This window comes from Catharus ustulatus, chromosome 14, assembly GCF_009819885.2.
Source record: "Catharus ustulatus isolate bCatUst1 chromosome 14, bCatUst1.pri.v2, whole genome shotgun sequence".
Classification (NCBI taxonomy): Eukaryota; Metazoa; Chordata; class Aves; order Passeriformes; family Turdidae; genus Catharus; species Catharus ustulatus.
Genome location: NC_046234.1, coordinates 19074635 through 19146723, shown reverse-complemented (window position 1 = coordinate 19146723; position 72089 = coordinate 19074635).

Sequence of the window (72089 nt, the reverse complement as noted above, 5' to 3'; positions counted from 1 at the left end):
CCTGTTTCCTGCTGCAGAAAAGATGCCTTGCTGATTTCCCCACACGTATAAAGTTAATTCAATCTAGGCTCCAGCAAGTAATTTTTGTTTCTGAAAATGAAACTGCAATTTCTCAAACTGTGAGTTATTAAAGCCTGCTTTGCTCAGGATGGTTTTGAGGTGCAGAGCAGCACCCTTTCCTTTTGTTTCCTTTACACAGAGCAGTGTTGTTGTCACAGCTCAGTTTTCTGTGTTTTAATGGGAAGGCATAAATCCCTAAATTTCCTTGGTACAACTGTGCCACCAGCTTTGCTGTTCTGGACATGTGGCTTAGGTCCTGACTTTTGTCCTATGGATTTTTCTGATTCCATGGTAGTTTATGATGTTAATTCCACGTGAGATGTTGGATGACCCTGTTCCCTTGAACGATGTGCAGGATCTTTGCTTTTGTTCCAAAACCAGTGAATAATACTGAGACTTAATCAATGATCTCCTCAAAGTTTGTCATTGATGCATTTTAACATCTCATAATGAGCCTAATGCATTCAGGAACAAGACAAATATGTTGACAAGGACTATAAATGACTTGGGTATTGACCATCAGTCATTTTAATTAGCAGATCTCTGAATACACTGGAATCAATTTGTTCAATTAGAAATTAATAGAGGTACCTAGTCAGGGTGTAATGTGGGTTTTGAAATGCTAAAATTGGCAGTATTACCAGATGCTAAAGACAAAAAATAATTGGAGCAGCTGGACTAGAAATGGGATATTGTTAAAAATGCTCCTGGTTTATCACATTCTCTTTTACAAACGTTTTCTTTGAAGTGAGGTGGCAATGAAATTGGTCTCTTACTGGATTTGGCTTGATCATTTCTTTCTGCTGAATAATTACACCCTTAATTTTCATGACTAAATGCTGGTAATCCAGGACATAATTAATGAAACTTTAATTCACTAATTGTAAGCTGATCACTCTCTGATGTAATTAATAATTGAATTGACTTCCTAGAGGCTGCTGTGGAAGCAGAGCACAGATCCTGAGCTGCCAGGAGTGAGAGAGCAGAGGAGGTGTCAGAGCCCCAGAGGGGCAGAACCTCTCCTGGAGGGTAATTCCATCATTCCATGTCCAGTGCTTTTAGACTTTTGTCTTTCCTGAGACAACAAAGTGAATTAAATGGAAGCAATATATTAAATGTAAATATAATCCAGTGAAGATCTCTTTATTAAGGAAAAACCCAAACCAAACAATTAACAACTCCCTCTCCCCCTGAAAAACCCCAAACACCCCAACCAAAGGGGAAAAACAGAACAAAAGAAGCAATTCAGAAATAGCTTGGGTTCAGACTCTTGAGTTGAGGTGAGAAAAGTCTCCATTGGAGTTTGAGTGGTTCATTTCCACCTCACAGGATGCTTTATATAGAAACGTAAAACAGGAGACACTGAATTTTTTCTGAGATCACTCCTCCTAATGATTGCTCCCTTCTAGTTCCATTTGTTTCAACATTGATAAGATGCAGATTAAAGAGTGGCAGAATATTTTGCTCCTAAGTGTGGTTTGTGAGTTGATTTCCACTTGCTGCACGGGGAGATTTTAAGATAAATGCCTCGGAAATCATGACTGGAAAAGGAGAAGTTTCTAAGTGCTGGATTGAAGTGCAATTTTTGTGAGCACCTCTGTTAAAAATACAGTTGATTTACATCAGGTTGGAGGTTTTCTGGTGGTTTTTTTTTGTGTAGTGTTAGAACCTGGTGTTCACTGCTGTCATTTTTTCCTGCCTGCAGTGGTGCTGCTGTCATTAGTGCACTTTCTGTGACATTTCTGTCAGCACTTTTTCACCGAGGAATTCTCCTCTTCTCTAGCAAAGAAGGATCCTTTTGACTTTTAGCTCTGCTTATGACTCTTACACACTTTCTAATTTGTTGCTAAGAATAACAACTGGCTTGGAGTGCATCACCTCGTTCTGGAAATGTGTGACAGCAGTTAAATTTTCTGGGATCATCTCTTTAACTAACCAACATTTCTTAAATTCACACTGTTCAAGGCATTCATTAGTAATTAACAAATCAGAAAGAATGTAAGGTAATGCCAGTTCAGTAATTTCAATTAGACTCAGCCCAGGCTCTTGAATTCTTCTATAATATTTTATGGGAGAGAAAGGAGCATCCTTTCATTTTCAGTCTCAAAAACACTTATGATTGGAAGCCAAGTGTGTGAGCACTGGGCAGCCACTGTTCTGTGCAAGTCAAGGAGAAAGAGCTGGATAATGCAAGGACTTTCTTGAGTTGTTAAAAAGAGCATAAAAATCAAATTTCAGAGTTACCCTTCATATCTTTCTGCTCCTTGCTGCAGGTCACTCACTGATCAGATTTCTTCTTTTTGTGTGTGAGTGAATTTCTCTTCTTGGGGGTTTCTAAAAAGTGACTTTTTCCCCTCCTGAGACTGTCCCTTCCTGCCCTGTGTAGTTCTACTAATGGAAATAAATTCCTGAGGATTGTAGGCTGGCTCAGTAAAGCCAGGCCTAGAGGACAGACCAGGTTTATGATGAGCAGGGAGTTCACATTATGACACAGACATTTATATTGAGATCACCACAATGATGACTAGAAGGGTTTCCATTTAAATGAAAATATATGAGTCGATTATTTTCCTAAAATATTCTGATTCTGCATATTTTGATGCCCAAATATTGTGATTTTTCTGCCTTTATCCAGGCTGATAGATTTGCTGATATTGGCCATCAAATTTTCGGAGGAAATGTACTTTTTTCTTTGTTGAAAAATGGAGCACTCGGGATACTGTTATGAAAAATCCTGATCTGAGAATAATTGTGTCTGCAGGCTGTGCCAGCCCTTGCTGCAGAGGAATTCATCAATATCTCCATTGCACAGACACCTTGCTCCCTGGGACAGGGGTGGTTTCTGTGCTGGAGTGGCAAAGAGCAGGGACAGGATGAAACAATTTTGATGCAGACATCTTAAATTTTGAATGTTAAAAACTTATTCAGAATTTGGAGTCTCAGCAGAGAAATTGTGCAATGAACTTTGCAGAGGGGGATGGAACAGGGAGGTTCCCTGGTTGTTTTATTTCAGGATTCAGGGGCAGAAGGATTTTTTGTCATTTCAGTTGTCACTGCAAATCAGCCTCGTGTTTGCTTAAAATTCTTGCATTATTGAGTAAACTCACATGGTGTAAACACCTCAGGTTCTGGTAGAGTCAGAGTAAATCAAGGGGAGGTTTTCACATGCTGCATTACAGTTTGATTTTAACAACCAGAGTAATGGCAGCTTTAAAAACAGCGAGTTTGGCATTCCCAGAAGGGCTCAGCACTGAGAACTTCACAGAGGTGTGTGTGCTGGGATCAGGGACAGGGGAAGAAGGTAAAATGCTTAATTACACCAATCAAATTATAATATATAATGGCAGAATCTGCTGCAGGTAGAACCAGGTTCTGCTTTCTCAAAAAATAATTTAAGGGAGGCATCAAACTGTGAATACAGAGAATAACAAGTGATGCTGCTCCCCTAAGAGGGACAGCACACAACACACAACCTCCAGCTATTTATTTATTGCCACCAAACCACATCATCTTGAGCCAACAGATTTAAACCAAACTACTTGTTTTACAGGCAGCAGCAGAGCACAGTAAAGATTTGCTTAAGATTTCTACATTCTGTCTATTCTTGCAGTGCCAGAATTGGAGTGGTTTTTGACTTGACTTTATTGCAAAAAGTGTTGTGGGATAATCATGAAATTTCCCTGCCTGGACAGTCTATTTGCTCGTGTTTCACCTAATGGTAATGAAAAATGAGTGCTATTTTCCTTGCTTGTCAAACCCCAGTTATTTAACCCTGAAGAACAGACAGGATGATAACATAGGTAATATTTTTAGAGCTGGTGATACAGACTTGTAGAACTTCTAATTTACTGTGCAACTCCAGGACTAATATGGCAAGGGGTAATTTTTATTTAATAGAAAATCTGTCTTTTGCTGCTTGCACAGTGCATCCCCAAGTGAATCCCGAGGCTGTTAAGGGCAGCAGGAGTTTGGGAAGGGTTTGAGGTGGGGATTGACCCTGACTGCAGCCAGGACAAAAATGAGTCCTCCCTCATTAGGGATCTGCCTGGAAATGAGCAGTGCTGGGAATTTCTGCTTCAGCTCCAGAGATGGGTTGAAATGTGTTCAGAACTCCTTGCATGAACTTACTTTGAACCAAAAATGTGTTTGTGTGTTGGTTTCCCAAATGTTCTCTTGTGTCATGTGCAGAAGATGTGTAAGTGAGCCTGAGCAGATGTAATCCACTGCTTCTTTAATTATTAAATCAAACTGCTACAATTTTCCACTTTTTTTTTTCTGATCAGGAAGAAAAATATGCTTATTTAACATATCCTGAGATACATCTCCGTGAATTTTCACAGTTTAAAAATAAATGTGATGGAAGTGTCACAATTGGAGTTTCTACTAGGGATGGAGGGAGACAGTTTTCCTATTTGGGCATCAAGTGTATTAATAGCCATGGGTGCAAAATTTACCTCTGTTTCTGGTGATGGGGTGTTTTTTTGGTTTGGTTTGGTTTTTGCATTTTTGGTTTTTTGTTTTTTGGTTTTTTTTTTTTTTTTTTTCACTATCAGCCAGAGAGATAAACTGTCTGCAAGTGCAAACTACTAACTTGAAATGTAGGGTTTGGCCATTGGCCTCTCCCATCAGTGCAGGGGGGTTCTGGTGACCTGAAGGCTTTGGGAGACTCTGGAACACAAAGAAAATCTTCTGTTTGAAGTTTCCTGTTCATTTTGCACTCAATACAAAACTTGCATTATGTCCACGGAGCTCCCAAGCAGAAGAGGCATGCTCCTTTCATAAGCAGGGAGACTGAGCCCAAAGATAAGAGTATTTTCTCAAAACAAGCATTCAGGCATTAAAAAATGCTTTTTCATCTTGTTGCCATGGCTTTACCTGTCTGCTGCATGTTTTTTCCTTTATTGTGTGAATGTGCACGTTGTTCCCTGTTTGCTTTTCATTTCTGCTTCTGTGGATTTCACTTTTTGCCTTAACTCACTTTCTCATTTCTTAATTGAAGTCACAAAAACAATGGCTTAAATCTTGGGAGAGGGGTGGACATGAAAAGTGAAAATGCACTCATAACCCACCCATGCCACTTTGCAATTGTTTAATTTTTACTTTGCCCTTCCTAATCATTATTTATACTTATTTTCTTCCCATGTCTAACTACAGAACCTTTTAGTCAGCCCCCTGACTCTTCTGAGGCTGTTTTCTGCAGACAGGAGTGCACAGATAACTTGGTATCCAGATTCTCCATCTCCTTCTAGCAGATTATTTGGAGCTTTTTCTGCAAAGATGTTTTTGGCCTGTACAAACTCCTCTGTGTGGTGTGGATAATTAATTTTTTTTGGTCATTTTTCGTTTTACACACTGGTGTGAGAGCAAGCAGCAGATCAGCCTTTCATTGGGCTGTGTCATGGCAGAAGTAGCAGGGAACTGAATTATTGAACATGACTCAAGGAAACACACACAGAAGGATTTTTCTGGCCTGGTGAAGAAAAGCTGACTGCAAGCAATTGCTGGGAAAGATTAAACCCAGCTACTCTGGCCTAAGAAAAAGGTGTGTTTAGGAGTTTTTAGCTCATTGCACAGGACATGGTCAAAGAGATGCAACAGCCCCAAAGAAATGGAAGAGTGTAAATATCTGATTTGTGACTGAGTTGTTATGAGATAAAAAGTTAATATTTTTATTAATATTAATTTTATTAGTATTATTTTTAGTAATATTCCCATTACTATAATAATTACATGTCTTTCGTGAAAGAAATTGAACATGAAATTTACGTTCAGCAATGAAAATACCTTGGAGGGCGAAACTAAGACTGATGAAAGCAAGAAAGAAAGGTTGGAATGATGAGAAGTCACCTTTGGGTGTCCTGTCAGAGCTGTCCTTTCTGCATCCAGGCAGGATGGAAATCAGTTCAGAAAAGATGATTTCTAATTACACAGAGACAGAACATTTTAGAGTGGGGCATGGGGATTTGGCCACGTGACACCCATTAATGTTAATGGAACTCCTGCAGCTAAATCACTCTTCAGTTTTATGAAAAAGGAGTCCTGGAGAGTGTGCACAGAGCCTGAGCTGTCTGTCACAGCTGGGCTGTAGAGCACAGCAGCTTACCACAGTGACTATTTTTTAATTTTTTTTTTTAATTTTTTTTTTTTTTTTGTGGAAAGACACTTTTTGATGTGCTTGGAGGCTGTAATTTTTCTAATGCCTTTTTTTTTTTTTTAATTCGTATTTTTTTGGTAATTAGTGATCTGAGCATATGAATGATTTGGAGCAGTCCTGCTGTTCTTCATGTCAGCAAGTGAGAGGCAGCCCCTCTGTAGTGGGTGTGATTCTGAGGAGAGCTGTGTGGTTAAGGAGCATTTTCCTTTCATTTCTGCTTGGGCTATGTTGTTATTATTGCTTAAAGAAAGAGTTGGTGTCCTGACTTTGCTGTAAAAGCATTGTGGGAGTGAATTATGAAACTTCTGGGAGAAAAATGGGAGGGAAGCTTTGGACTCTGCTGGACCAGCACCCATTACTAACTCCTACTGTAGATCACAAAATGGGTAAGAAAGTTCATTTCATTAATTACTCCCAGCAAACTTAAACTATTGAGTACTTTAGTGTAAAAATAGAGATAGTAAAATTACAAATTTCAGCATAATAAAACTTCTTTCCTTGGGAGACAGTTCATTACAAAAAGCAGATGAAAGTAGTTCTTTAACATCTCATTAGAATTCTCCCTATTCATGCTAAGTCTCAATATCCAGAGTAATTACAGTAATTTCACGATTATAAGCCGCACTGAGTATAAGTCGCACTTCCGGGTGCAGCAATTTCCATTCTTTGTCCATACATAAGCCACACCTGATTATAAACCGCACATTAGAATACAGAGTGTGATCAAAGGTATCTGTTCTATCACCATCTGTTGAGGGTGGGGCAGTGATCCTTATCTCCACGGCAGATATTCTGCTAATGGGCATCCATTGAAACCAGGCAGGGCAGTGTTCTTTATCTTTTCACAACCCATCCTTCCTCCAGCGAGTCATTTTCTGCTCATGGCCATTGAGTCCCACTGTGGGACTGATAAAATTACTGCATCCCATTGGGAGTTGCTCCAGCCAGGGGGAAGAGCCCAACATTTCTTACCAAGATAAAAACAGAGGTTTTGGGACACTAAGGGAGCCCCTTTCTCCACTGGACTCCAGAGGAAAACCGGATTTCTCCACATCACCACTGGAGCTCCGGAGGGAAACTGCACCTTGTACAGGAGCACTGCTCCAGCTGAGCCACATCTGTCACTGCAGGAGGATGCAGCCACCATGGGATGGGACTGCTGCCAACACCCTGCCTGACGGGTGTCAGGTTGTACTCTGACTGTGTCAGGGTTTGGGGTTTGTTCTTTGTAGTGCTGTATTTCTATTTTAATTTCCCTAGAAAGAACTTTTATTGCTAATTCCCATGTTTTTCCCTGAAAACACCTTGATTTCAAAATTATATTAATTTCATTAATATTATATTATATTAATTAATCATATTTAATTAAAACTATTTATTAATTAATATTTCTTAATCATTAATTAATTAAATTAATTATATTAATATTAATCTTAGAATTATATTATATTATTTAATTATTAATCAATAATATTAAATATTATTAAATAACATTAATATTAAACTAATTAAATATCATATTATATATAATGCATTACAGGATTGGGCAGGGCCGCAATGCATTATGGGTAGGCGGGGACCGCAATGCATTATGGGTAGGGGGCCGCCGCAATGCATTATGGGTAGGCGGGGCCGCAATGCATTATGGGTAGGCGGGGGCCGCAATGCATTATGGGTAGGGGGCCGCCGCAATGCATTATGGGTAGGCGGGGCCGCAATGCATTATGGGTAGGCGGGGCCGCAAGGCATTATGGGTAGGGGGGCCGCCGCAATGCATTATGGGTAGGCGGGGCCGCCGCAATGCATTATGGGTAGGCGGGGCCGCAATGCATTATGGGTAGGCGGGGCCGCAATGCATTATGGGTAGGGGCCGCCGCAATGCATTATGGGTAGGCGGGGCCGCAATGCATTATGGGTAGGCGGGGCCGCAATGCATTATGGGTAGGGGCCCGCCGCAATGCATTATGGGTAGGCGGGGCCGCCGCAATGCATTATGGGTAGGCGGGGCCGCCGCAATGCATTATGGGTAGGCGGGGCCGCAATGCATTATGGGTAGGGGCCCGCCGCAATGCATTATGGGTAGGGGCCCGCCGCAATGCATTATGGGTAGGGGCCCGCCGCAATGCATTATGGGTAGGCGGGGCCGCCGCAATGCATTATGGGTAGGGGCCCGCCGCAATGCATTATGGGTAGGCGGGGCCGCAATGCATTATGGGTAGGGGCCCGCCGCAATGCATTATGGGTAGGGGCCAGCCGCAATGCATTATGGGTAGGGGCCCGCCGCAATGCATTATGGGTAGGCGGGGCCGCCGCAATGCATTATGGGTAGGGGCCCGCCGCAATGCATTATGGGTAGGCGGGGCCGCAATGCATTATGGGTAGGCGGGGCCGCAATGCATTATGGGTAGGCGGGGCCGCAATGCATTATGGGTAGGCGGGGCCGCAATGCATTATGGGTAGGCGGGGCCGCAATGCATTATGGGTAGGCGGGGCCGCAATGCATTATGGGTAGGCGGGGCCCGCCGCAATGCATTATGGGTAGGCGGGGCCGCAATGCATCATGGGTAGGGGCCCGCCGCAATGCATTATGGGTAGGGGCCCGCCGCAATGCATTATGGGTAGGCGGGGCCGCAATGCATTATGGGTAGGGGCCCGCCGCAATGCATTATGGGTAGGCGGGGCCGCAATGCATTATGGGTAGGCGGGGCCGCAATGCATTATGGGTAGGCGGGGCCGTGGATTTCGGATCGGGGGGTGAATTTTCGGGGGTCTGGCGGCGTCCCCACTCAAATTTTGTGCAGTTTTGTGCACGAGGGACGTTTCCAAGGGGCCACCGCACGCCAGTAATTATCGCTAATGAGCCCACGTAATTACCGGCGCTGCCCCGCCCCACAATCCTCCCCCCACGGCGCCGAGGGCGAAGGCTCCGCCCTTTCTTCTTCTTCCCTTCCCCCCCCGTCCCCCCTCCCGCTTCTCATTCTCCTGGCCCAGTGAGACCATCCTGAAAACCGCCACGTTTTACCCCAAAACTTCCCGCCCGGCCGAGGGGGGCCCCGTGTGGGGGGGTGTCCCGTTTTTGGAAGGTCCCGTTTTTGTGGAGGGGTCCTGGCCTTGTCCGAGCCCCTCGTGCACTTCACACACACCCTGGTGCGGGCACTGCCCCCCCGGGGGGGAATGGGGAGGGGGTTTGGGGGTGGGATCAGCGGGGGGACGGCACTGCTGACATTGCCGGGACCCCCCCGCGGCGAGGAGGCACCGGGCGAAATGGGGAGGGGGCTTGGGGGGCATTTGGGCGGTGGGATTATGGAGGGGGGATCACCAGGGGGGCGAGGGGAGGGGGTTTGGGGGATGGGACCACCGGGGGAACACCGGGTGGGGTTGGAATATTGGGGGGGGGGGGGGAACTTGAACTGCTTTGGGACCCCGAGGATGCGGAGGGGTGTTGGAATTTGGGGGCGTTATTTTGGGGTCCCGAGTGCGGGGGGGGAGTTCTGACATCCCCTGAGCCCCGCCCTTTCCCCCGCCCCCCTTTTTTTTTGGATCCCACATTTCAGGGGTGGTTGGGGTGCACTGGGGGGCTCTGGGGGATCTCTGTGGATCCTGGGGGGCTCTGTGGGTTTGGGGGGGCTCTAACCCCGTGTCCTCCCTCCGTGACTCCCCCATTCCCCCCCAGCTCGGGGGGCTCTGGAGGATCTCTGTGTGTTCAGGAGTCTCTGTGTGTGTTTTGGGGGGTCGTGCCCGCTGTCCCCCTCCGTGACCCCCCCATGTTCCCCCTCCATGTCCCCCCTGTCACCCCCTGCCCCTCCTGAGCTCGGGGGGCTCCGGGAGGTGCTGGAGCAGCTCCAGCTCCGGGCGCCGTCGGTGACGGACGAGAAGGCGGCGCTGGACCAGCGCTGGACCAGCGGACGTTCTGTTCACCGGTGAGTCTGGGACCCCCGGGAACCCCCCTGACCCTCCAGGGGGTCCCAACCACCCCCTGCCCTCCCCAGACTGGGAATGTTTTGTGGGAATTTCGCCCTGGACCAAACTGCAAGAGGCTGATGCCTTCAGGGTGAGACCCCCGGGGAGTTTGGGGGGGCTCAGATCCCCTGGGGGGGTTTGGGGGGCTCTGGGTGGGGTTTGGAGGGAATTTCGGAGGGAATTTGGGGGTTCAGACATGCAGAGGGTTTGGGAAGATCTTGGGGAAAATTCAGGGGGCTTTGGAAAATTTTGAGGGCAATTTGGGGGCGGTTTGGGGTGGCTCTGGGTGGTTCAGACCCCCAAGAAATTTTGGGGTTCAAAGCTCTGTGGGGTTTGGGGGAAATTTGGGGGGGCTTTGGGGGAAAAATTTTGGGGGGCTTTGTAAGGGAGTCTTTTTTGGGTTGTTTTTTTTTTGGGGGGGGGAGGGTTTCTTCGGTGTCTGCAGCAGTTCCAGGGGGTTTCTGGGGGTCCATGGTGCTGTTGTCCATCAGTTTGATGTTCAGGTGCTGGGGAGAGAGCAAGGGGGGGGGTCAGAGGGGTCTGAAAACCCCCTGGGACCCCCCCTGGGACCCCCCACTCACCTGATCCACCGAGTGCAGCGTCCCACGGATGCTGGGGAGAGACAATGGGGAATTTGAGGAGGGGTCTCAGAGGGGCCCTCACAGAGACCCCGCCTGCCCAGCAATCACCGCACAGAGATCCCGACCAATCCCCGGGATTCCCAAAAACCCCCCTGACAATTCCAGACCCAGAGACTCATTCCCACCCCCACTGTGGGTTGAACCCCTGCACTTATCTGTCAGAGATCAAGGTATTGAATCCAGGTCAGGTGAGAAGAGCTGTTCCACTATCTGGGAAACTCCTGCCATCGCTGGGCTGTTGTCTCTTAGCCAGCTACAATAAAGAAAACCAGGCATCAGTGCATTCTCTCAGTAGCACACAAGCCAAACCCTGATAATTTCACCACTCACCATCTCCCAAGAATGCCCGGAGCCTCAGGTCACTTCAGCTGCACTCAGAGCTGGCACTGTCCTAGCACGGTAGGCCTGGGTTAACAAGAGGTGATGTGGCACAGCTGAAACTTGGCTGGATCTACACTTGTTCTCCCAAACTCCCAGATCATCGCCTTCCCCTCGACCCCCACTGAGGACAGGTGACACAGAGCGAGCCCCACCCGGCCACCTCCATTGTCCAGGGACCATTCCCTTTGTGCATGGACCATTCCCTTTGTCCCTGGGCCATTCCCTTTGTCCTTGGCCCATTCCCCTTGCCCATGGCCCATTCCCCTTGTCCCTGGGCCATTCCCCTTGTCTCTGGGCCATTCCCTTTGTCCTTGGACCATTCCCTTTGTCCCTGGGCCATTCCCCTTGTCCATGGGCCATTCCCCTTGTCCATGGCCCATTACCCTTGTCTATGGCCCATTACGAGCTGGGTGCGGCCGAGGAGCTTTCTTTAGCATGATAATGGGAAGAAATGCGACAGGGAACAAAGCCCCCAACCCCCAAAACCAGGGCAGCACCAGAAAACCACGTGGGAAAGGCAAAATGAGCGTGTTTTCTACCAGAAAATGAGTAATGATATTAATCAGAACTTCTGGAGAAATTTAGGAAGATCACTTTCATGTGATAAATGCAGGCGATGCCCGTCCTTCCAGCCCAGGTGAAAACAGGAAGGAAAACTGCAGGAAAAGCAGAGTCCCTTTATTTGGATGTATTTCCTAAAGGCTCTGTGCTGTTCCCTGCCCAGCTCAGGAGCTGAACTGCTCTCGCAGGACACAGTGTCTGAAGGAACGCTGCAACTGTGATATTAAAGCCACCAAAAACAATAACTAAATAGAAACAGATCTTACCTGGTTCGATGTCCCCATCTCTGGCTCCTCCTCACGGGGGTTCCCTGCTCCAGCACACAGCCCTGGGCTAAGACGCTGTCCCTACCAAGCAGAAGACAAGGGGTTAACAAAGCTTTGGACACATTCTGTCCTCAGAGTAGTTAGACAAAACATCCATCACTGTGGATCTTTAATAAGGACAGCTTGTACCTAAGCTTGCAATGGACTTTTGTGTGTTATTACTGCAAAGTCTGTTTGAACTTATTTTGATATTAGAAGTGTTTAAACAAGGCTTACCGTGAGCTCTGCACCCTGCCAAGCCCTAAGGAACAGCTGGATATCCACACACCCATCCAGGCTGAGGCAGCTCTCACATAGGAAGAGTAGTTATAAAAGCATCCCCAGATTCATCAACTGAAAATCAGATTTTCTGACAATTAAAATCAGCTTTAAGCAAAAGAATTGAGTTATATCCATAACTATAAACGAGCAAAGATGCAATGTCTTTTATCCTACAGGCACTTTACAGCTGAGAGTTTCTAAAACAGTAGCTAAGCATTATCACAAATACCTTGTAGCTGCAAGAGAACTGAAACAGACACAGCCGGACACATGCACACTCAGAAACGCTCAGACACACTCATGCACACTCGGATAATCAGAAACAGACACACATGGACAGAATAAATATAAAAAGTGATATACTGCTCACCCTATATAGAATAGGTGATATATAAAACATGCCCTCCGTGTAATAAGTGAAATATCACATGTCCCCCATGGAAAAAGTAATAAATCACATTTAACATCATTAAAAGAATCTAAAGTACTAGAAAATTTTTTAAAAAGCCACTACCACGGGGAAAAAAAAAAAAAAACCCAAATCAAAAAACAAACCAAAACCCTACTTTAAAAATCCATCCTATAAGTATCCATGTTCCCTAAAATAAAACTAATAAAAGACACCAAAAGAGCCAATCAATCAATCAAACTACAAAAATAAAAATAGCACAAATAAACTTAACACAAAACTAAAATTACTCCTAACTCAATGAACTCGTTATGCCTCAAACCATCAAAACAAAAATACCACTGATAAATAATCACAAAATCTAAAGATAAATTTAACCATAAAGAGTATCTCCCAAATTATCCATAACTATAAAACATGCATTGCAATCAAACAAACCAAATAAATAAAACCCCTATGATATAATAATAAACCAACATAAACATACAATAACACCCCATATATAATGTTCCAATTATATTATTTAAAAAAACCTAATAAATTAGCTATATGACACGACCTCAAACCCACCAAAACAACCGCTACATACTCACAATAACAAAAGCTGTCACAAAATAATTAAAAACCCATCCTCTGCCTTATGCTACAGCCCATAACACCATCGTAAACCTTATAAACATATCCTTTAAAAACAACACCCCACAAAAAAAACCCCAACAATAAAACACAATTCAAAGAAAACCTTACCAATACCATAGACCTTATCATACACCATGTATAAACAAAACAAAACTATACATTATATTATGGAAAACCATCTTAAAAGCACTACATTAAAAAAAAATAACTTTCAAATATTAAAAACTGCATCTAACAAAAGCCGACTAATAAGTTCACAGCCAAAGCTCCACCAGCAGAGCCGGTCCTACCCAAAATCCCCATAATACATATCAAAAGTCTATTTTAAAAACCTACTTCAATTAATCCTACCTCAAATACAAAGCCATCCATAAAGTGACCATTCAAACCCAAAACTTCACATAGTCAATAACCCCGAAAAATAAAACAACACGCTATATACCACCAAAAAATAAAATACTGAATTAAAACCAAATATAAATACCACTATTTATTAAAGAGCACAGTCGCCATCTATACTTTACTGGAACTAAAACTAAATGTATATATACAATTAAAATACATTACTTTCGGCGTATACTTGATTATATAAAATAATAAAGTGTACTAGAAGGATATTATAATATCCTCTAGCATCCTCCAATAAACTCTCTCTCAACTATATAGGCTAACACACACACACACAAAAAAACCTAAAAAAAAAAAATCTAGTTTTTACTTCTCATTCATTAGCTGTTATAGATAATAACCGAATTAAATAAATTGCCTTTACTGCCCGTCCCCCCGCTCTGGAAGCGGAGGACACAGGGGACCCGCAGCTGTCCCCCCCTCTTCTCCAAATCTCTATGCAAAAATTGATTAATTTTTCTTTACTTATTTCTCTTATCGGGACTCCCCTCCCCGTGTTCTATCATTTAACCCAGCGGGCTGTCCCTTGTTATTTCGGGCAACTTACCTTTTTTTTTTAAATCTTTTTCGGTTTCTCTGGGTTTTTCCTGGAGTTTGTTCTTTTTCAAAAAAAAAAATCCCAAGCTACTGTTATAGATAATAACCAAATCAAACCGAATTAAATAGTAAAACAGCAACCAAAAATACGGTCTTGGGAAGCCACAAACTAAACAGGACAGCACTCGCATCAGATGACACTGTGTTCCCACTGCCATCCTGGATTTTTATACAGATTTTTCTGGCCTCAGGCGAGAGTTCCCTTTGTTTCTGCTGAGGATTCTCATATTTCTTGGTGCTGCCCTGGACGAAAGTCCCTCCTGCGTGTGATGAGGGCTGTGTGTGCTCCCTATTGATGTGTAATTCCTTGGGATTGCTGTTCTCTCACTTACGGGAACCGGTGATGGGCTCTGATATCGGTACTTGACAGTTCTTTATCGATGATCTGTCCCGTCTGGTTGTCTCAGGATCGTTGAGCCAGGTTTGTTGAGATGCTAATCAAGGTCTTTGTCCGTGGCTTCGGGTGTGGGTGGCAGTGGCTGAAAAGTTCTTCAGGGGACCAACGCAAAGTCCGAGCTGCATATCGCCTCTTAAAGACATCCCACCTCGATAATTTTATCGTGTCTGTCCAACAAGGTGCCTTATTTGTTCTCTGGCACTCTACTCTTGAAATTTCAGCCCTGCAATTCAGTTTCCCACTAACCCCGTGTTGATATAAGAGAACCCACTCTACAGAATCTAGTTCAGCGATATTCAATTCAGCGAGAATTCGCTCGCTCAAAGACAGCTCTTTTCAAAACACTCAGTACAGAGCCCTTTAGGTCAGATCTCCCTACACAATGTGTAGCCCAAACTTCACAACAGATTGGCACTTGAAACGAGCAAAAGGAAAACACCTGCATCCAGAAGTTATTCACCTTATCTGATCTAGGCTGATCACCGGCTTGTTCAGCGCAATTTTATCTTGATGTCTCCAGGGGAGGAAGGCACTTTGCACTTGGGTGTTTGTGGTTTTCACTCTGGAGGCGTGTGTCCAGCCTTTCTCTGCTGTCCGGACTGCTGTGTCTGTGGTTAGAAGGACAAGAAAAGGACCTTCCCAGTGAGGAGAGGGAGAAACCTCTTTCCAGGTTTTAATGAGGACCCGATCTCCCGGCTGTATTTTGTGTATGGCGAACCCCAAAGGAGCATTTTGTGTGACAATTTCTTGTTTTCGCAATTTTTGGAAATTTTAATTTATTGTTATCAAGTAGGGTTGTATTTGTCCATCTTCTATTTTTGGATGTCCCACTGGCATCCCATGGTTATAAAGCATCTCATATAACATTTCAAAAGGAGACAGCCCTGTCTCAGAGTGAGGCATCGTCCTAATATTTAGTAATGCTAAGGGGAGGTATTTTGGCCAGGACATTTTTGTTTATATCATTAAATTTGATAGTTGAGCTTTTAAGGTCTGATTCATTCTCTTAACTTGTCCAGAACTCTGGGGATGCCATGGTGTATGATATTCCCACCGAATTCCTCAGCCAGTTGTTTAATAACCTTTGAGGTGAAATGTGTTCCTTGGTCTGAGTCTATATAGCTGATTATACCATACCGGGGGATGATTTCATCCAGAAGGAATTTAGATACTGTCTGGGCTGTAGCCCTTGAGCTTGGGTAAGCTTCTACCCAATGAGGTAATTTGTCTACTAGTACCAGCAAGAATTTATACCTCCCAACCTTTGGTAATTCAGTGAAATCCACTGGGATTCTTTCAAATGGACGATAGGCTATAGGGCGACTACCCCAAATTACCTGTCGTGTCCTGGTTTTGTGAACATTTTAGCATATCAGGCACCCCTGCACTTCCTGTTTAGCTAATTCATAAATCCCCTTACACCCGAAGAATTTCAGAAATTGTTCTGCCAGAGCCTGTGATCCCCAATGTGTTTGCAAATGTAGTCTCTAGAATTTTTCTGGTATAGTCCTTAGATATTAATTCCCTCTCATCTGGTAATTTCTACTTACCTTCTTCTAATGTACCTCCTATCTTTTTTTTTTTTTTTTTTCCTTCAAACTCTTTTTGGGAGGGACAAGGGGGATATCCCTGAGTCCTGACTTCTGCGAGTTCTGGGGTGCTTACCGTTCGTAGTGCTGCATTTTTTGTTTCTTTATCTGCTAAATTTTCTTCTAATCCGAAATTGTATTCCTGTTTGATGTCTCTTCACATGCACGACCGAGATTGCTAAAGGTTCTGGGGGGTCCTGAGGGGTCTGGGGGGACCTCTCCTCATTTACACAAGTGAGGGTTTCTCCCTGGCTGAGCTCAATTCTGGCTCCAAGCATGGCATTTACACTGCTGGGAATAATATCCAAGAAGTCACGACTGACAGGAAACTTCTAATTGACCGGGATGTGATTCATTGGGAGGCTCACACTCTCTGAGTTAAAACAGCATCACTAAAAAAAAAGAAATCCCTGAAACCCCCAGGCTGTCTGGCAATCCATTGCCCCAGGAGCCCTGATGTGCTGCTGTGGGATGGCCAGGGCTGTTTGCTGCAGGAACAGCTCAGACACGATCCAACAATGGCTCTCCAGATGCAGCCACTTGGTTTTTGGACAAAAGAAAAGTGGTTTTTCACAGGCCAGGAAAAACAGCCCTTCTGTGGGAGCATGGAGACAGAAGGAGTAAAGACTGAGGCAGAAAGGAGCGGGATGAGGAGGGAACCAATGAGCGTCCCATTTCCTCAAATTACTCAGAATTATTGGATTGAAAGTTTTGCCCCATGGGAGTGATTTCATGCTTCCCCTGCCCTGCTGGGGTGATATTTCTCAGTCTCCACAGGGAGGAGATGTGTGTGAAGCAAAAGGGTAAGAGGAGTTAATTATAATAATTTGGAGGGAGGGGGTTTACATTCTCCATTTCAAAGAGAAGTTCCTGCCTTTCTCAGCAGACACCTGTCCTCCAAACTAAAACAGCAACTTTTCCTTCTTTGTCCATATATAAGCCACACCTGATTATAAACAGCACTTTGGGTTCGGACCAAAATTTTAGTCAAAATGGTGTGGCTTATAATTGTTAAATTACTATACTTTAAATACCTCTTTCTTTTTATTCCCTTTTATTTTATTGTTACTTTATTGCTGTCATTTTATTACTATTATTCATTTTTACTATACTTTATTATTCAAAATTACACTTGCAAAGGAGTTCTGTGATTTTTAGGAACCGAGATCTTTCTTTTACTCTCCGAACAGAGCAAGCTGGAGACGGAAAACATTAGAGAGAATGAGTAAATAGACAATTAAAACAATAAATAAATTCCACAGGTTTTGTAGCTTGGATCAAAGCCAAGATTCCAGTGGTTCTATTCATCCTTGGCTGAGCAAGCTGCAAGAGGAGAGCCCACGCTGGGAGCAGCAGCAGATCCAGCAGAAGCTGTAATGCAGCAGCACAGCTAATTAGAATTCCTGCAGGCTTTATCAACAGGTCTGCAAAACACAACAATTAAGATTTGGCTGTGAGAACATGTGACTTTGATGTCTCTGAGAAGAGAAAAACCAGCTCAAAATTACCCCGTTGAAAATTATCTCCTAAAAATCTGGGTTTTTTATATAGTTGGGTATGTAACGCTTTTGTTACTACAGTGATTTCTGTAGTTATTGCAATCAGAGTTAGCAGTAATTTCATTTCTCAATAAACTGTACAATATGGACATTTCTGCAGGCTGACACTCACATGGAGCTAGGTTGGCAGATAAATACTTTATCTTTTCAGAGGAAAATGTGTGTATTTATTTACCCAAAAGGTGTGCTTTGAGGAAGGAAAATGGCTCTTCACAGGAGATTTGCATGGAGGCTTCTTGATATTTGTGTCTAGTAAATGTTCTGGGAAGATGTAGTTAATTGAGTCAGCTATTTTCACATGAAATTGCTTCTGCTGGGCAAAGTCCAGTAATAACTGAAGATTTCGTTTGGAGGGAGAAAATTGATGGTTAGGTTTGTCATTCCACCTGTAAATTATCCTGTTGAAAAGAAAGATGGAAAAAATACATCTGACAGGTTGATGTGTCAGTGCCTTTATTAAAATATTCCTTATAGGTGAGGGTGTGGCTCTGCTTGAAGCCTGCAAAGGATGTTTAAAAAACTGTCCTGCCTCTCCTTTTGTGTGTTTGCAGCAGAATTGTGTAGGTGGAGTCTTGCTGGGTGCTGCTGCTTGTGGCTGGCTGAACCAAGTCCCCAGGATGTAAAGGGTTGTGGCAGTGGGATTGTCACCATGGCTGGCTGGTGGCAGGTCAGAGAGGTGATATAGAGGGAGAAGGTGATGGCTCCTAACAGGCTGGTTTAAAAAAAGAAGAAAAAAAAATCTGGGAGATTTGTATGGTAGAATTTGGTTGGGTTTTTTTTGTTTTTTGTTTTTTGGGGGTTTTTTTGTGTGGTTTTCTTTTTTATTGTTGTTGTTGTTTGTTTTTGTGGGTTTTTAAATTTTTTTTTTTAATTGAGTGTAGGATCTTTTGAGCAGGACAAGTTAGGTCTCTGGATTAAACCTTTGGATTTTTTTGAAATTTCTTACAAATATATATATATATATATATGGTGTATCCCGATCATTATCCCGTCCCTATCCCGGTCTCTATCCCGGTCCCTATCCCGGTCCCTATCCCGTCTCTATCCCGGCCTCTATCCCGTCTCTATCCTGGTCCCTATCCCGTCTCTATCCCATCTTTATCCCATCCCTATCCTGGTCTCTATCCCGTCTCTATCCCGGTCCCTATCCCAGTCCCTATCCCGGTCCCTATCCCGGTCTCTATCCTGTTCTCTATCCCGATCTCTATCCCGTCTCTATCCCGGTCCCTATCCCGGTCTCTATCCCGATCTCTATCCCGGTCCCTATCCCGTCCCTATCCCGTCTCTATCCCGGTCCCTATCCCAATCTCTATCCAGTCTCTATCCCATCCGTATCCCAGTCCCTATCCCGTCTCTATCCTGTCTCTATCCCGTCTCTATCCCGGTCCCTATCCCGATCTCTATCCCGTCCCTATCCCAGTCCCTATCCCAATCTCTATCCCGTCTCTATCCCATCCCTATCCCGGTCTCTATCCCGATCTCTATCCCGGTCCCTATCCCGTCCCTATCCCGTCTCTATCCCGGTCCCTATCCCAATCTCTATCCAGTCTCTATCCCATCCGTATCCCAGTCCCTATCCCGTCTCTATCCTGTCTCTATCCCGTCTCTATCCCGGTCCCTATCCCGATCTCTATCCCGTCCCTATCCCAGTCCCTATCCCAATCTCTATCCCGTCTCTATCCCATCCCTATCCCGGTCTCCATCCCGGTCTCTATCCCGGTCTCTATCCCAGTTCTATCCCGTCCCTATCCCATCCCTATCCCGGTCTCTATCCCATCCCTATCCCGGTCTCTATCCCGGTCCCTATCCCGGTCTCTATCCCATCTCTATCCCAGTCTCTATCCCGTCTCTATCCCGGTCTCTATCCCGGTCCCTATCCCGATCTCTATCCCGTCTCTATCCCGGTCTCTATCCCGTTCTATCCCGGTCTCCATCCCAGTCTCTATCCCGGTCTCTATCCCGTTTCTATCCCGGTCCCTATCCCAGTCCCTATCCCAATCTCTATCCAGTCTCTATCCCGGTCCATCTCCCGTCGCATCTCCCGTGCAGCCCTGGAGCTGCAGCACCATCTCCTGGACACGAACCCTCCCGTTCCATCCCTCAGCGCTTCCCAGCTGCTGACACTGAAATGTTCAATTATCCTTACAGCGGGGATTCCCCTGCACGCCCCGTGTCCCTCCAGCACGGCTTAACCACAGGGAGGAGGGGCAAATAAATCTAAATAAAATAAATCTGCTGTCAGGAGACATCTCCATGAACACACCCTCTCCAGGCCTTTGAAAACTGGAGTTTTTCTCCCTAGGGTAAAATTTACCTGTATCTGAGAGTGCTCTTATATTTAGCTATAAGTTACAATAAAATTATTTTAGTGTTGGACATCTCCGTGTTTTTATTTTTACTAATAATATAAGATGCATCCAGAGATGTAGAGAAACTGTGTCTAGAAATGAAAGCAATTAGATCTCACCAAAACTTGCCATTGAGTTTGGGGTGTATCCTGTTTATCTTTAAATGGTTTTTCTTTCACATGCACTGTGAGCAATTCAGGACAACTTCTGCATGGGCTTCTGTGAAACTTAAAAGGAAAATCATCTCCAGTGTTGTGGACTTTTCCCTGAAAAAAGAAAATCACAGTGTCAGTGTTTCAATGTTGGTTTTTTTCTTCCTGTTACTCCACTCATAAATTAGTGCTTCAAGTGCAGGAGATGTTCCTTAGAAGTCTGAATTACAAATAGAATGTTTTCCTTTGAGGTCTAAAGAATCAATTATCATAATTATTTTTAAAGTGTTTTGTGTTTCAGAAGTTGTGTTTTCTCAGGGAATAGTTTATTTTCAGTGGAGATATAAATTTATAAGGAGATTTCCAGGTTGTTGTCACTGTCATATGGGGAAGTTTTTAGGGAATGCCAATTTTTAGGGAATGCCAGCAATCACTGGAAGGAATGGTTTATGTGCAGAGTAAAACCATGAAAGGAAGATATTTTCTAGAAATGGACTGAGTTTCCCTGACAGCTTTCCAAGTCAAATCTGGCATTAACCTCAGCTGCACTGTGCTCTGAGCCTGTACAGTGAATTTTCTGTCTGGATACCACAGGAAAGCAAGCAATGAAAACAATGTTTGTAGAATATTCCAATTAAACCCAGTGTGATGTCAAAGCAGCAGCTGGAAAATTGTCTGTAGCTGTGTGTGTACAATGAGGTCAAGGCTCTGTGACTTTGTGGGATGTGGACTGAGGAGCAAAGCAACAAGGTAATTTTAAGGAATTATGTCCTTGTGACACTTGACTGAGATTAAATGAATTTTGGCCATTTTTGTCGAGCTTGGTTAACATAATTAATATCTTGTGTATTCAGAACCCTATGGCAGAATTCACTCCTTGCTCCTCAGGCATAAACACAAAGGAGCTTGTTTTACAACAGGAAAAAATAAAAAAAAAAATAAAAACAACTGACAAAAACTCCTCCCAAAATAAGTCTGTTCATCACCTGGTGGTTTCAAGGAGAGAAGTTTTCAACATTGACTTAAAGTACAGGAATCTCTTGGGTAACATTTTTATTTCCTTCAGAACTTTGAGCAGGGAATATCCACTACTCTGTGGTTTCAGGAGGAAGCAGGGATTTCAAACACTTACAGCCTTGAATAATTAAAGATATCCTGATTTTATCAGGGTTTTTATGAGTTGGGATCTCTGCCAGTGGTTGTTAGAAGAGAATTCCAACCTCTCTAAAGCACTTGTGAAAAATTTCCCAGGGGTTCCTGTTATAACATTAATATGGATTGTTGTTAAGATAAAGTTGTCAAAAATCTGCAAGTTTCACGAAAGTCAAAGTGATGCCCCTCCTTCCTACAATAATATTTCTGACACAAAAAGTGGTAATTACGTTTTAGGATTAAATCCCATCCTAATGTCTTATATTGCTTCCAAATGAGCTGCCAAAAGTCCTGGGCAGTTATCTGGTTTTCACATCTGGATTTTATTCTTTCAGCCTTATTCACAAGGCTCCTGCAGAATGATACAACTGCAAATAATTTGCCTAAATAAAGCTGTAGCTACTGCAAACTTAATTTCTTTCAGCACTGAGAGCATAAAAATGGTCTAAAACTCAATTCCTGTTTTGAATTCAGTTCTAAAAGGCTCGTTTTTCCCTACCCTGAGTATCAAATTGAAATTTTAACTAGTGTACAGGTATTTTCCCCCAAAGACTGAAGATATGGAGCTAATGCTCTGTGTCTGAGAAGCCAAGGACAGCACAAACTGCACTGCTGAGCCCTTTCTTTGCACATTAAGCACCACTTTACAAGAAAATTTACACAGCCCTCACTTGGCTGAAATGCTGCTTAACTTGATGATGCCTTTAATTTTTTTTTTCCCCAATTAATTCTTCAGAGACAGATTTGATTTGCCTCAGTGCTGCAAATCTGTTCCTCTCCTGCTTCCCAACACAGGTAGAAATAAAAGCTGTCCAGTAACAGAGTTATGGTGCTGGTTATGAGTCTCCATCCTCTTCAAGAACAAGAAAGGTTGAAGCAGTTTCAGAGCATCTCCAGCTGTCAATTTTTGTTTGATTCTATAAGAAATGTTAATTTCTGGGGAGGAAATGGTGTTAACTTCCATGTTCTCAGCACGTTCTGGCTGTTTGCATTATAAACCACACAAAATCAGTGATCAGAGTTGATGTTTTTGTCCTGGTTAGGGCTGGATACAGCAAAATGCAGCTCCTTACAGAATATTCTAGAAATGGAGTATAGGCTAGGGGATGAGATACTGGAAAAGTACAGATTTTTGGGGGGGTTTTGTCATGTTGAAACTTATCTGCTGTGTAATCTTGAGGTCTGAGCACAGGAGTGAAGCACAAGCTCCTCAGAGCACCACCAGCCCCGTGAAACAGGATTTTGTGCTTTGCTCTGGGACATAACAGCAATTAAAGACAAAAATGAGACTTTCAGCCATTCCTGGATAAATGCAGCCAGCCACAAAATAAAACCCGGTACCAAATAATTCAGAATGAAAACACTGAGCAAAGCAATGCCAAGTGAAATATTCTGTCTTGAGAGTACCAGAATATTGTTACTGCAGAACACTTTTCTTTCTGTCAAACTCTTGGCTGTTTCAGGGATTGAAAATCCATCCTTGCAGGATATTCCTGTTTTAGGAGAAGGGGAGGAGAATGTGGGACTCAGCAGCAGGGATAGACAACCAAGAGTCCTTGCATGGGACAGCTGGGAGCAGCTTCAGAACGATTTTAAATTAACAATATTGAGAGAAGTATTCATGTTACTGATTTCCAGCCCTCAGAACTGATTAAATTGAAATAAGACTCATATTTTACAGTCTGTCAGTAAGTCCATCATATTATTTGAAGAAGATATATTTTCTAAGAGGCATTCAGTGACTCTGGATTACACAGATTTTTTTCTTAGCTGGCAATTTCAGATACTGAATAACAAGGAAGGGAGCAAGATGCCATAATTCCCAAGTCATAATATTGGAGAGGAGATGAAAAGGTGTTATACCAGCCTCAAACAGATTGAATTTTTGTGTGAGGGAAGTTGGAGTTTCCCTTGCTGAATAGTTTTGTAACTCATTCAGTTGCTCCTTTTCTATTCTGAAGCCACTCAAGTGACAGGACACAGTACTGGAAAAAAAAGACTTTTCTTGTGTATTTTAAGAGGCAGATTCCACTTTTGCAGTCCTATCAGGGGTCGTTATAATATAAATAATAATAATGTAAATAATGTGGGGATGGTTTTGTGAAGGAACCAGAGATCACTCTGCAAATTTGAATATATATTCAATCAATATTCAAAGTCACCCCCAGGGAATTGTTTGGGGGGTGACTGGGGATAACTTGGCATGGCTGGGTTCACTTTGAAAACATCAGAGTGGGCTCCAGAGAGCTGGAAGTGCTCTGGGCACACACTGTGAGGTAGATCAGGAGGAAATGGAATCTGTGGGCACATCCTGGGCACCTCTGGAATATTTTGATGCTGTAATGGGGGCTGGCTCCTCCTGTGATGCAAGTAACAGTAATGATTAATGATTAATGATTAACACCTCTATGCATTCAGCTGTAAATGGAGGTGCAATTTATCTCTGACATTAGCCAGGGACTGATCAAGTGCCTCAGGAGCACGTGAGGAGTGAGCTGTTAACACCTTGGGGGTGTTTAATTCCTCCAGAGTGATGGATTTTTCCCTGAGTTAAGATTTCTTTTGTTAAGATTCCACTTTCCTAAAGTACCACTTTTGTTCTGCTGCTCTAGTGGAGATATTCAAGGCAGTGAAGAGTTGCTCTGCATTTTTGTGAATGCAGAAGTTACTGACTTTTACTTGAATCTGCAAAAAGGAGAGAAAAAAAGCCCAACCTCTCCAGCCTGCACAGAGTAAATTCTGATGGTTTCATTGCCCTTTAAGAGTCCCAGGGAATATTTTCCTTATTATGAATCCATGTGCAGATTGAACTGATTTCATGTAGGCTTTTTTTTTTTTTTTTGAGGTAATCCAAAGAAAATATTTAATGTAAAAATTCTATGTTTGCGGAATCTCTGAGGGGGAGAAACATCCTGAACTCAAATAAAGGATTTAGCAGAAGACTTTAATTCTGCTGGATGAATGTTTTATGCAGGCTGTGTGCACAGCATGCTAGCTGCTCACTGGGCTTGAGCAGTCCATAAAAATCAAGGTTCCTTTACTCAGTGTGGGACCAGCAGGAGACACAAAGCAGGAATAAGAAAGTGAAGCATGAAACCACTGGCAAAGCCTGAATTAATCAAATTTTCTTAAAGCAAATCTGTTCCTGTCCCTAAAAGAGAAGAAAGTGTGACTATTAAATTCACAGGAGAAGAATGTATTTAGTAAAAATCTTATACAAATCTAACACCAGGCAAAACTGACTGTTTGCAGTTCCTGCCTAGCTTTGAAGTTAAAAAGACCCCACAGGATTTACACACTTCTCTGGCAGCTCCTATTGCTGCTTACAATTGCCCTGGCCAGTGGCAGCACTTATGTCCAGATCATAAATCTTTCCTGGTTGATGCTCAGCCCCTTAATTTACCAATTTGTTATTTTTCTAGCTGTTCTACATTGTCCTAATCTCACATTCCTGTTTCAGGTTTGTCTGCAGGAGGGAAGGAATTCCAGGCCATCGATCTTTCTTTAGCACCTAACTTCAACTCTCCATCAACCTGAGGCTCACACGAGTGGAAAATCACTTCCTTGAAGGAGTTGAATTGCACTTTTTGGCAGCATATTAGGACCTTGCAGTTTGTTACTGATCTAATGTGTTGCTGATCTGATACTGATCTATTTTAATGGTTTTGTGGTGGTTTTATTGAGAACAGGCAATGCAGTCACAAGTGTTGTACAAAACAATGTTTAGGTGGCTGTTCAAACTGAAAAAGCTTCCTTAAAAATTGAGTTTAAGAAACAACACATGATATTTTTATTTTAGACTGGGGCTGTAACTGCTGATATTTTTACAGACTTGATAAACAATGAGATTTGAGCACAGCAGTCTCTGCAAAAAACTCGCTAAGCTAAATTGTCTCAGAAATATTTATTTTATAAAGCATTGAAGACAGAAATCCAGCAGGCACAGAAGATGCCTCTAAGTAGTTTAAATTAGAATTGTACATGTTGGCAAACCTTCACAAAACATCTGGGTCGATTCTGACCCCTCTCCTGCCTGCCCACTCCTGGTCATCAGTAGGACTTTGTGCTAATGGGAATAATTTGTAAAATTTTCTTTGAAACCATCACAGTGCTGCAAAAAGCAGGGAGTGGTTATACTCAATTATGTGCCTCTTTTCCTCTCTGAAATAGCCCCAAATGATGTGCAGGCAGTTTTTTCTGAATGCTACATCAACAAACTTGCAAAAGGATAAACAAGGCAGGTCTGGGGAGGGTGACCTTACAGAGATTTGTGGGTCTGGGTGGTGTTAGTCCTGCTGGACTCTGGGGGATGTCTCTGGGTGCTGCTGTTGTCCCAGTGATGGTTAATCAGAGGTGCACACTCCATTCATTTCAAATTTCAGTCTTGGTGCTTAAAGAAAGCCAGTTCTCCTTCCTGGAGGAGATGAAGAGGAATCGCTGTGGGAAGTTTGTGCAGAGGAGCAGGTTGTGAGAGTTTGATGCTGTGGGGGTTGGGGCAGGTTCAGAACTATGACACAGTTGTGGTAAATTGTGGGAATGCTACAGATGCAGGAAAGTGGCACTGTGGGGACCTGGGACACATAAAAAAAAAAAAAATCCTAAACTCACCCCAAAAAATCCCCAAATCCAACCTGCTAACTGGATAGCTCAGGTGCTCCCTAAATGATTTGGATGGTGGCTTTTTTCATCCATGGAATCCAGAAATGTCCAGGATCACTTTCACTATTGACTGTGTCATTTCTCAACTCACTCTTTTCTAAACTGTGTTGAATACATTACAGACACTTCATCTGTTTTATCAATTAGAGACATCATGAAATGAAATGTTTCTGGAGTAAGGCAGAGGTGGATCTAAACCACTTTGTCTTGAATATAGCTGAAGTAGGGCTAAATAAAGCCAGGAATCCAAACTTGCACAGCTGAAATTGCTTTGGGTGTAACTGTCCCCACTGAGAATATTCTGCTACCTGGAGTAGAATCAGGATTTTCCTCTCTGGCTCCTAATATTGTATCTAGATTAAGTATTTCACTTCAGTAAAGACTGCATAGTTACAATGAGCACTACTTGATTTCTGAAAAGCTTGGGTTTTGTCATCATTGCTAACTTAATGCCCATTAAGGTTGTAATTATGGCCACAGTCCCCAAGTGCTTCATCCTCACTGCAGGGCTTTATTAAAACATTGCTTTGGCTTTGATAGTGTGCACCAATTGTGCTCAGGATTGCAGAGAGACTAAAATAATTTAGAAACCTTTAATCAGAGTATTCCTAAAGTTGTATGAAATAATGTCCTATTTTTTGTTCTTAGCTGTGACCCAACTCACTGTACTGTGAAATGAGGACTAAAAAGGAAATTTCCAGGTTTAATACTGGAAAATGCATATTGAGAATAACCTTCATGGTACCATTGTCAGAATTGTTGGTTGATGAAGGAAGCATACTCCCAAGCTATGATTTTTCAAATATCAATATCACCACAGCCAGGAATGTGTTTCTCAAAGCTGTTTGCTCAAAATTCTTACTGATGTTTTCCAGTGTTAGCTATCAGATATTTACAAGTAAAAAGTCCCTTTTGGAGGTGCACTTCTTTTCAAGTTAATAGAATTTAAGAGGGATTAGAAGCTTCTGGATGGCTTTAAAAGACAGGACACTTAAAAGAGAGTTGGGGTTCTTTTTTTCACCATAAAACTGGCTCAAAATTCACGACTGTTGTTTGATGTTGGATACTGCAAACCAAAAATCACTTACCAGGGGGGCCAGTTAAATGAGAACTGATAAACAGGTGATTCAAAGGGAGAACAAATGATTCAGTTTCCTGTTCAGGCAGAGAGAAATCAGCTTCAGGCCGGCTCTAGGAGCTGGCTTTCCAATGCACCCTTCCCTTCCCTGGCCAGCCCAAACCTCCCAGTGCTGCTGATGTTTGCACAGCTGCTCTGGCAAACACGAGGCAGGGCACTGTGCAGCCAATTACCCTTTAGATGGAGCTGTTTCTCCTCGGATGATGTGAAGGCTGCAAATAGAGTCTCTAAGAAGTTAAGTAAGAATGAGCTGATTTGTGCTGCAGTTCAGTAAAAGGTTTTATTCTTTTATAAATGCGTGTTTGTCACTGCCAAAGAAAGCAAAGTGCATCCTGTTCATACCTATTCAAAAATCTGTTATAAGAAATAAATATTGATAAGGAGAAGATGATGTATAATAATGTTTTGGGAAATACACCAGTATATCTGTACAGCTCAAATTGGGGATAGTTTTGTGTTATGAGGAAGATGTGAGCGCTGCATGTGAGATAATGTTACACAGCCAGTGAGCTGAGCTCCTGAGCATTCAAATGTTTCCCTTGGACGTGAGGAAAATTTGTCTTTTCCCTGTGAGCAGCAGTGTATTAGTGGGGGAGATCCTCAGAAGGGGAAAAGCCATTTATTTGTTTCCTATCATGATTAACACAGACTTCTTTCATTAACAAGGCAACCCTGCTTTATCAGCAGTAACTCCAGCACACCCAAAGCAATTCCTCTAGCTGGTCCTCGGGAAGTTGTCTAATTAACTGCTAATTAAATTCACTCTTTGGATGGAGTGCCACTTGAGAGGGATGTGTTCCCTGACACGCGTGGTTCCAGGTCTGTGCCCTTCTGCAGGATAAACACGTCCAGTGGTGCCCAGCAGCTCATCACCCACTCCAGAGCCTGCAGTTCATTTATCCCACAGGTATTTTGTGCTCTCAAGAGCTGTGGGTTTGGCTGTGGGCTCTGTTAATTGTCGTGGCAGCACTAGCAGCCTGCTCCTGCCTTTCTCTGTACCCCAGGGAGTCAGGGCTGTGATTTGATGGGAGCAAAATCCCCCTGCAGGGAAGAGGGGTCTGGGCTCAACCTGTGGGCAAATTTAGCCCAAGGACCCTTCCTTTTTCCCCCCACAGCCTGAGTTAAGAGCAGAACTGCCCTGCTGGGTACACTGGTCCATGGAGGCCAAGGTTGGTCTGCAGCAGTGGCATTTTGGACTAAAAATCACTGTTTGGGGTGGTTGTGTGAGCCAAGGCATTCTACTCAGCCTTTCCCCTCCTGCATGCACACATGATGGGTTAGGGATGTTCCATCTCTACCTCTGCACTTCCCTGTGTGTTTTGCTAGTGCAGGATTATGCAGTTGAGGGTTCTCTATTCACATGTTGTGTCCATGATTTTGAAAACATTAATTGTGTACCCCTCTCTGATGGAGATCTGGCCTTTGGAGAGGTGACTGTGACCCTCTCAGGCCCCTTGGTTTGCCCAGGAATCCCCCTCTGTGTCCTCCTGATGCAGCAGCCACATCCATGCCCTGTACTCATGGCTACAGCCTGGTAAATTCAGTTTTCCATGATTTTCAGGCATGAATTCACCATGAGCTTCCAGTGCAGGCTCTTGGGACCTTGCTGGGCTTGGTCTTTGCCCCAGTGCTCCTGTCATGCTCTCAGCAGAGGAAATGTCCTGCTGTATTTTTGGGATGGGCATTTCTGGTGCAGGTTGGGGTTGGATTTCCCTGCCCAGCAGCCCTCAGTGGCACCTGGGACCTGCTCCTCTCCACTTTCTGAAGACCCCCCACAACCTGCTTCCCACACCCTGCCTGGCTTGTGGCAAGATCCCTGCAGGCTGTGATAAAGCTTTATTAGTTTCATTAGACTTTCATTACGGAATAATCAGGATCCTGCTAACAAATCCCCTCATTATTGCTGTATAAATCTTGCATCATAGCTCCTTGTTTCTTATTAGCGAGCAGCTGAATGTTCTGCAAGTGCAGAGGCAAATAAATCGTGGCTGGGCAAAGACCTGCCAGGCTTCTGTTTATTCCCAGGATGCTGAAACTCTTCCCCAAGCCTTTCCTCATGCTTGTCTTCCATGAATTAAATAATGGAGTGTGGAATAATGGAGCAGCTGCCTCACCTGGTGCTGGCAGCATCCTTGGCTCAGGATGTACTGGGAGCACTGGTGTCCTTTCAAACCCAGCCTGTGAGAAACAGGCACAGCTTTAATCCTCTCTTACGTTTGTCTTTGTGTGCTCTGTGAAGAGAATATCCAACTTCTTCTCTAACATCTTCCATAGATTTTTCACGTTCTCCACCTACACAGTGTTGTAATTAAAGAAATTACAGGGTGACAGGATGACTTCTAACCTCCTAAAATAATTTGCCTTTTCATACAATAGCAATTTAAAACCACTTTAGAGCTGTGATCATCTGGAGAAAAAGCAGGGAATTGGGATGGGACTTGTGACACAAAGGCAAGCTGGGCTTCAGTTAAAAGCACTCAAAAACTCCTTTTGTGATTATTTTAAAATTTTTATTTTATAAGTACAAAAGTGTTTTCAACAACATTTTTTATATACTGATCTGTGTGATGCATAAGCTGCATATGGTGTTAATTACTGTGAAATTAATCACATTTTGTACTGTGCTTGTACAACCTTGTCCTCTAATCAGCATTCCTGCAGATTTCTTCTGATGTTGAATCATTTATAGCAGGCTTTTAAAAAATACTTATGATTCCAGAGATGTTTCTCTGCTAATTTATTACTTTGAATTGATTGTTAGATGTGAACATGGGTTTAACCCTATGCTTGTGCTCAAATTCTGATTGCCTGGGGCTGAACCATTGACCTGAACAGCCCCAAGATATCACAGAATTTAGAATATCAGGAGCTCAAGGGTCACCCACTCCAACCTCTCCTGGAAAAGACAAGGGAGTTGGTGGGTGCTTTTTAGTGTTTATTCATTTAAATGTCATCGCAGTTATGGCTGTTTTCTGCATTCCACCTTTCTCATTGCGGTGCTGAGATAATTTAATGTGCACTTGTTGCTCTGTGTGCCTGACATGGCCTTCCTTCCATGGCATTCTGTTCCATAAACAGAAAAAAATACAGAATGTTGTCAGGTTGTTGCTTTTTTAATGATGTAAAAAGATAAAGAACAATGCCCCAGCTGGTTTCAGTGGATCGTCCATTAGCAGAATATCTGCCGTTGAGATAAGGATCACTGCCCCACCCTCAACAGAAAATGATAGAACAGAAACCTTTTATCACATCCTGTATTGTAACCCAAGACAGACCATCAAAGAGCTCCCAGGGCTGAAATTCCAGCAGACAAATTCACCCTCCTGGCTTTTCTCCCACCCCAAAATCCCAGCCCCCTCTCTCCTTTTGGCTGTGACGGTTTCAGTCTAAAAACACTGCTGCTCACTGAAACACATTTGCATTTCTATATACCCTTCTACTTACACCCAGTTCGGGATTTATGGCTTAATTTTCTGCAGGGTACAGGAAGAGAAGGTAAAATACTTTTGAGAAAAGAAATGAAGATAAAATAGGGAGATTTCAGCCTGAAGAGAGTTCTCAGTTTGATTTCTTGGAGAGTAAGAGCACTTCCTAAAATGTGCAATTTGTCAGTGATTCCAGCAATCCTTATTGCTCCTTCTGAAAATGTGTATAAAAAGACTTTTAAAAAAAGAAACTAAATGACTGAAAGTTAAAACTGGTCACTGCCCAGTTATCCCAACCAGCCACTTGATCTAGGGAATATATATCTAGTGGCTGGGAAACTGAAATTATTTTAATTTCCAGAGAGCAAATAGTTGGTCTGTGGACAGAAAACAGCTTTTTGATGGGCATCATCCAAAAAATTAGGAATTGGGATAACATTTTGGAAAAAACCTAACAATGTGGAAACTGCTCTTAAAGCCTGCTAGAGCAGTGATTTACAGCAGGTATCTCAGCTTCCACTGACATGCACTGACACAGATTTACATCCACATGTTCACAGATAATCTCATAATCCCCTCCCTCCACAGGTAGATGTTCTCAGTTTGATGTTGATTTTGGCTCCTCACCTGAGATTAGCACAGAGCAGCAATGCTGCTTTCTCTTTTGAGTGTCTACTGAGCTTGTCCCAGCCAGATCCCCGTGTCCCACAATAAAAGGCAATATTTTTCATATTAAAAAGCAATATTTTCATATTTGATGTCACCTCAATTTCTGCTGAGTGTTCTGGGCAATCTTTCATTATTCCTTCACAGGAGATCCCTGGAAAGGGCTCAGGGTGTTTTGCCAAGTGTTTGGGAAGTTTGCTCATTACATTTCATCAATGATTTTCTTTTTAATACAATCAGTGAGACTGTTAGGAGAGGAAAATCTGGATTTAGAAGTGGAGAGGGATCTCTGCCCTCCTCATTTGGTGGGTTATTTACTTTGTCACTCTGTGATAGTTGTGATAGTTGTGATAGTGCTCGTATCCCTCAGCTGCCAGAAACAGAAAACTCGAAACCCCAAAAGTTTGAAGTTTGAGTTTAATTATTACATTTGTTATGTTTAAAGTACCTTTAAAGCAATGCTAAAGATCCCTTGAGAGGCAACAGCCTCAGCTCAGCCAAGGGTTTAGCTGATGACACGAATACACCGTTTATATGAAGTGCTAACATCAGTTAACCTTTGGGAGAGTTTATTCTTTGCTGGAAAAATGATGTTCTAGCGAGTCACTTTGCTGCACACAGAGCAGCTATTCCTCTCCATTTCACCATTTGGAGCTGCAGTGATCCATCTGACTGGAAAACCATACACTGGCACAAAGCTAAACAATCTTTGCAGGCTGTCAGTGGCAATAATTTGCTCCACTTTGTCATAAGAATAAATCTCCAATGAGTTTTGTGAAAACCTAAGTATAGCACGGGAGATGGAGATTTTGGGGTAGGTAATGATACATTGCTTTTCTCTGAAAAAGATTATGTCTGTGGAGGTTGATGTACCTATTTCAGTGAATGTGTATAATCTTTTTTTCTAACTATCTGACATTCTTAAAGTTTCTGAAATTTCTTTGCTTTTATGAAGGGATACATGCATAGTGTGAGAAATCTAATTTTCCAGAGGAAATAAGATCATAATGCAAGTGCAGAGAGTTCCTTCTTGCACTTCTGTTTATTTTAGGGTCTGTGTTTCTTTACCCAGCAGTATTTATTTTGAATCCCATTGAAATGTTTAGAGAGAATAAAAAGATTAATTTTCTTTAGTGTTAATTGGGCACTGCCTCAGTCTTTTAGAAACTAATGATTTATTAAAGTTTGAATGGTTTAGAAATTCTTCTTTCAATTGAGATTTGGGTGAGGAAAACCTTTTCCCCAATAAAAACCAATATTTTTCATCTTTAGATACATCACCTCAATTTCTGCTGAATTTTCTGGACAATCCTTCATGGCTCCTTCACAGGAGATCATGGAAAGGGCTCAGGGTGTTTTGCCAAGTGCTGGGGAAGTTTGCTCATTACATTTCAGCAATGATTTTCTTTTTAATACAATCAGAGAGACTTTTGGGAGAGGAAAATCTGGATTTAGAAGTGGAGGGGGCTCTCTGCCCTCCTCATTTTTTAGGTTATTTCCCTTTTAGTCTTTAGGGACACTCTTTTTTTTCACCCCTATTTTTTCTGCATTTTTTTTTCTTTCTTTCTGGGGTCCAACATCAGACACATGAAGATGCTCAGGCACTTCTCTGGGCATGTGCCCAAGGCAATAAATGATTCTGCTGCTCCCACCAGGTGATATTATGGCAGCTTTGGAGAATCAGCTGGAGCAGAGGCTGTTGCTGCAATTTTTTCCTGTGGGATGCCAGGAGGATGGAGAGTTCCAGGGGACCACAGGGGCTGGGAGCAGCTTGGAGTCTGATAATTACAGAGCACAATCCTGGCTGGACAGAGATGTGGCCTTTCCCAGAGTTGAATTAAAGCATCTGCAGCTGGGAAGGTTTCCTTGTACTCTCTGTGTTTTGAAGCTAATTTTCATTTACTGCTAAAGTTATGAAAAACCAGTGATGATTTGTTTTGATTTTTTTGTTAACTGGCAAAACAGACTAAAAGTGCTTGAAGACATAAATGGTTCTGGGTTTGATCAAACCTTTCCATGTAATTTATCAGAAATTGCTTATTTTATTTTTTCTCCCTGAACATTTTCTAGTTCCACCTTTGTTTAGTTCTGATTCCTGTGGCAGAGCACCAGCAGTAACACACTCTCAAGTAGAGAGAGAGGAAGTATCTGAAGGGACAAATTTTATAAAAATAAAGCAGGTCAGAGGAAAGGAAACAGTTGTGAGATCAAGCTTAAAATGAAATACATGCCCAGGTTCATTTGGAGAGAGAGATTTTACCCAACCACGTGGCAGGATTTCTATCATGAAATAACCTTTACTTATTTCTTACTTCAGCTCTATAGGAAAGGGAGTTCGAGGTTTCAGAGAGCAGAGTTCCTCTTCTTTCACCTCCCAGCTATCCTTCCTTTCCTGCTGGAGTGTCTGGGACAGGCTCCTGGGTGCAATATTTCCTTTAGCAAAAGTACTTTTAGTACAAACCAGAAAATTAATAATGGCTGAAAAATTTGTTCAAGTTTTTTATCACTCATAGCCAAAATTCTGCATAACCTGTCCTACCCTTTTGATCAAAACTGAAATATCTTCTATTTGCCTGGTTCAGGACAGAAAATACATGATTCTTTTAAGTCTCAGTTGCTAGTTCTGCTCTTTGGTTTTTGGCTCTTCCCAGGTCTTGCCCATAATATAACAAGCTTTTAAAATACAGAAATACTTTTAGTAACTTCAGCACATTTATTATGTAAACAGATGTGAAGATTTAAGGTTGCTTGAGACTTTGGATGATCCCCATTAAGAAAAAAATGAAATGTCTGCTTGGTGGAATTAATCCTTGCTTTATGGCATGGAAAAGAATGAGCCATATTCCCATTTAATCAGACATTTCAGATCAAAGTATTTGTACAATTTTTTTTTTTTTGAGGAAGTAGATACCATTGCACTTTATTATTGTTTTAATTTCCATTTGCTTTCTCTTCTGCTTAACATCAATTGAGTCTTGAGCCTCTTTTACCCTGCCTCTGTCATCTGTGTTTTATGACAGAAATGGAAAGCAGCTCTTTTAATCAAAGTGGACCAGGTTATTGTGCTGGGGACCTCTTAATAAAGTTGCAATTTTAGGGATGATCAAGTAGCATAATAGAAATATTCATGTATCCATGAAGCCTAAAGTAATTATTTCAGCCTTTAATGTACAGTTACTAAATCTGCAGAGTACTCAGGTTATGCATGCAGCCAGTGATGGATTTTGTGGTGCCTTGCTTTATGACACTGGTGGTACTCAGCTCATGTTTGCTGGGAAGAGATTTCAAATGTTTCCAAAAGACAGAGAGCTTAATCAGATACTGGGAGTGAAGGTGAAATGAGTCAACTCCTCTAGAAACAATGTCAGTTCAATTTATTTTCATTAAAAAAACACTGCAGAGATTTATAATCCCAAAGTATCTGTAATTTATAATGCTTGCATTTGAAACTTTAATTATATCCTTGTTGAACCAAACACTGTGTTATTAATTATCAGACAGCAAAGGCTAATGTTTCATTACTAAAATTAGCTTTAAGTTTGCACTGTGTCTGTCTCAGCTCTGTGCTGGAGACATGAGGGACTAGATGCACAAGATACAAAATGTGGGTTGAACTCGGTTTTTGAAGCTGGTAAATAAAATCCCTTCATCCCTCTGTGCATCACGAGCAGCAGCTGGAGTTCCCTCCCTGCACTCCTGTCTGAACAAGTTTGGTGAGCCAAGCTGGACTTTACAAATGTTTTAGTAAATTGGAAGGTTCCACCACAATTTTCATATTGGCCCAGGCAAGTGGATCCCATTGCATTTCCTCCAAGTTTTTGTGAAGGTTGGCAGTGACACAGTGTCTTTTTCACTCCTTTTATCACTAATTTCTTCTTTGAGGAAAGGGCTTGTTGAAATATTTGTATGTAGAGGTGAGATTTGAATTTCTGCACAGCAACTTTGTGGCTCTGTTTCTCCATAGCCCTGTGTGCTGTGTGAACGAAAAAATCCTACCCAGCTTTTCCTCTTTGTGTTGAAAACTTTAAGGAAATGTCTCTCTGACATGAATTTTATTTCATAATTACACATTGAGAATTGCAAATATTGCTGTGTGGCCATGCATAAGTTTATACATAAATATTACTGAATGCCACAAGGAAGTCTTAGGCTCTTATCAGTAATAAAATTGAAAAAGTATTACATTTATAAACAACCTTGCAAATAATCAGTCTGGCTTTTTATTACTTTTATATAATTTTGTATAATTTTTATATAGATCTATAGATGTGATATCATTTAAGTGTTAAATACTGCATACACAACATATGGTCTGGTTTGGAAAGTGCATTTTTATTAAATTCATGCATGAACTAGCAGTAGATATTTTAATTATTATTGTCTTTAACCCTTCTGGCAGAATTGATGGTTTAGGTTGCCACAAGAAGGAAACCTCTGGTTTATGTCTGGAAGGTACAACCACATCTTCCCAAAACTGAAATTCCTCTTCAGAGGTTTGCTAAGGTTAGCAACAGAGATTTTCCATAAACACACAGAGATACACACACAAATGTGTCTATAAAATCAACAAAACTTATTTATGTGATAATCACACTGACCTATGGAAAAATAACTTAATGTGTGCACATCTGTTGGGTAGTTTCACACTTGTTAATTTACTTTTTTTGAAAGAGCCACCACTTTTAGCAGAACTTTTTGCAGCACTGAGCTTGGACCAAACTCTTTGATGTTTAACCTGTGCACTCCTGGATCCCAGGTTTGTTCAGGCTGTCCATGAATGCAGGCTGGGATTGCTGCTCAGGTAGCTGGAAAGATGATCAGGATTCCTGCTGGATTATCCCTTCTGTGCTGGGAGCAGCAGGACGGATAAATGGGCACAGAACTGGGGTAAAGCAGACAGACAGAGATATAAAAGCTGTTGGAATTAAGCATTTCACAATTTTCAAACAAATTTAAATGCTGTGAGGCCACTACTTGTAGTCACTTAGTGACCATAACTTAATCTGCTCCTAAAACTTCATTCACTGTGTCCCTGTGCCATGGCATGGATTATTTTCAGGCATGTCCCTTAATCTGCCCCTAAATCTTCATTCACTGTGTCCCTGTGCCATGGCATGGATTATTTTCAGGCATGTCCCTTAATCTGCCCCTAAATCTTCATTTGCTGTGTCCCTGTGCCATGGCATGGATTATTTTCATTATTCTTTATTTCATTATTCATTATTTCATTATTTTCAGGCATGTTCAGCGTGGTCTTTGCCTGAGCTGGATGCTCTGCAGAAGCTCAGGCACTTTGCCACGAGTTTAAGTCCCACATTTGCAGCAAGGGCTGATGTGTTGTGAAGAGTGTGCTCAACTCTCCAGATTCTTTCTCTCTGTGACATCCATCCCTGTTTGTTCCACTTCTTCTGAGTTTCACCTCATTGCCCTTGAGCTTCTCTCGTCCCTCGTTGCAGTTTTTCCCTGACAGAGTTCTGAGGGATTGTCTTGCTGCTGTCCCTGTGTTTTGCTCTTCTTCCATGACCTCTGTTTCTTCTGCTGCTGGAGTTGATGTTTCACTCACAGAGGGTTGGTTCCCCTATTTCCCTGCCTGTCCTCTCACTCCCTTCTTTCCCTGCTGCTGAGCACAAAAATATTTGGAGTGGAGAGGTAGATCAGCAAGTAAACTGATCAATGACAATTTGATAACCTTCCTCCCAAGCTGGAACTCCTAAACCATGATTTTTACTCCAATCTGCCAGCCAAAAAACAAAATCTATGGGAAGATTTAGAAAAGGATTTAGTAAAAGAGCAAAGAAAGTCACCACCACAGGGAGCTCCCACCATTGTATCTATTCCAACAGCACATTAGGTCTTGGAAGGTGAACTTCTAAAGCTTTCCTTGGAAAATAACTTCCTTTTATTCTCTCAAGAGAGAGAATCATCCCAGGGAGAGCTGCCACACTTGGCTGAATTCCTCACCCCTGCTCACCGGGCTGATCTCACTGAGTGGTTGGTAAATGAAATCTGAATTTATGCACCTGATGTAGGAATTTAGGGCTACTGAAACACAATTTCATTGTGGTCAGGAAGTGGGGTTTGGGATGGCAGTAAATTGGCATTTATAGGTCTTTAAAATAATGCACAGAGAGAGCCCAGTAACGAGAGAAGGTTTTTGTTAGGGCTGGGAGCAGCATGGCATTTGCAGAGTGAGGCTTTGGAAACTTTCCTCTCCTGCCAGCCCCAAGTATATCCCTGGTGCTGCTGTATAAAATAATGTAAAAAAACCAACCAAGAAAAAATCCAAACAAAACTCAGATGGGTGATGATCCTATGGGATTTAAAATCCAGATTATCTCCAACTATTCCTTTCTCCCTCAGGAGAGAAAGTTCCTTTTGTTTTAGGAACTGGACAGGTTGGGTTGGACCTGTGGCTTCAGGGTTTTTAAAATGGGTTTTATGGGAATAAACCCCATTGCTATGAGTCCAGGAAGGCCACAGAGTTCATTAACAGCTCTCACATCCTTTTATAATGTGGATAAAGACAGAAGACTATTGGATAACTGTAATCATCATCCATTCCTGGCTGTCTGAAAGGAATAATAAGAAGGGAAAAGGGTTTATGTTCATTCTCCCTGTGAATTTGTGTTTTTGTTTGTCTCCTGCCGTGCATATAGATAGCTAATATCGCTGAGATTTCCTTCCCTGCTAGACACATAAGAGATAACTGGTACCTGTATGAGAAATGTGTAAATGGGGCTGTGCTTATAGAATATTTCTGAACACAAAAAGAGCAGTTTACACCAGTACAGATGATATTTTCATTTTTGACAAGTTTTAGTTAAGCAGTGCTGCACAGAAAAGTCATTTCTTGCCCTCTAAGCAGTTATGAGAGGTTACAGAAAGTAAGAAAGAAGGATTTGCACAGAAAAATAATAATAAAAAACCCAAAAAACAAACAAAAAGCCCAAAAACTAAAAAAAAACAAAACAAAACAAAAAAACCCAAGAAAACAAAAACCAAATAAACCAAAACCAAAGCCCCAAATCTTAGTGCAACTGTTACAAAAACATAGAATATTTATTAATTTGTAGCTGCTAGGATAGTGCAGGACATCCCTGCTCAATACTGACCCCAAGAAATTAATTTGGAAGGAATATTTTGATCCATGACTGTTCTCTAAACTCCTTACAAGAGTGCTGCAAGCATGGTCTTTCCCAGCGTGTTTCCTTTTCATGAGGTGAAAATAGAACTGCTTATTTCAGGGATTTCTTTCTCCTCATGTGGTGGCAGTTGCTGTGGGAGGTGGTTTCTTGAAAAGAAAACCAAAGAAAACTGCAAATTTATTTCTATATATCATTAGGATGAAATACCCCTTGGCTTTTTTTTTTTTTTTTTTTTTTTCTGATGGTTTTAGAGTGATTCCTTTGCTCATTCTTGTTGGTTTTTTTTCTCCTGACACAGTTTTTTCCTACATGCATAATATTTAGAAATAATAAGAGAAAAGATAATGTAGGAATAGTTGAATTGGAGAAGGATTTTTAATATATTTTTATATATTTTAAAAATATTTTTATACATTTTTTATATATTTTTGGCTTCTTTATTTGAATAGCCAAGCCTAAGGTCATGCTTTTGAAGTGCCTGCTACTTTGGAATGCCCATTTCAATATTAAAGTACCTAATCCTTAGGACAAGCTCTGCACACAGCAAAACGTGACTCTTTAAATGTGTTTCAAATTGGATATCTGCAACCAGGAATAATTTCAGAAAACTGATGAATCTCCTGTGCAGTGGGAATTCCTGCTGTCCTCTTTAATGTGAGCCTGCTCCTGCTGCTCCTGGAGAACCCACATTGCAAAGAAACAAATCCAAATGTTGAAAATTAAAGCCATTTCCCCTCTTCTGTCTCCTTCCTTCTGATAAATTGTTTTCCTTGCTTTATCATGGTAAAACATGGAGGGAGGTGGGAGCCCCCAAAGGGATGAAATAATGATCTCCATGGGAAGTTTGTGAATTTGGGGCCACTGCTGTGGACCCACATAAATCTGTGCCAGCAGAAACCAAAGCTCTGCAGTGGGGTTTCCTCTCCTGCTTCCATTTGCAGATGAGCAGGAGCTGCAGTAGAAGGAGAAAATGAAATAATGAGTTTTTTAGGGAAATGTTTATTCATGAAGCTCCCATCTTTCTGCTGGCCCTGCCTGGGCTCTCAGCAGGCTGTGGGATGCACACCCCAGGCTGGAGCAGCATCTGCCACACAAAAAATGAAAACACAGCTCAGCTGGAGAAGAAAAAAACAAATAAAAAAAGGCTTAATGATTCTTTCACCATTTTTAACATGGCAGGGAATAAACTTGCTTACTGATGGCAGTGAGTGATGTCTGAGTGATGCTACAGGAGGGTTTTTTGCTTATGAAGTGATTTAGGAAAAATCTTTTCTGAAAAAGAAGTGAATTGGTTTCATGTTCTGTCCTGAAGGAATTCTTTGGGATGGAACAAATTCAGTTCTCATTGTTCTGCATGTAAGTTCCAATGCTAGTGCTCTTGGAAAATGCCATTTTCACCTTTTTCTCTCCTGACATGCTGCCTGGCATAATTGTTTTTAGAATTAATTTGGATATTCTGAAGTAATGATTTTTGTGACTCAGGAAAACTGTTCTTCTTGGGGAAAACTGAGGTGATTAAGGGAATTACAGAAAGCAAAAGTTATATCCAGTGTTTTGTCAGTGGGTGTTTTGTTGTTTCTTCCTCCTAAATATAAGGTCTTTATATTTTTGTGAACTGGACTATGCTATCTTGGTTACTCTCCTACAGTTTTGCTCATTAAAAGCAGTTATTTAGCTTTTCCATGCTGTTTATGCATTCTGAAAGGCTTAAAATGCTCTAATGATATCCTTTTAAAAATCAACAAAGACAGGAGCACAGAAATCCAGCTAGAAAGGCCACCCCAACTTTTCCCTCTATCCCAGGCTCCACAAACTCTGAACAACAACAAAATTAAGTCTTCTATAATTCTGGATTTGAGCAGAGTTATTAATGACTGCATTATGAGCAAGTTCATGATGGGAATATTCAGTCTTCTGTAACAATATAAATTTAGGATATAATGTCAGTGGAACAGAAAATCATCTCGGGTTAATAAGTGCCCCTGCTTCTTAAATACCAGGGCAAAGATGAAGATTTTATGCATAAAAGTTGAGGATATTTCAAATCCATTGAGTGAGAAATAGTGGCCATTTCTGCAAATTGCTCTCTCCATTTGCCAAACCACTGTGCTACAAATACCTGAACTCATTTCCATCCTTATCATAAAGCAATGAGAGACTAAAATACTTTGTCCCTCTCATTTTAGAATTAAAGGTTAAATGGGAGATAGAATATCAGAGACCTGTTTTGAAAAGGCTGAAGAGCTTGAGCTCTTCACTTCTGCACTAAATGCTCATTGGGATCAGTCTCATGGTTTTGCTTGCAAAAAACCCAGAGCCAAACTGAAATCCAGTGTGACTGGAGAGGCTCTGTGCTTTAAACTGTCAGAAATATGGATCATCCCTGGTTTGATTTGTATTAAAAACTGTGGTTTGTATTTGGTTTAATTTGTATTAAAAACTTTGGTACTTTGGTTATTTTCTGTGTTTTGCTTGCATTTTTTTTATCCACAAAAGTAATGTGACCTCCAAGCCTGCCCAGGTGCTCCTGTGTTCCTGAGCAGGCACTGGCTGAGCCACTTGACTCATCCATAACTCAAGTTATTTTTATGACTTGCAAGCAAAACACAGCTGTGAAACCACCAGGTGATTTGCAAATAACTTACAATAAGAATGGTTTTTATTTTTTTTCCCCCTTACAGTAAGTCTCTCTCCTTTGTCCTCTGAGTATTGCATTGAGAATCCCAGGATGGTTTGGGTTGGATGGGACCTTAAAGATCGTCCTGTTCAACCCCTTCCACTCGACCAGATTGTTCCAAACCCCATCCAAACTGGCTGTGGACCCTTCCAGGATGGGGCAGTTGCAGCTTCCTGTGCCTGAGCACCCTCACAGGAAAGAATTTCTTCTTACTCTCAAATCTGAACCTCCCCTCCTGTTCTTGGAAGCCATCCCCCTTGTCCTGTCACTGCAATGCTCTTCTAATTCCTGCACCCTTTTGTGGAGTCCCTTGATGTGACAGCAGCTTCTCCTTACCAACAGTGCTGGGTGAGATGCACTTTCCACAAATGTGATAAAGAAAAAGTAGAGGGAAAAATCTGGTTTGTGTCCTGAGCACTTACCTGGTTCCCATCTCTGTTATTTCATTTCCCAGACCAGAGAAGAGATATTATTTTTTTTCCTTTGGACTTCTCATCTGCAAATTTTTGGACCTTTGCAGGCTTAAAATATTCACATCAAACAGTGGTGTGAACAAAAAAAATGGTTTTTTTTTACCTCCCTTAACCTTCTGCATCCTGTTACCTGCTGTAACAATACCATTCCACATCTGTACTTGCTAATTCTTTGTATTTATTTACAACTCAGAGGAGCCAATGGGAATTTTGTGCTCAGATTTCTCCCTGGGACAGTGCTGCACATTTAAATCTGCTCAGTGATGCTCACCATGTTGAGGAGGTGGATCCTGGGGAGGCTGGAGAGTCACACCAAATTCTAACACAATTAAAGAGATCATAGATCATGTTCTGAGCTGACTTGAAAGGGCAAACTGAATGACAGCGTCTTGTTTATGACCTTTTAATCTTGTCTACAGCAAATTAAATTTTGCCAACTGAAAATGAATTTATGAAGATGATGAAGTGTCTTATGGCAAGAAAATCCATTAGGAAGTCTTGAGTGGGGCTTGATAAACTTCTCTTTGGAGGCTCCACGGGAATGTGACATTATTTCTGGAGAAGTTATTTGTGTGGTGAGGGGAGGAGGATGAACACCAGGCACAGCATTTGATCTCCTTGTGAAGAAATGCTGAGTTCTGTGATTTTAGTCCACCCAGAGGTAAAACTTGTGCAGCAAACTTTACTGGAAAACCCATAAGGCATCTTCAATTCATGCCACACTCTCAAGTAGTTGAAAAACTGTTTTGCAAAGCAGGTTATAAAGTCACAGATATTTTTATTTTATTTAAAATAAAGCACTCCTCTCTAATGTGGGAGCCCCAATCCCTGGAAGTTTCCCAGGCCAGGCTGGATGGGACTTTGGGCACCCAGGAATGTCCCCCCAGGGCAGGGGGAGGGATGAGATGATTTCTAAGGTTCCTTCCAACCTAAACCATTTTATGATGCTCTGATTTTCTGTGTAGGAATATTGGTGCTAATGGAAATCTCTCCTCTTTCAGTTAATTGCTATTATCATAGACAGTGATAATTTTATGATAAAATCTGTCATGCAGTCCTTTCAGTAAATTTTCAAATTCTATCACTAAGTCATCACTGTCATAAGGCAACTCCTCTAAAACTTCATTACGTGGTTGAAAATACCTTTAAAATATTCACCTTAGATCAGTCAAGTTCTGTCAAAATCACTGAAACTTATTGCAAACATTGTCCTAATGCTCCTTTCAAAAGCACAGAGCAAACAACAAACAAGAAAGAGCAGAAAGTGCCTTGGCAAGGGCAGAAGCATCAGTTTAGGCACAGGAGGGAAAAAAAAAAAGAGTAAATAATATGGATTAGTAGGATTAAAAGATTAAAGTAAGAAAAGTTCCTTACAAAGCTGCCACCTTGAGAGAGCCTCTCCAGCTGCTCTGGAAATGGCTCAGGAAAGGTTGGGAGATTCTCTGCAGCCTTCAAATTGCAGGCAAGGTGCAAAACTTTATCCTAGAATATTTCTTTTATTAAAGGGACAATACTGGAGGCAGTTTGGGCTGCTCACTGGATGAACAAACATGGTATGGATTTGGTACAAACTCAAGTGTGAAGTCCCCAAGGTCTGATTGCAGCTTGCACCTCCTGCAGGTTTGTGCACCCCAAAGGGAATTTAAAGTGGATTTGGAAAGGAGGGATCAGGGAGCTCCCTGCTTTACAAAGTTGCAGGTTGAATAGTAAACCCACCTTAAAAATTCCAATTTTAAGTGAGACATTGCCATCTAAAGTATAATTGCTACCATTAGTAGTGGTTTTCCCACAGTCACATCACAGAAATATAACTTGGACAAAGAGAGACTGAGAAATAAAAGGAGATTTCAGTGCTAGGCTATTTCAAGGAAGAATTCAAATTCTGAGTCACTCAGAACCTGTTTTAGCTAGAGAAATTAAACGTTTAATTTGTCTCACTGCAATTCAGATGTTTGCCATTTGCAAACCTAGATATAAAAATTAAAAAATTAACTGAAATTCTAGCACAAGTTTCATTAGTATTGTTTATTTTATTCTCTCTTTTAAAAACATTAGAAATGAAGCAGAAAATGGCAACTGTTGATCTCTTTTTTGAGTTGAGCAGAGTTTACACCTTTGTGGAAAGAACTCCATTTCCTGTGAGATAAAGAAGGATTGTTGATAATGTTCATTGATCCATGCTGTAACTTTCAATAATTAGGAGAAACCCAAATTTTTCTGCGTAATACAAGTGGGCTTTATCTTGAAGGATATAGAAGTCGAGTTTTTGAAAAGAACACAGGAACCACAACTACTTTAGTCGTTTTTTATCCCATTTTGAAGTCCTGAACAGAGGAATGCTGTTCCAGCTGGGAGGGATGGGCTGGGCACAGCTGGGCACTGCCCTGGCAGGGCAGGGCACCAGAAATGCAGATTCAAAAGGGGATTGCAGAGCAAAGTGTTCCAGTGTGAGGAACAGAGGAGCTGCAGCCTTTCTGCTCACTGATTATATCTTTTCCCTGCATTTCACAAAATATTAGCTTGAGTAAATTTTACTGAAGTGGCTCTGAATGTGTGCTAGGGATGAATACTCTTGTTCTTGCCTCAGAAGCATTAGCATGCAGTGTGTGCATTTCAGCTTTAGAGTGCCCTGTCAGCTTTGAAAAACACAACTCAATACAGTGTTCAAAGGAAAAAAAACCACCCACAACCCTATTGTACAGGCTTGTTCATGGCTGGGAATTCAGATAATATTGATAATTAGCGTTTTACTATTGAGCTGCACCAGTGTAAGAAATCAGTGCAATGTCCCTAAGGTTATTCTGAACTGAGGATTAACTTGTCCTTTCTCAGCAGGTGGAGGCTCAGGACCTATTTTTCTTAGGAAAGTCTGTTTTACTTTTCTTAGGAAAGTCTGTTTGTACCCCATAGCTGGAACCCTCTTTGAATGGGACACTTGTTATTAAGGACCTAAATCACTCTGGACACCAGAACAGGAAGAAATGCTGGAATAACCGCACAACTGATTAAAAAAAATCTTTAATAATAACACTGTGCCACGAAAGTAATAGGTGCATAACAAAAATCTCATCTAGCCTTGAGACAAGAACTGGTTTATTTTATCTTAACAAAACGATCCAAATTTGCATTTGTAGTGTTGGATTTTTTGCAAATTAATATTGGCTTTGCTGCTGGTTTTTATTTCTTGAGAGAGAAGAGGAAGGCAATGGGCTGCTGCTGTGTGTGCTGGGGGATTCTTTATAAAGCTGAGAGCTGGGAATGGTGAAAGGGAACTTCAGCTCCGAGTGATGCAAGGAGCAGCAGCTCCTTCAGTGCCTGGAAAACCAGCAGAGCTGATTGTTCAGAGGAGCTGATCCCTTAAAGCAGCAGAGAATCACAGACTGGGCTGAAGCTTTTCTTGTATGGCTCTTTAATGCCAAAGGCAACTGCAGAATTGGCTATTTAAGCATGTTTCATTGCTGTGAAATTGGTAATTTCTTCCTTCTGCATGATACCGTGTTCATATTTTCATGAATTGCGTCATTTTAATGCATGCAGGAGTTTGCAGGGTGCAAAGTGGGCTTCTCTGTGACTCAGGCAGTTGTAACAATATTTAAATTACATGTAAGGTACCGTATTTCAGCTGCTGATATGATCATTTATGACTAACCGATTACAATTTGTTAGCACAGAACTGACCTTTTTCTTGTAAGGAAAGGGCACATTTTACAGCTTCCTGAACATGTCTTATCTACTCAGAAGGTTCTACAGAAAAGTAACATGTAGTGGCATTTAGTTTTTATTCTAGTTCACTGCCATTAACCTCCTCGTGCTGCCTTTCCCATGGCTGTGTGTGGGATCCAGCCTGGTCCCTGCTGGATCTCACAGGGCTGCAAAATTCCTGCCCTTAATGGCACACTGTGTGCTCCTGCCTGTGAAACACTAATCTTAAAGAAATTAAGAGTTTCGTTAAAAATTAGAAGAAACTGGGCTTAAGATAGTTACCTGGAACTTAAATAATTGATTCCTGTCAATTTATGTTTGCTCAGCTGGTAGGCAGGTCCAAAGAACAGGAACAATTGCAACCAGAAACTCATTCTTTGCAAAACTGGAGTTGCCCCAAAAGCCATTTGTATTGTCATTGATAGAAAAGGTCAGGGTGAGGAAGACTCGCCTTACTTCCTCCTTCTAAGAACCCTCCCCACAAAAACGAGCCCAGACTTAATTCAAGAAGCCAACCACGCTGCTTAATTGCCATTCCAGCTAATTACCATGGGAAGTGGATGGGAGGGGCTGGTGTTATGAATATGAATTTGTTTGAACCTTTTGTCAATAAACAGACTCTGTGACCACCTGTAATTTCACAGTGTGTGTTAGAGGGTTACCTCACACTGCTGCCCAGCGCTGAATAAACACACACTTTGTAACTTTAAATTGTTAGCCTTTTGTCCTCACAGTTGAGTATCGGTGTTAGACCAGTATTCACATTTTGGTAAATCACTGTGGCACAGCAGCTCCTAAAGAAACCCAGCATCACCCCCCAGTGATGACAGGGATGGCTCTGGAGCATCATTCCATAGCTGTGGTTTGCCATGAGCACTGTTTGCTGATCGCCCTGAATCCATGCAGGGAGAGCAGCGCTGTGCTCAGGTTCCTTGCAGGACACCAATTTAAGTGGGTGTGTTTTTTAGATATTCCCATTTCACTTTTCCATGTCTGTGCTATTCACTGTGCTCAGGGCTTTTCACCCCTCAGATCAATTCAGCCATGGAGTTACAGCAGGGAGGTTCTGCTGAGCACACATCCAACCATGAATTTAGATTTTTTTTTCCCCTTTCCCTCCCACAGTGTTGAAGGGATTCAGGCATAAAATCTAAGGCATTTGACAGGCTGTTTGATATGTGTGGAAAGCACAGTTCAAGATGAGTTTTCCTTTCAGTTAATGTGGTGTTTGGAGCCTGTCAGATTTGCTGAGGGATGGGTGCTTGGGGTGTGTGAGTAACAAAGGACTCAGCTCATCCCTCCCACCCTGCTCAGCCTGCCTGTGCTCATTGAGCTGACCAAAGATTTTCATCAGGGACATGAAAAATGCTCCAGAGTAAGGGAAAATCGAGCCAGAACCATCTAAGAATCTGTGTGGAGCAGACTAGGGGTCAGCTCAAGCTTTAGTTCTTGTTTTGGATTGGAATGCTTTCCACTGGTTTGTGCTCCTCCAGTTCCAGAACTTGACAATGTTGATGGAATTTGGAATAAAAGCAGCAGCAGATAAGAATTCAGTCCAAACACACAAATTTGGCTGTGAATAATTAATCAGTCCCCACTTATTAGCACTCACCAACATATTGCTGGATAAGAACACCACAGATTTCAGTTTTAGGCAGACAAAGCTTTTTGCTGCACAATTGATATGCAGTGTGCAGTGCCATCCCCTGTGGTGGGCAGAGCTTGCATACCTGAACACTTTTTTTGTCCTTTCACTACATCTGTGTTGAAGAATTTTAAACTTGCTTGCCCTTCAAAGCTAAAAATCTGAATATATATTTAGGTTCAGGCAATTAATTAAGATCCTCTCTTGCTTTCTGATGTACTGATCCTTTGGCCAAATTTTGATTTATCCATGAAGAATTTTATCCTTATCCTGTTTTGTTGTTTTGGGTTTATTTTTCAGCCATGTGGATAACTATCAATGCCCAGAGCAGGTTTCTTTTTTTACAAACTTTTCAATGAGACTTTTAAATGAACACACTTCAAGGCTGGTTTAGAGCACAAATTCATTCCAAGATTTCAAAAGTGCAGCCCAGAAAATAAGGGGCATAAAATGAAGAATACTAAAGATATAAAAGCTGAGAACCTGTCTGGCAGCACCTCTAGTTTGTGTTTCCAAAGAAATGGAATTTAGCAGTGTGCAAAAACCACATTAAATAAAGAGGGCAGGCAAAGGTTTATTATGCATATTTGTCATTTAGGTGGCTTGTGTCAGTAAGAGAATGATGAGCTTGATTTCTGAAGATTCATCTGGAAGCAGAAGTTCCTTATTTATACACGTAGGAGGGAAGAGATGGATTTCTGTGGCACAGCTCATTTGCTCCCTTTTGATTAGGGGCAATGACAAGGTCCTGCTGTGAATTTTGCATGAGGAATTTTGCTTTTCACAGTGCTTTGTTAAAAATGAGATTGTGGCAGATATCACCTTGATAAGTAGCTAAAATAATTTTGCCCAGCTTAGTGAGATCTGGCAGCTAATGTCTAGTTTAATATCTAATACATTAGACGCATTACTTATTAAAAATTTCTAAATCTGAGAGGGAGTAGACAATTTTCTAGTCACATATTAATAACTACTATATATAGAACAGTCCAGAGGAAGCAGGAAGGGCATTTCCCTGCCATGTCTTGCAGGAATTGTGCAGCCTGCTTGCCATGTCTTGCTCTTTTCAGGTCAAAAGGACCTAAATGGGATTTCTGTCCAGCTGTATGAACAGTCTGTAAGGTTTATTTCTCCTGAAACAACTGTGTGTGTCTGAATTAGATTTTACTCCGGTGAGTTATTTTTATTTTATGGCAGATATAGGTCAAGAAGGATGAAGAAAGTGAGCACAGACTGGTGGTTGTGACACCTAAGGGAACATGCAAGCAGAGTTTCTGCTTTGCCAGACCAAAAGCAAAGGGACAGAAGTGTCTCAGATGAATGAAGGGGCAGATAAATGGGATTCCTTTCTCATCTGACCAGAACTTCTCTGGTAGAATAGAGAATCCTTTTACACTGGGAAACGCATTTTACTGAGATTAGGCCATTTGAGAGGTGTCATTTTCAGGCTTGTTACCACAATGAGGCACTTTGGAGCAGATTGCTTTTGCAGGTGAATAAATTGGAGTGTTATTATCCTGCAGAGCTCTTGGCCTTATCACATCAGAGCAGATACCCTGAGATGGGCAGGCATTTAGACCCCACTTAAATGGCTGCAATTATGTCACAAATGAAAGGGTGAAGATTGTTTTTAGGGTTTTGGAAATTCTGGTCTTGGAGTGGGAAAACATAAGTGGACTTCTGAGCTTAAATTTACAGCTAATATATGAATGTATATTGCTTTTTCTGCTTAAAGAAAAATCCTATTGCCAAAAGATCTTACCTAGATCTTATTGCCAAAAGATATCCCTAGCCAAAGAGAAAAAATCTCCCTCTCTTTTAAAATATTTACATTCAAATATGTTAGATGGGCTTTGCACCATATTTACAAATCTGGAGAACTAGAAACTGTGATGTTTCTACCAGAGTGTTGTTTTTATAGATATATTTTATGGTAAAATTTCAAATAACTTTTTTTTCTTCACTACCCAGATGTCACTGAAATAAAGGATTAGTTTGGATGAAAGATTGACACCAAAGATTACAGCAAACTGCAAGTGTGCCAGTAGCAAAAGTGTAAAATGGATTAACAGTGCAGCAGAGAGGAGAATTTACTTTATGCACAAAAACAAAGGACACAGTTGAGAAAAAAAAAAAAAAAATTACACCTGTGCCAGTGATTCTGGCTGTTGGAAGCAGCAAAGTGTTGGTTTGCATTCTCCCAAAAGACAAAGCAAAATTTGAATATTTTGGGGATTTTTACCTCATTTTACCTTTAAATTTTCATTTACTTTTTGATGTGTTTAGTTTAAGATAAGTGTTTAGTTTAAGATTTCCCATTCCAGTGCCCTCACCTGTGGCTCAGGAGCACTTGTGTTCTCATCGTGCATTCACCCTGTAAATCTCTTGGATAAAATTTGGATTTTGAGAGATCTGCTCCTGGGTTGCAAATGAGAATGAGACACTTTTATTTGAGACCATGTAGCACTGAAATACAATTTTTTCTTTCCTGCTGGAGTTTTGTGGATGGTTGCTCCCACACTTGGAGTTTCATGGGCTTTGTGCTGGTGTCTACCAAGGGAAATGTCTCCTCTGACATAAAGGAAAACCAAGGTGACTTCTTTTTATCAAGGCTCAAATATTTTCTGTGAAAGGCACTGATAGAGCAGTCTGTAGATATATTAACTTTAGTTGTAATCACTTACAGGAAATTATTTTGTAATCTGCTGTTTCAATAAGCATGTAATGAGAAAAATTCATTGTAATGTAAGGGTGTGGTTAGAAAGTTGTTGAAAATAAGTTCAAGCACAGCAAAGTTTTGCCTCTATGTGTTGTAAAGATTGCAAACTCTCCTAAAAAGTTATGGTGAGATTAGACTGGATTTGAAGGAGACCTGAACTCATCTTTTCTTGGTGTTTCAACCCCTTCCTGAGACAGATTTAGTGACTGAAAGTCTCTGTGAGTCTGCCTGGTATCACAGTTATTACACACCAGAATTAAAGTGTGGCAGAGTTCAGGTGCCATCAACCAACCTTGGTTTTACATTAAAAACTCTGTCATTAAATAAAGAATCTTAAAGCAGCAGGGAAGCTCAAGAGTTAATACTAGAGATGTAAAATTCCTGATTTTTTCCTTGAATCTGTTATTGCAGAAAGCTTTAGGAGTTATCTGAACTGATGTTGTTTTTCAAAAGCAGAATGTGCCCTTTAAAACAAATCAAGGGCATGTCTGAACTCTGAATTTTGTTTTGAGTTATTACTGTTAAAAAAGAGGTCAGATTAGCTGGAAGATGTCTCCAGTGGAGTTCTGAAACCTCAGCTAGTTTCTCACTTCAGACCTGCTTTAGAATAGTGAGACACAAAGAAATAAAAGGAATCTCAGGGTTTTTGTTCTTTTTAGTTTTCTGAAGAATGATGTGACCTTTTCAAGGAAAGAAGCCTACAGTGCCTGAAGTCACAAGATATCCACAAACAACTCTAAAAATAATGGCTTACCATGTTTTCTTTAATTTGCAGTCGGAATAGATTGAAGTTTGTGTTTGATGTGAGTCTTGCACTTGGATATTTAAGTAAAAATACATACTGGAATTAAATACCCATCCCTCTGTCTGAGGCATGAGTTCCAGTAACATATTAGCTGCAGGGCCAAAGAAAGAATTCTTCTGGATGAACTAAGTTTAATTTTATTGAGGTGTTAGATCATAATGGTGATTTAAATATGGCCATTGTGTGTCCTGAGTGAAATCCCAGCTGGGACAAAGGTGAAAATTTGGAAGATGCCAGGAAGACAAAGTCTGGTGGAGAACTGGAACTTCTGCTCTGTACTGAGGGAAAAACTCGTGCAGAGCCTCCCTTCTCCCAGCTCCAAACGTGTTTGGTGTTTTAGAATAAAAGGGCAAGAAATCCTTACAGACACAGGATACAGGAAAATCTCTCTGCTGGCTCTAGAGATTTTCTTCTAGAAACAGTCACAGGAAGAAAGGAATTCCTGAGAGTTCAGGAATGGCAATGGATTTCCTGAGTGCAGCTTGGGCTCAGATGAAACTCGAGGGGAGGAAAACCCACGAGGTTGGATTTAGTTCTGAGTCTTCAGGCCAAGAGTCATTGAAGTCTGAAATAAAACCTGTGCTGAGGAAGGGCAATTTGAACCTCAGCAGATAATTAGTTCTTTCTATTTAATTGTACATCTGGCAGTTTTAGAGGAGGGAGTATCACCTTGTGGCTGTGTGATGTAAAAAATAGCTGAGATCACCAAGAATAAAATGAAAGGGAGTTTATTGAATGTAAGTGCTTGACTCCCTAATACCTCTGAAATAACCTGGAAAGAAGAATAGGATGAATCATCCCAAAAATCTGAACAACTATTGTCTGGAAATGGGTTGTAATATTTTCTATCAGTTCTAGTCTTAAGTGGATTTATTTGTTCTTAACCACCTCACTGTGCATGGAGGTGAATGCACACAAATGATTCTTGAGCCTTTTAATAGTTCTTGGGTTATTTTTGTGTACTGGGCACGAAAAAGCAAATTGGACTCCTGTTCTTAAATATACTCTATAATTATGTAGACATTTTACAAGTCCCAGTACTTGTTGGTAAAGTTTCTTTTGTAGTAGGAAATAATGTGAACAAAGAAATTCTTCAAGGCTTCAAATTCTTCAAAATATGGACCTAGATGGTATGAGCAGGTTGTGTCACTCTCTGAAAGAAAATACCAGTCACGGATAGCTTCACATGAGAAAGTTCCTTCTTCCCAAGTCGTGTTCTCTGTGATCCAAACCAAAGTTACAAGTTTGGGACGTGCTGTCAGGACAGAAGATTGCTGAGTGTCACATGGAGCAGCCTCTGTGACCTTGCAGGCAGGAGAAATGAAAGGGAATTCAGAGCTAGAACATGCACATAGGAAATGAGGGTGATGCATGTGGGGAGTGAAGCCTGTCAGAAATAATGGATGGGAAGGTGACTTCTGATCACTGTGGGGCTGGGAACGATAATAAAAATAATCCTGAAAAAATATTGAGGGGGAAATATTAATGCCACCCAATCTGGGATAGTGCTTACAGTTTTGAACAGCTGTGGTAAAGAAAGGATTACTTTGACTTGGCTACAATGATCAGAATTCATCTTTTATGGAGCAGCAGTCACAAGTACAATGAAGGAGCTTGATGTTGTGTGGTTATTGACAAAATTATTATAAGGGCATTACTAAGATGTAAAACATGAAAAGAAGAGAAAAGGGAATAAATATCGTGGTGAAAAGCTTTTTCAGCTGAACAAAACTGAGTGAAATGGTTATATCAATATGCTGGGAATGAGGAGTGACCTGTCTTGATTTCTGCAAGTGGATCAGAAGAATTAAATGCTTTCAGGAAGATATTCAATTGAATATGAGCAGAGTCTAAATTCTACAATTCACGTTTTTGCCTTGGAAGAAGTGGGAGAATGTAGAAATTGCTCTTCATTGCCAGCAAGCGGAAATAATCCTCTCCCAAGAGCCTTTATCTCTTGTTCAACAGCAAAAATCCACGAGAACGTGTGGGAATAACAACCACTTCTGAGACTGTTAGGTGGGGTTTTGGAATGATGGAACATCTCATCACTTTGCCCATTTGCCTCTCCTGAAAGTAAAATAGGTGCTTACACTCCTGTGAGCACTGAGCATTGTGTCTGCAGCAGATTTCTCTCAGTTCTTATGCAGATTGAGGCTTGATCACTTCAAACTGCAGCAGGAGGGCACAGGAGCAGGATGCACCTCCGGAGTGCTGGAGTCATTTCTGTGGAACCTTTGTTAAAGGGAATCTGAGGCAGTGCAGTCACAGATTTGGATCTTGAACAAGCTGGGAGCAGTGATAAGTGGAATTATTGAGCCCTGAGCTGGCTAAGCCAGGCCACTGCACTTGTCCTTTTACAGATGAGAGATCAAGGATTTATTCTCTTCCCCCTCTCCTTGCTCAAGAGAAAACCTCATCTCCCACAGATTGTGAGTCATCACTACAGAGATAATCTACTGGGAAACAGGAGGACTTGGGGATTCCTGAGCTCCTAAGTGCTGACAGATATCTGAATCAAAAACTGTCTCTAAATCCCCCTCTCTTCTCAAACTTTCTATTACCTGGAACTAATTCTGGCTCTCCTCACTTCTATGAGATGTATGTTAGAAAGCAATTTATTCAAAAAGATATTTCCAGCAAGGTAAATATCAAGTGATTGAATGTATATCCCCATATGTAACCCACTAGTAAATTTTTCTTATCATCTAACAACATTTATCTTGAATTTGGAATGATATAATTTAGTATAAATAGTAAAATGTTGATTCCTTTAGTTCCTAATATTGTCTAACAAGTTTCTTAAGGTTCCCATCTTGATTTATAACTTGTGATTTATGTTCCATGAAGAAAATGTATCAATTCAAAGTATGCAGGAGTTGAGATATGATGTAATTACATTTAGGTATCTAATAACCATGTTTTGGTTAAATTACTTTAAACTCTTTATTCTCTTCAGACCCATGAAGCTTAGACAGTTACTCAGAGCCTTTAGATTTTTGGATTATATTTTCCAGTTAAAACTTTGCCTTCTGTAAGATAAATTTCCCTCTATAAAAGAGCAAGAACAGAACAGACACTTGCTAGCCTTCACTGTGATTTCTGGGCTCCTGCATTTAGTCCTTGCACAGATTTGTGGCATTATTGTCACTTTTACATTTCTGTCTGTGTATACAAATATTTATAGTACATTTTCCTCCCTAGATATTGCCTTACTGCTCATGAGAGTGAAGAACTAAAAACTGGACTGTGCTTACTCACCCTTTCAGCTGTTTCTGACAACCAGCAGGAACTTTATCTAAAATGTCTTTTTGAGTTGTAAGAGAAATAGGAAACACTTTCAATTTCTCTGTGTTGCTTTTGAATGTACAAGAAAGGAAATAAATCTTCATGGGAATTCGTAGAGAATCTGGGCAGTGAACTTAATGAGAGCAGATGTAAAATTTGCAAGATCAGAAGGATTTTCTCTAGAGGCTAAGAAGAATAAGACTAGGTGATTGTAAAGAAGTAATGTATAATATGTACACAATGTAAGAGGAAATTCTGTGAGATGTACATTTTTTATTTCTATTTTTTTTTAAGAATAAGTTTCACTGCTGAAGATCATTTCTAAAAGAGGTGGATGGATATAACAGATGGCTTTACAGAAATATTGGCTCCAGATTGATCCATTTTCCTGGAGTGTAGTAAGGAGAGATATCCTAGGGTTAAGAAATGTGTTAAATCTGGTGTTCATTAAACTTCCACACATCCATAATCTTCTCCTCTGTGCAGCTGAGAGATCTCTGATTTGTGCACGACCTGCTGGTTAAACATCAGCTCTCTTTTCTAAATAGTGTTGTCATCTGTGCACCAGTTGTACCAATGAAAGTGAAATCTGTTCTCCTGAGAGCTGAGACATCACTGAACACCTACCTGGAAACGGCTGGCTGGGTTAAAAATGATTTCCAATCTATATTCACAAGTCACCAGGTGCTCAGGAGGGCACAGAAAGAACAGGTCTAGGTGCAGAACCACTTTGTAGCAATATGTAGCTTAGATTTAGGGCATCTTTAACAGCTGAGAGCAGAAATCCAATTCATCTGTTCAAACTGCAGCTTGTGTGCAAAGCCCTACAGAGGCACAGCGTGTGTGCAGCACTGAGGAAATGGGAGTTTCCATCAGGCACAGCTCATTGCCTGGCAGAGAAGGTGCTTCAATCCTGCATTACCTGCCAGGATCCAGCCCCATTCTGAGTACAAAGTGGTTGCATTTGTTGCTTTCTTTTTTCACAGAGTGAAGGTGGGGAAGCAGCTCTGGAGCCCGGAGCGATTTCTGCTGTCACGTTTCCTGGGATGACAGGCTGCTTTGCCAAGTGCTTCTCCCCACAATGGCAGGGAATCGTGTCTTTTATAAACCTGCTCAACTCGCCTTTGTTTTCACATTTTTTCCCTCCTGTTCAAATTTCCAGACAAGCCACAGAGCTGCTGTTGGAGCTCTGAAATTCCTTCTCTGTTCTCTGCCAACCAGTGCTAACAAGCCCAGCAAAGCCTCAGATGGAATAAGCTCTGATAACCTGAAAGAGGACTTTTGTTGTGACTCCTCTAAACCCCAGAGGTGTGGGCTGTCTTTTCTGCAAGATATTGGTTCTTCTCTTCCTCAAAGCACTCAGCCACAAAGACCCTTCCAGAGAGAGATTTCTTTTTCAGTCCTTTGAGTGTCTGGGGCATGGAAACTGAGGTGCCAGTGCCCAAGTGCAGTCTGCAGGTGAATTCCTTCTCAAAAGGAAGGCTGGAGTCAATGCACTGCTTTACTTTTACTGTAACCCAAGCTCTGGCAGCTCTGAAACTCTCAGTTCCCCTCAGTTCCCTTCCTACAGTGGAGCACTGAGAGGTCCTGAGCTCTTTCAAACAACCTGACAGAGGGGACAGCATTGTTGGGAGACACATTCAACCCAACACAGCCAGATCCTCACCATGTCAGAGACATTTGGTTCCTTTGGCATCACTGCAAGAAGTAAAAGGAGAAGATGAAGATGATTGCTGGGCATTTCCTTAAGGCAGATCACTTTTTCAAACCTGCTGTGCAGATATCTGACAATATTTGGGGCTGCTAGTCTGGCTTTAGGTGCCAATGTTCTTATCTATCTATCTATCTATCTATCTATCTATCTATCTATCTATCTATCTATCTATCTATCTATCTGTCTATCTATCTATTTATTTATTTTCTGTGCTGCTTTCTCTGTCTTTTTTTTGGCCATCTCCTCTTTGTTTCAAGGAGTTAAGAAACTGGGGGTGAAATGGGAAACTGTTCCCAGACCAGGAGCAGTCACAGAATGGTTTGGGTTGGAAGGGACCTTCAAGATCTTCTCACTGCAGTCCCCCTGCCATGGCAGGGACACCTTCCACTATCCCAACGTGGCCTGGGACACCTCCAAGGATGGGGCAATAATGCGGCACATAACAGAAGGAGAACATCCTGGGAGAGCAGTGAAGGATCCTGCCAAGCTTGTGTGGAGCTCTGGCAGTTCAGAGTGACTCTGTATGGATAAGGATTAGAGGCAGGCTTTAAAAACACCCCAGCCTCACAAACCCAGGGATGTTTTCTCACAGATGAAAACTGATTATCTCAGCTTCCTGCACTTCTGAACTGTGAGAATTGCCACTGGGCAGTAACAGGAGAATGCTCCAGCTGTAGGGGCTCAAGTACTGAACGCAACTTTCTGTGAGTGGTGTCTGGAGAGGCAGGACCATCTCTGGGAGGGCAGAGCCCAGCTCCTGCTCAGCTCTCGGGCTGCTTTTCAGCTCTGAGTGATGCTGTGTGCCTGGCACAGCTGGCCAGATGCTGTTTGCTCAGGGCAGGCAGTGTCAGCCTTGACCTGACTGCAGGAATCTCCCTGCCTGGGGTGACTGATGAATGGACATCTCTGGAGCATCCTGGGGTGGCTGCAAATCCCCCAAACACCCAGGCACAACCAGAGCAGGACATGCAGCCCTTGGGTAAATGCCAGCAGGAGTGGTGCAGGGTGGCTGTGTGACAGTGGGAGAGTTGCCTGGAGATGGGAATCAGCTGTGGAGCAGCTTTCCAATCATTCCAGGGAGCAAGACTGAGTCATTAGCTTGCTGCTGTTGTACTAGCCAGACAATTTATTGTTAAATGCTTGTCTGTAAAGAAAAATCTGCTTTTTCTGGGAGCTCTCGATAGCAGTGACATTTACTCAGAGTAAATCTAACACGGATTGGCTCAGAACACTAGAGCCTGACAGACATGACATTTGCTGCTGCCATACTTTAACCAATATTGTGATGATAAGGTCTTGGCTATCCAATGGAATTGATGAAATACAATTTTAAACCTAATGGATAGTCTATTTACCTTTACACTAAGCTGTAAGAAGAAATAAATTAAGGATCTTTTCATGATTCTTGGTATACACTGAAAAAACCTCATGAATTAAATTTACCCTTATTTCCATTGTCTCCAGACATTAAAAGTACAAGTTAAGGGATTTTTTTCTGTCCTTTTTAGGAGTTTGCAAGTCTGTTTCCAGCAGCCTTGGCAGAGTGCAGATTTATACATGATCTTTAAATGCTGTATGATTGCACTGTGCTGGAAAGCACACTGTGGAAAATGAGGAGGTGATTGGTGCCAGCCAGAATGACTTCACCAAGGGAAAAGCGTGGCTGTGACAGAGTGACAGCCCTGGGATGAGGGACGAGGAACAGACATCAGCAGCTGCACTTGGGCAGAGTTTTGTCACTGTCCTGTGGCATCCTTGGCTCTGAATGGGGCACAGGTGACACCAGGGGCACAGGGGAGTGTGACACTGGGGCACAGGTGGGTGTGACACTGGGACATACATGGATGTGACACTGGGACACAGGGGAGTGTGACACTGGGACATACATGGATGTGACACTTGGAACACAGGTGACACTTGGACACAGGTGGGTGTGACACTGGGACATACATGGATGTGACACTGGGGCACAGGTGACACTGGGACACAGGGGAGTGTGACACTGGGACATACATGGATGTGACGCTGGGACACAGGTGACACTTGGGGCACAGGTGGGTGTGACACTGAGGCACACATGGATATGATGGGTTACACTTGGAGCACACATGGATGTGACTCTTGGGACACAGGTGACACTTGGAACACAGGTGGATGTGACATTGGGACACAGGTGACACTTGAGGCACACATGGATGTGACACTGGGGCACAGGTGAGTGTGACACTGGGACACAGGTGACAGTTGGGACATAGGTGGGTGTGACACTTGGGGCACACATGGATGTGACACTTGGGGCACAGGTGAGTGTGACACTTAGAACACAGGTGGATGTGACTCTTGGGACACAGGTGACACTTGGGGCACCGGTGACACTTGGGGCACACATGGATGTGACACTTGGGACACAGGTGACACTTGGGGCACACATGGATGTGACACTTGGGGCACAGGTGGATGTGACAACTGGGGCACACAGGGATGTGACACTTGGGGCACAGGTGAGTGTGACACTGGGACACAGGTGACAGTTGGGACATAGGTGGGTGTGACACTTGGGACACAGGTGACAGTTGGGACATAGGTGGGTGTGACACTTGGGACACAGGTGACACCTGGGGCACACATGGATGTGACACTTGGGGCACAGGTGACACTTGGAACACAGGTGGATGTGACTCCTGGGGACACAGGTGACACTTGAGGCACACATAGATGTGACACTGGGGCACAGGTGTGTGAGGAATGGCTGGATGGTCACTCAGAGCTGTGCTCAGTGCTCAGTGCCCAGTGCCCAGGGCAGAGCAGGGCTGATGCTCAGGGGCTGGCACTGGAGCTGGCACTGGGGCTGGCACTGGGGTGGCACTGGGGCTGGCACTGGGGCTGGCACTGGGGTGGCACTGGGGCTGGCACTGGAGCTGGCACTGGGGCTGGCACTGGGGCTGATGCTCAGGGGCTGGCACTGGGGCTGGCACTGGGGTGGCACTGGGGCTGGCACTGGGGCTGGCACTGGGGTGGCACTGGGGCTGGCACTGGGGCTGGCACTGGGGTGGCACTGGGGCTGGCACTGGGGCTGGCACTGGGGTGGCACTGGGGCTGGCACTGGGGCTGGCACTGGGGTGGCACTGGGGCTGGCACTGGGGCTGGCACTGGGGCTGGCACTGCAGGGACACCCTGCTGAGGGGGGCAGTGGGGCTGAGCAGCCTCTGCAGGGACACTGGGGGAAGGGGTGACATGCACAGGACCTGGACAGGCACAGAGCCAGGTTTGGTGCAATATTTGGGAGATTCCAAGGAATTGTTTAAATGAATTTCCCCAAGGTCAGTGTGGTTTCAGCTCCCAGGTGAGCTTGGCACTGTTTGTGACCAGGAGTGCACACTGGGATCAGGGATTTGGGTGTGCTGCAGACTGGAACATGGACCCAAGGCCCAAAGAGAAGTGTTTGGGGTTTCATTAATCAAACCCTGCTCTGTCCTGAGCTGGCAGAGCCCTGTGGCCAAGCTGGGAGCTGCCAACCCCCAGTGCTGAGCAGGGCTGATCCTGAGCAGAGCCATGGCAACTCCCCAACAGCAACCTCAAGTTCTTCTCCTCACTTCAACCCACCCAGATCCCTCACACTGAAGCAAACCACAGAATTTTCACATGGTAATATTCACAGGGGAATAAAAATCGTGGTGAAAGAGAGGAGGAAAATACCAAGTTGAAATTACCACTTGAAAAAAGTGTGCTGGAAAAATATTATAAACATTACCAGCATTTAGCATCATTTGGGAATATCTTGCAGGAAATGAAATGATGTATTATTAAAAATATGAAATAGTTTTATTTCCACTAGGAAATGAATGAGTTGCACAAGGATAGTTCATTCATAAATCATTCACATAATATTTCTATTCTGGCATTAGTCATAAGTTCAATTTTCAATAGTGTAGTGTGTCAGGAGTTATGTGTTGATGAGATCTAATTATTTATGGATTTCTTTTGCCACTTTTTTTTTTTTATTTTTAATGTGTTGAAGTAAAGGTTATTGTCCTTCATGGTTTAAGATAATCAAATTACACACACAGTGTTGTTGGGAGGAAAAGCAATTACCAGTCATGCACACAAAATTAAAATAAGTTTTGAAGCCTTCAGAGAGCTTTAACATTTTATTATTGTTCTTAAGTAAGAATATTTTCATAATAGTTTATAAAACTGCTGGAAAGCCAGAAACTATTAATTTTAATGCAAACTGCTAATACATTTATTTTAGTGGCTCTTCTATTTGAGTGAGTGTAACAGTTGTGGTGAGCAGCAGAAGTCTGTTGAATGATTCCAAATTATGAAGGTAGACATAGAAAGAATTAAGAAAAAAAATCTTTTTTTTACCCCAGAATGTATATCTGAGTTATTTTAAAGCCATAACTAATGTTATCTTTGAAACAGCTGAAATTTGGAAAGCAGCACTAACAGGAAAATTTGTTTATAGTTTTAAACCCAGTTGTACAAGAATTTCTGGGGAAACCTTAGACCAGGAAGTGGAGAATGGCCTGCTAAAGTTTTAGAAGGTTTAAAATAGCTTTTTGTTTTTTCTTTTTTTTTTTTTTTCCCAGAATATAGAATCCAGAATGTTATTGGTGAAAAGGTAAGGAACAGGGAGGGCTGTAGCCAAGTCTGATGTCCTTAGGGTGAGGATTATTCCTCTGTTTCCTGCTCTAAGAGAGACATTCTAACAAGTGCAGCCAAGTGTCAGGCTTGGCACAAGGCAGGCTCTCAATTTTGGCAGAGCTCTGTTGGTGGCTAAATGAGAGCACACATTTGAGTTATTTTTTGGTTTTTTTTTATTCCAAAGAGAACTTGATACTAAGCTCTGAGTGCCACAGGGAGCAGCCAGCTCAAGAGGAGGAAAACTGGAAATAAATGCTCAGATAGGAATGAGGATCAGTGGAAAATCCAAACCTACTGATTTCAAACTTCTATTTACAAAGGGAAGGGGTGGCAGGGGAACCTCTTTACTGTATGAAAAATACTGCAGTGCTATTGGTTCTGCTTTGTTTATTGCAACTATTTTACAACTATTCAGAATGTAAGAGCTGATCTCACTCAGTTTTGGGCAATGATTTTGAGGGTTGAATTGGAAAATAAAAAAAAAACAAAAACCAACAAAAACAAACAAAAAAACCACCAAAAACCAAAAACCCAAAAATCAAATAAACCCTTTTAAATGTAGGAGAAAAACAAAAAAGATAACCAGAACTAGAATCTGTGTTACTTATTCCCAGTGTCACGTTTTTTTTTCCAGTCAAAAGTTTAATTCAGGTTTGCACAAATTGTCAGAAGTTAATTTTATGGCATTTAGAATTCAGAGGGGAGGAGATGGCAGTGCTCATGGGTGAGCTGGATCCTGGGTGGATCCTGTCAGGGTGTCCTGGCACAGAGGAGGGCAGGGGAGCCCTGATGTTGATATTTTTGGTTCTTTCTCTTCTGTATCATTCCCTGCTCACAGCTGGTGGATGGACTGAGCTTACCCAGGGAATGGTGTGGCAGCTCCCCATAACCCTTTATGTAATTTAACTTTCATATTTAAAAATCTTGTGTCTGATGGGGAATGGAAATGATGCCAGACAATCAAAGCCAGCTTTAATACTCAGGCACTGGGTCACAGGAGGAAGTGGTGGTGAAATGGAGCAGTTTTGGAGTTTCTATTTCAATATGCAGGAGGGGAAAAAAAACATGTTTTGTACTTAGTTTTGCTCTCCACCACTGGGGACTGAGGGTTTTCTCATCCTGTAGTGCCCACAGAGAAATTAGTTGGAGAAATCAGTGCAGCAACATAAGGGAAAACAATATCAAATAATAGCAAGTAGTTGTTTAATCCACTGTTGGGCTCTCCAGGACTGGGGTTACTCCATCTGACCACAAACCTTACTTTCCAGAGGTGATTATCCTCTTCAGGTTACCCACAGTGGTTCTCAGAGGTAATGACAGAGAAGAGGAATGCCATCAATCATTCCCCATTATCCCCATTAAACCTTCTGGCTGTTGTAAGGAGAATATTGGGCTGCTTTTGTTTTTTTCACTGAGATTCAATTCCAGCACACTTGAAATTGTAAGTATACAATGAGTGGAGAGGAGAGCTGTCCCTAAATCAGATTCTTTCTAGTTTAAATGCTATTTATTCCAAACAAAGCATCTGAAAAACAGTTGAAGTTTTGAAAGTGTCTGCAAGCAGGAGGTAACAATGTTTGGGTTTTTTCTTTTCCCCAAATATTGAAAGATTTTCAGCAGGGGATAAAAGAGAAGTGGCATCTATTACAATATTTTCTAGCATTCCTGGGGTTAACATTCTGCAGGAAAGTTGAGGAAGGGCCAGTCCTGTGCCAGAACAGATTTTGGAAGCTTGCATGAGTCCCAGCTTTGTGAGAATTTCTGTCCCTGCAGAGCTCCAGCCCTGGAACTGGTGCCCATGAACACCTGGGAGAAGTTTCTGGAGAAGATTTTGGAGTCTGTGAGAACCAACTGACACAAACCTGGGCTCCCACAGATCCCTTATTCCTGCTGCCTGGAGTGGGGGACTGAAAATATTCTGTGCTTAGAGTGAAAATCTGCTTGGAGGGGGAGAGAGGAGGTTCCCTTTTAAACCAACAGCTGAAGCTCAGTGGCTTTCCAGTTCTTTCAGCCAAAATTCTGTATTGCATGTAATGCCACTGGTGTGACTTTGAAACGAATCTTAAGGAATCCTCAAGCAAACCCCAGAATACACATCATGTGGCTTCTGCATTTGGTTTTACTGGTTAGCTAAATATTTTTGTAATTGTTAATGTTGTAATTTTTTCGCTAAATTTTGTAGTTAATAGTTGCATGTTAAACTAATGTCCAGCATCCAAGATACTTTGTGTTTCTGTATTTTTTTAACTATTGGCATTTACACACTGGAATAGTCAAAAGGTAAACAATATTTTCACTAATTCACCACATTCTTCCATCAGTGGACACACACAAGCATTAGCTCAAAGTTGCCCTTTCACAGTGAAGTGGCAATCTCTGAAGACCTTGTGCTAAATGATAATTTCTATTTTAATGGCCAAACTCTGATGAAATTGTTATTTGATCAAACCAGTGATATTCTGATGTGAAAATTTACTTACTAAAATCTAATTATTTTACTCCAAAAAAGTTAGTCATTTCATTCAAGAAGTATGTTGCATTAATAAAATTTAAAATACACCTAGAGCAGAAGACTTTAATGATTAATATCCTCTAAATTTCTGCATTGAGTAGCTTTGCATAGAGTGATTTTTTTTTTTACATTTACTGAAATGATTGTCTTGAAATAAAACAGAAAGATTTTCTCTTACTTAGACTCCAGAGGTTTAGCTTGTATTGCCAAATCAAAATGAAAAACAGTTGTTAAGTGGTAAACAGTGTTTAAAAATCACTGGCCTTTTGTCCCCATGTTTACAGTTAATGCTCAGCCTGAATTTCCTGATGCATTATGGCAATAAAAGATGCACTGCACTTCCTCTAATAGCAGGAGCCTCTGACCCTCTTGGCATCAGGAGAGAATCACAAGTGAAGGTAAACAACATGTGCTCACTGCAGGGTTGGGATGGAAACTGGGGATGGAAAATCCTGCTCCAGAGCAGGACTGGCCTTGGCTGAGCTTGGTGCTGCTCACAGGGGCTGAAAGGAGTTTGGAAATTTTCCCTTTTTCCTATTCCAGGGAATGCTGGTGTTGCAGGGAGCAGCTGAAACGCCCAGGGCAGGGCTGGAGCAGAGAGCTCAGAGGGAATTCTGTGTTCTGCAGCTGATGAAATGGGATTTGGTGCCTTTTCCAAGCTGGTACCTCTAGTGAGTGTTGTGTTACTGCCTCACTCCCTCCTTCACACCTGGAGTACTGCACCACATCCCAAAACCTCCCCTTCACTGACCCTGCTGGCATCCAGACAAAACCCATAAATCACTGTCATTCCAACCATTTTCATGTAGTATTTTGTCATAAAGAAGAGCAACTGCAGTGCCAGAGGCCATCCAGTCTCCCCTAATGTGAGCTGAAATTTCTAGTGGTGGCAGTGTGATGCTTAAGGGAATTCTGTTTTCTTCTTCTCCTGTGCTCAGCTTTTGCATTCAGATATTCTGCTAAGCAGTTCCAGTGCTTGGTTTCCTTGCACAGCAGTCATTTTGGACTGTTCACAGGTGATGAAAACAAGTTTCTTGTGAAAAATGAAAAATAACTTTGCTGATGTTACAAAGTCTGTTGTGTTTGGAGCAGGTTCTCTCAGAAGTGCTTTGAGTTATCAAGGCACAGATTGGCTCTGTCAAGAAAAGCTCTCACCAAAAATGCTGCCTGATCATATCTGAAAGAAAGGCTGAAACTGAAAATTTCAGTTGAGTTTCAGCTGCATTTGAACAAAGATTTGGGGGTTCATGGAAGGAAAATCCATCACTGATTTCTAAGAGAGCAGACATGAAGTTTTTGAGATCTCAGGTATCACTGAATGCTGGCACTGTGCCCTTACACATTCCTGGCAGCTGCCTCCAGTTTCTCTTTTTGCTTTTACTACAAAATTCTGTTCTTGGGCTGCTCTGAGCAGAGAGAGGCTCACGTGGAGCAGAACTGAGCAGAGGTTGTGTCCCAGCCTGCACAGGGACCAAACACACCCTGGTGATGCTGTCTGAGCAGGGGGAGGCTCCAACAGCTTGTGCTGACCAGCACAGAAGTGTTGGGTTTTTATTTTTATTTTATTTTTATTTTTTCTTGCAGCCTTCTAGGAAGGACATAGTAATGACATAAAGTGAATGCCCAGTCTTTCAGATGTTTTATTTTCTGCTCTTCCCAGAAAAATGGGTTATAAATACATATCAACAGTCCCCATGCTTCACAGTTTAGACTGCAATAATTAATTTGACACTTTTTTTTTGTCCTATTTTCTCTTATCCACCAAGTTCAGAGGTTTTGGCCTAGCAAATCGTCCAGGACCTATTATTTTTAGAGTTGCCAAGTCTGGAAAATACTCATGATCCTGGGAAATGTTGTCTGTGTATTTATAATCAGAAGCTATAGGGAATTTGTTGTCCTTCAGCAAGCTTTGCTGTAAGCCTCCTATGTAATTTTGGAATATGATACTGATTACTTTGGGAAGCTCTTCAGTTTGGCAGGAGCAGTGAAGCTTGTGCTTTGAACATTAAAACAGCTTTCATGTTTCTGGAGGGTCTGTCTTCACTGTGGAAATTTGTTGTGAAAAGGTATCCAAAGGAGAGATTTTTGATTTTTTTTTTTCTTCCTTCATGTTAGACATGGTGTGTTTAAATTACAAAATAAAACTACAGGATGAAATTATAATAATTTTAACTGCATGGCTTTGGGGTGTGTTTATTCATTTGCAGCAGAAAACAACCCTTAACCCCTAGGGAAGCTCACATCAGGATTCACAGAGGCCAGACTAAAGATTGTCCTGGTCCTTTCCCAGCAATGGTCACCACTACAGGTTTGGGGATTTTGGCTGATGGGAGGAATTCTGGAAAATGGAGATGCTCCACTGTGCCATCAAACCCTTGGGTAAATTTAACTCTGCTGCTGACTGAAGGAGTGTGAGATGGGTGGGGAGATTTGATTCTGCCTCTGTGAGATCCAGAGCTGGGGACAAACTCCATGGTGCTGATGGATCTGTTTAGAACCCCTGGGTTTTAGTTTCATAAGGCAGAAAAATGGAAATAGCAACAGCTACAGCTGTGGTGGAAACTTCCCTTGGTGAGGAAAATCTTTCCTTCTTTTGGTTGTGGTCTGGTGACTTCATGGAGTGGATTATATTATAATTGTTCCATCAGCTGCAGGAATTCCTCCCCCAAGAGCCCTGCCCAGCCCCTCTGCCTCTGCTGCACACAGGAGGAAATCTGAGTAATTTGAGTAAATTTGAGTAATTTGAGTAAATGCCTTGAAGGAGTTGATTGGTTCTGTACCAGCTTTATTTGCTGCCCCCTGATTCTGAGAGATGAGTGGATGGATTGGATTCACTGAATCTCTGCTGCTGAACCTTCACCAGTGCCAAATCATTCTCAGGGCACAAGCATTTCTTTTAAAAATATATAATCAACTAACCAGAACTGTTTCCAAACTGCAGAACTTCTAGCATCTGACTGTTTCTGTTCAACTGGTAATATAATTAAGAGTTGAATACTTGTATAAAATAACTTGTGAAATTATATTTAGCAATAGTGCTTTAATTAGTAAAAATTATGTTCTTGAGAATAATTATTTAGCAATATTTTGAGTTTAATTAACAGTTACATTATTCCAACTTTTATGCTATAATAATTAATACCTTACTAATTCTGTTGGCACAATTAGAAGAAACTAATTGCTTGAAATTTTTGTGCCTATAAAAAGGTTAAATTAATTAAGATTACCATTAGAATAATTTGTACGAGATTTTGGGTAACTAATATTCTGGCTTATTTTCCTTGGTGTAAAAAAAGAGAAGAATTTATGAAGAGATGATCAATTCCTAAGAAGCTTCATACAGAAAATATTCATAACTTAATTATGTGCTGGTTTTGGCTGGGGCAGAGTTATTCCTCACAGTAGCTGGGAGAGGGTTGGGGGTTGGATTTGTGCTGGAAACAGTTTTGAAAGGAATTTATTCTCTAGTGCTTCATGCAGCATCTCCTGGGCAATGTGGATACCCCACATGAGAGTGGAGATGGGGTAATATTTGTTAGACTTGTGAGGGAAAGGGCACTAAAATCAGGATCTGTTTGCTGTGACCCCATGGATGGAGAGGATGTGTGGGGGCTGTGCACAAAACACAAACAAAGTGCTGCAGACTTTGTGCAGCCTCCCCTTCCTCTCCTTCAATGTTCCTGAGCTCAAAAGAAACGCTGAAAATTAGTTTTGTGATGAGCTAATGACAAAGCAGGTGAGAGAGGGCTCTGCTGGAGTTCAGAGAATCACTCAGTACTCGGTGTTGGAAGTGAGTAAACCTGGATGGCAGCCCAGTTTAAACCCACTAGGTTAAAGTGATGAGCATTTCTACGGTCTGTAGGCTGCTAGGTTTGGTTTTTAGATCCATTCTGTCAAGTGGAGAAATATAAGCAAGGGGATTTATTTCTTTCTCCATGTAAGATTTTATTCTTTAATTACCCAGGAGCAGAAGGGGTCAATGGATTCTCACAAGGACTGTTGGCCCCTGCAGCAGGGACACTGCCAGCTGCCAGATTTCCTATTTTTAACCTGCAAACAGGAAGATGTAGATGAAATTCTCTCATTTGTCTCTCACTTTTAAATCCTAAATTTATTAAGAAGCATGAATCTCAGCTAATAGGGAGCTGCAGCACTAATGCTGTGGTTTGGTGTATCCAACTCTTCCTCAGAAACCTGGGTTCATGTTCAGTTGAGCCAGGAATGGCAGTTTGCAAATCCCCACCCTTTGTCCATAAAGGCTTTCAGTGTGTGCATTCACATACAGCCAGAGGTGATAAATAAATACCTGGAGAGTTTTCAGCACAATTTATTTAAAAAAACCAAACCAAAACAAAACAAAAGAAAAAACCAAACCAAAACAAAATAAACCAACAAACAGAAAAGAAAACCCACAAAACTTATGCATGGAAAAAAAAATGTTTTTTCTCTTACTGCAAATTTAGCCAATAGTAATGGGAAAACCCCTAAATTTAGTCATATGTTTCCTATATCTCCAAATACTCCTAATTATTGTTATTTTTAACTACCTCCAAGTATCCCTAGATAGTTTTAAAATGTACTATTGTATAATTTAAAACTCCACTGTTCTCAGAGCATAAGTGCAGAACTTTTTGAACTGGTTGAGCTGAATTCCACTATAATGTTCATAATAGAGGAGAAAAAATAAGGTAATAGCAAAGGTGATGGAGCCATTTTCTGTTCCTGAAATATGTCAGTTTAGAAGAATAGCATACTTTCTCCTTCCTTTGAGTAACTGCTAATATTCAGGCCACTGCTCATCACTTGATTATTTTTTTTTATTATTTTAATAAAAGAAATACCTGGTTCTGTTACAATTTTAAAATACTTGGGTGCTGTACTTTGTGCTTCTCTTTTTTACTCTGTTCTCCACTCTCTGAATGTATTCATTTTCCCTTTTCTGGCATAATTCAAATATCTGAATACTGCACTATGGACCCATTTCTAAATTCTCTTTCTGGTACTGATGTGTCCTGTTTACATACAAAACTTTTCTGCACATGCAGTATCTTTTATTCAGAATACTTTGCACATATAGAACTATGTCTGGTGGTATTTGCTATTACATGACATTTATCATCTTGAAGTTTCTTTAGTGAAATGCCAAGAAAATGAAAAAAAAAATTAAATATTTGCATTGAATGACTTCCAGAATGCACATTTTGTTCCCTGGTAGGTGTTTCTAATGGGGTGGCCATATAGATTTATATTCCTACATCAGATCATGAAATTTCTAAGACTTCATTATCCGAAGAGAGCTGTGATTCATGCTGAAAATTCCCAGAGAAACCTAAAGCAGGGGAGAGGAGTGAGCTCCCAGCTTGCTGAGGGCTCTTCAGTGCTCTTCCAATTGCTCAGGAATTCACTTCTCTACTTTCTCTTGGCACCAGATTCTGCAGGTCTGTAAACACTCAGTGGCAACAGGTGAGTGGAAATCAGATTTCTGTATCCCTCTAAATGCTTCTTGGTTAATTTAAGTGTGTTCTCAATATTTTGTGTTTCATCAACAGCAACTAACACAAAGGTGCTTTGGAAATTAAACAATAATTTCACAATTCTGACAAGTTTTTTTTTTTTCTGGGAGTTCAGTTGCACATTAATTGGTAGAATTAAAATCAACAGTCAGGTCAGTCCTTTTCTCCTATTCCTCTGAACACTCAGAACTTCTGGGAGTAAAATTTAACATCTGTGGTCATGTATGTAGATGCTGTCGAGGATTTAAGAGGATTTAGGATTGGTATTGTAATGCCCCTTAAACGTGTCCTTCCACATAGAGAATTCCTCCTCTTCTATTGCCTTTGTATCTTACATAAAAATGCCAAAATGCCACCAGGAAGTTAGGATTGTTATAAAATTCAGCTTCTTTAGAAGGTAAACTGTGGAAATGCTCTGCAGTTGCATCAATGGTAAGAGTTTAGAGTTAACCTGGTTTTTTTAGAGTTTCATTGTGCTGAGAGTCACTTCCCACTGGATGGCACTATTTAATAAATTATACTGGGGAAGGTGATAGCTACAACGAGCAAACTTTAGAGGACATTGTAGAAGTGATATTTGTGATTGTTCAATGTTTTCTGTCTCACCTTTGTCCCTGGGAGAGCAGGGGACACCTTGGCCATGGGTGGGCACTGGGGTTATTGCAGCAGCAATGCCCTACCCCCAGCTTTTGCTGTTTTATCAAGGTTCTCATCCTCACCTTTGCAAAATAATATCATTTTTAAAAGAAAGGTATTCCTGCTTTTTCCCACATCAGGAGGAATTGATTTTAATGCTTGATGGTCATATGTATGGTTGAGGTCTGTTTCTGTGTTTGTTCTTTAATATAAAATATCAGCAGTAATCATTCTGTAAGTTATCAGGGTTCTTGTGTTTCCAATTTCATATCAGGACTGTAACAGCAATCCTGGTGTACAAACTTGGGCAATTCACAGCAGGAAGACTCCAGATAAAAATGAAATTAAATCAGTGAATTTTGCTAGAAAGCAAGAATGCTGGAACATTCTTTTCCAGTTTTTGAAAGCTGACTGAGAGCATTGCTCAGCCCACAGATAGGCAACACTGATCTTTGTGTGCAAAAATCAAATTAATTTTTAAAGAAATAATTCAAGGACACATCAAGCTTTATTGACAGGCAGTCAAGAAATAAACATTGAGTAAACAAATTAAAGAAAGGCATCTATCCCAGAATAATAACACAACTGGGATGTGCAGAGACACAGGCAGCAGGAGAACAGCACAGCCTCTGCTTTCCTCTCTTGCCTGATTTCAGTGGCCACAAAATTTCTGCTGAGAGGTGTTAAGTATTTCTACAGGAAAAAAAACAGCTTCTGTTTTCACAGTGGTGCTGAAGTTAAAAATAATCAGGATCCATCCTGGTGTTTTGCTGTGAACATTTCCCACGTTTGCTGTGCTGTGCATCAGGTGAGCACAACTCCAGCTCTGTGTCTGTAACAACAGCATCTCTGCCTGGAGCTGGGGACTGCCTGCAGGACCTGGCACAGGACCTGGGAAGGGTCACCAGCCATGGACTGGGCACTCTGAGTGTGCAAAAAGTGTCACAGGACCTGGGAATTGTCACCAGCCATGGACTGGGCACATTGAGTGTGCAAAAAGTGTCACCAGCCATGGACTGGGCACACTGAGTGTGCAGAAAGTGTCACAGGACCTGGGAAGGGTCACCAGCCATGGATTGAGCACTCTGAGTGTGCAAAAAGTGTCACAGGACCTGGGAATTGTCACCAGCCATGGACTGGGCACATTGAGTGTGCAAAAAGTGTCACCAGCCATGGACTGGGCACTCTGAGTGTGCAAAAAGTGTCACAGGATCTGGGAATTGTCACCAGCCATGGACTGGGCACTCTGTGCTGTACCAATTGTGTTCCTTGATGCAAAGCAAAATTACTGAACAAATCATGTTCTGCCACATTTTGCTCCGTACACAGATATTTGATCTTGAGTTTCCCTTCAGCAACAACTTCTGCATTGTTGTGTTTTGGAGGTGACACAGTGAGAACTCCTACAGGGAATTATCAGCTCTGGGAAATAACTCACAGCATTTGAATTTCCATCCTCTGCAGATGGGAGTGCAGGGATTCCAGCTGGAAGTGTCCAAATGGGACAGTAAGAAATGAGACTCAGGGCTGGCTTGGTTTTTGTTGTTGTTCTGCTTCCTTAACCTCAGAACAGGCTGTGGTGTTTCCTTTATACAACTTCTCACCTTCTGATTTTAGAGCCTGGCAGGAGAAATCAGATGACCTTTAAAAGCAAAAAGCTGTTCTTCAAGCATCTGAGACTGAAGGCTCTTGGACTCAAGCTCTGCAGTGAAGTCAATTTTCTCGTTATTAAACCACTGATACATTTACAGTGTGGCTACTTACATCATCTGACATTTTGACACCAGTCTGAGAGGAACCCTGGCCTGCTAAATCGGGATGTTATTTCTGATAAAGTCAGTTCAACTCCAATTTCTTCTTTTAAACTCTGCTAAGTCTGTTCCAATAGGGGAAAAGTTGAGAGAAAAAAAAAAAAAAAAAGGATGAAGTCCTTGCTGACACACTAAACAAGCCCACAGTATATTTATTCAGCCCTTTGTTTGGGGAATTTCAGCCTCAGCTGAAGCCTCTCTGTGCTGCCATGGCGTGGCTCATTCTGTTTGCATTAAAAATAGGAGAAAAATATATTCATGTTTGTTTACAGTGAAGAAATAAAATAACACCTCTAATGTTTTATACATGTAACATTTGAGTTTAAGGCAATGTATTTGCTCCTTTAGAATCCCTATTTTGTAACTTTGTTCTGTGCTACCAGTTGGGCAGGTCCACACTTGCTGCTTTTCCAGTTCTGGTGCTTTCTGGACCACTCTGTAATGGCCTAAATGCAAAACTGGGCTCAGTTAAAATTGCAGATTTTTGTCCTAATCACTGGCTGGAGTCACCTCTGTGTCTTTTTCTGAGTATTTTTGAAAACACGTTTCCTACCTTAGCCAGGTAGTGACTCAGGGAGTTTTTCTTTTCCTAATTGTTACACTCTGAGTGATCCCTTCAAAGAATTGGTTTCTATTATGTTTACTTTGACCTTTTAATATTGGTTTTGGCCTTTGTTCTTTGTGCCATCACTGATAATTGGCTCTCAAATACAAACCCTTATTTTCAGTCCAGCCAGTCCTTCAGACCAGATCTGTGGCAACAGCAGAAAGTTTTTGAGAGTTGTAGAAGTTTTTAATGTACTCACAGACATTGTACTACAGTGCCACTTTTTAATATTAATTTATGGATTTCATGAAGATCAGTGCTGATCTCCCCAGAATTCAGCAAGGATAAGTGCCTGCTCTGAGAGAGCTGGGAATTGGAGATGGAAGAGGCTTAGCAAGACATTTGCTATCCAGCCTACCCCTATTTCCATGTAGTTATTCAGAAATGCACTCCTCCAGCATTTCACATAAATACTTCTTTATTCAGTGGATCTTGCTGGAGTAAATCTGGTAATTCATAAGGCGGAGCAAGAAGCCTAAGTCTAAATTAACTGTAACTTGGTGTCTGTCTTTGTGGAATAGGCAGTTATTGATTATCTATACATCAGGTAAGTCTCTGAAGCCAGGAAGTAATTTTATTATGTCTCAAAGCATGCATTTAAGAAGTTATTAAAAGTTTATTCAATCCTGTGGTGAATGATCTGTTTAGCTACCACTCTGTCTTAATAAGGACTTTGTTTAAATATCTCATACTGGGGAATTTTAAGTACAGCA